Source organism: Pelophylax lessonae (assembly GCF_965119305.1).
Source record: "Pelophylax lessonae genome assembly, chromosome: 13".
Taxonomy (NCBI): domain Eukaryota; kingdom Metazoa; phylum Chordata; class Amphibia; order Anura; family Ranidae; genus Pelophylax; species Pelophylax lessonae.
This window is the reverse complement of record NC_138780.1, coordinates 155,140,556-155,212,644: the sequence shown is the minus strand read 5'-3', so window position 1 is coordinate 155,212,644 and position 72,089 is coordinate 155,140,556.

Sequence of the window (72,089 nt, the reverse complement as noted above, 5' to 3'; positions counted from 1 at the left end):
ATGACCATAACCTTTGTTTTCTAATAGCATATTACCTAAAGGACAAACACAGGAGCTTTTCAATACTTTTTTTTCTTAGAAAAAAATTGTTGCACCTTATCTTAAAATCTATCTATTATACAATATATTATAGAGTTAAGCAACAGTCAGCCATTTGACTGGTAAGAGTATTATGATTTCTATGATCACTGTAGTTCAGCACATATCAAGGCTTTTTAATGGGCAAATTCAGAGACACTCATCCTGGTGTTCCTCATTTGTGCTGCTTTATAAACAAAATGAACACTTATGCTTGCATACTTATTGTTTTAATGCACCCTGAATGGATTTACAGCATTAAAGAAGAATGTTCATTTGGGCTTTAGTCTTATTTTTTTACATGCTGTTCTCGAGTGTTTTACATTCAGTGAGAATTATAAACCAACTCTAGCCAAAATCTTTTTCATTTTATTTTGCATGAACAAGGGTTAAAAATCTCTGTTGGGAGTTTATTATTATTACTATACAGGATTTATATAGCGCCAACAGTTTGCGCTGAGCTTAACAAAATGAAGGCAGACATTACAGTTACAATACAATTTGGTACAAAAGGAATCCTAGGGCCTTGCTCATTAGAGCTTACAATCTAAGGCCCCTTTCACACATACAAAATGTACCAGTTTTCCATCCGTTTTTCATCCATTTTTCATCCGTTTTTCGTCAGTTGTTATCCGTTTTTCATTCCTTTTTCATCAGTTGTTATCTGTTTTTCATCCGTTGTCATCTGTTTTTCATCTGTTGTCATCCGTTTTTCGTCCGATCCGTTTTTCTGACGGATGAAAAATAGGGCATTCATCCGTTCAAAAAAACGGACATTGACGGAAGCGGATGAAAACAGATGTTAACTGATGATCATCCGTTGTCATCCGTTTTTACATAGAGATACATTGCTGTCCGTTTTTCATCTGTCAACGGATGGATGAAAAACGGACAAACGGACAACTTATGTGAAAGGGGCCTAAAAGGGAGGGTCAATTGATACAAAAGGTAATAGCTGTGGGGAATGAGCTGATGGAGAAAGTGAAACAGTGTATTAGTTAGCCAGATAGGCTTCTTTAAAGAGAAGGGTTTTCAGGGATTGTCTAAAGATGGATAGATTAGGGGACAGTCGGACAGATTGGGGTAGAGAGTTACATAGGATGGGAGAAGCTCTGGAGATATCCTAAAGGCAGCGAGCATGGAAGGGGGTAACAAGGGAGCTAGAGAGCACGAGGTCTTGGGATGACCAAAGAGAGCAGCTTGGTTGATGTTTTGAGATATTTATGACTTTCTCTATTTTAGGAAAATATTGCACTATGTCCACCAGATAGACCCGATGATCACAGGATGTAAACATACAGTGCATTGCGAAGTATTCGGCCCCCTTGAACCTTTTGACCTTTTGCCAGATTTCAGGCTTCAAACATAAAGATATAAAACTATTTTTTTTTTTTTAAGAATCAACAACAAGTGGGACACAATCATGAAGTGGAACGAAATTTATTGGATATTTCAAACTTTTTTAACAAATAAAAAACTGAAAAATTGGGCGTGCAAAATTATTCAGCCCCCTTAAGTTAATACTTTGTAGCGCCACCTTTTGCTGCGATTACAGCTGTAAGTCGCTTGGGGTAAGTCTCTATCAGTTTTGCACACCGAGAGACTGAAATTTTTGCCCATTCCTCCTTGCAAAACAGCTCGAGCTCAGTGAGGTTGGATGGAGAGCGTTTGTGAACAGCAGTTTTCAGTTCTTTCCACAGATTCTCGATTGGATTCAGGTCTGGACTTTGACTTGGCCATTCTAACACCTGGATATGTTTATTTGTGAACCATTCCATTGTAGATTTTGCTTTATGTTTTGGATCATTGTCTTATTGGAAGACAAATCTCCTCTCAGGTCTTTTGCAGACTCCATCAGGTTTTCTTCCAGAATGGTCCTGTATTTGGCTCCATCCATCTTCCCATCAATTTTAACCATCTTCCCTGTCCCTGCTGAAGAAAACCAGGCCCAAACCATGATGCTGCCACCACCATGTTTGCCAGTGGGGGTGGTGTGTTCAGGGTGATGAGCTGTGTTGCTTTTACGCCAAACATAACGTTTTGCATTGTTGCCAAAAATTTCGATTTTGGTTTCATCTGACCAGAGCACCTTCTTTTCCACATGTTTGGTGTGTCTCCCAGTGGCTTGTGGCAAATTTTAAACAACACTTTTTATGGATATCTTTACGAAATGGCTTTCTTCTTGCCACTCTTCCATAAAGGCCAGATTTGTGCAGTATATGACTGATTGTTGTCCTATGGACAGAGTCTCCCACCTCAGCTGTAGATCTCTGCAGTTCATCCAGAGTGATCATGGGCCTCTTGGCTGCATCTCTGATCAGTCTTCTCCTTGTATGAGCTGAAAGTTTAGAGGGACGGCCAGGTCTTTGTAGATTTGCAGTGGTCTGATACTCCTTCCATTTCAATATTATCGCTTGCACAGTGCTCCTTGGGATGTTTAAAGCTTGGGAAATCTTTTTGTATCCAAATTCAGCTTCAAACTTCTCCACAACAGTATCTCAGACTTGCCTGGTGTGTTACTTGTTCTTCATGATGCTCTCTGCTCTTTAAACGGACCTCTGAGACTATCACAGTGCAGGTGCATTTATAAGGAGACTTGATTACACACAGGTGGATTCTATTTATCATCATTAGCCATTTAGGTCAACATTGGATCATTCAGAGATCCTCACTGAACTTCTGGAGAGCATTTGCTGCACTGAAAGTAAAGGGGCTGAATAATTTTGCACGCCCAATTTTTTATTTGTTAACAAAGTTTGAAATATCCCAAAAAATTCGTTCCACTTCATGATTGTGTCCCACTTGTTGTTGATTCTTCACAAAATTTTACAGTTTTATATCTTTATGTTTGAAGCCTGAAATGTGGCGAAAGGTCGAAAAGTTCAAGGGGGCCCAAATACGTTCGCAATGCACTGTATTAGATGAAGTACTTGTGATTTCTGTGTGAATAAATTAGACATTTGCACAGCAATTTTTGTTTTTTAAATAGCCCCCTATGTATTGTGTAATGTCCAGCTTTTCTCAAACAGGGATCCGTGAAATGCTAGGGTTCCTCCAGAGGTTGCTAGGGGTTCCTTGAGCAATTTCTGCCCCTCAGTTAGGTAACCACTGTCCCCAGTTATCCTTTTAATATGCAAGAGGGGAGCCAATATGGCGGAACACAACCGCTTTCTGGCCATTAGCATTATTGTTATATCTTTTGTATTTTCTTTATTTTTACTGAAAAAAATTTGCAGGAGATCTTTGGGACCTGAAAGTTATTTCAAAGCTTCTTCCTCGTTAGAAAGGTTTCAAAAATGTTTGATAATCCAGTAACCAGGGATGAGTGTGTCTATAAGGCAGGGGTCTCCAAAATTTCTAAACAAAGGGCCAGTTTACTGTCCTGCAGGTTTTTAGGGGGGCTGGACTGTGACAAGTGGGAGTAGAAAATGTCATGATGGCAGTGGGAGTAAACAATGCCTCATCTTTGGTATTCGGGGGGGGGGGATAGTGACCCAATGTTGGTGTCAGTGGGGGGATAGTAATCCATCATTGGTGTCAGTGAAAGGAATAACACCTCATCATTGGTGTCAGTGGGAGAAATAGCACCCCATCATTGGTGTCAGTGGGAGGAATAGCACCCCATCATTGGTGTCAGTGGGAGGAATGGGCACCCCAATGTTATGTTGATGTCAGTAGGAGAAATTTTGCCCCATCGTTGCTGTCAGTGGAAGGAATAGTGTCCCATCATTGGTGTCAATGGGAGGAATAATGGCTCATTGTTGGTTTCAGTGGAAGAAATTACGTCCCCCCCCCCCCCCCCAGGCCACAGTTTGGAGACCACTGCTATAAGGCCTCATGCACACTGGATGTTTTTTACAGCTGCTGTTTTTTGCATCAGGCATTTTTTTTCTCTGCAGCCAGTAAACTCCCCTGCATGTTATCCTATGTGTCCATGCACACATAGGCTTTTTATAAGCTTTTTTTGGCAGGGGTGTTTTCGGGCTAGAAAAAAAAAGTGGGTTTGAAGAGGAGGTTTTCAGCTGTAAAAACGCTAATGCAAAAATGCTGCAAAACCCATCAAAACAGTTTTTTTTACTCTACAGCTAAAGCTACTACTGTTTTTATAACGTCCAGTGTGCATTAGGCCCAATAGGTTTATTGGTGTGATGTAAGGTTCATATAAAAGCGTTTCCTGCATGTAACATTTTGTGGGCACAACAGCCCATTCGTTTGAGTGGGCTTCTGTAGCTGTGGGAATGCAGATGAGTGAGGGTACCTTTAAGAATGAATAGAACCAATATGAGTCTTCTAAAGAGCAGTGTGTTTTGCCTGTGAGTGCGGGAACATGTGCGGGAGTGAGTGCGGGAACAGTAAGTGTGAATTTAGCCTAACGATCACTGGCATGCTGTAACTATACCAAGATATAGTCATATGAACAAATTGAAGACTAATGAAGATGAAATTCTAAGTGGTTGCTATAATATGTTAGCATATTGTAGAACAATAGCCATCGGCTTTGCCTAATGTACAATATTCTGCACTATTAGAAAAATGTACATATATATTTTGCGTAAAACAAATACTATATAATGCTTGTTCTGTATATATAAGTATTTTGGAAATAATATTTTGATTCTTCTGTAATCAGTTTTGCAAAGTGCATATTGCCTTAATAAATTATTTTCTTTGCAAAAATGCAAATGTCTTTTTTTTTTTTACTTTCTACAACTAATTCCATCTTTGGAACCTAGCTTCATGTTACACTAATTTCCCATACGTACCTGACAATTTTATTTTTTTACTCTGCAGTCAGTCTTTCTTTGGACAGCTTGGCAGAGATCCTGACAAATCCCAAGGGGTTTTTTGAAGCCCTTCCTGGCCGTAGTAGCAAACCAAGTGTGGTGCTGCATGTGGTAGTATGCTTGGTGCGGTCATTCCTAGGCCAGTTTGGCTGAGATCCTGACGAATCCCCAGGGGCTATTCCAATGCCTTGCCTAGCTGCACTAGCAAAAAGCTGATTTGCTTGTCTGAGGACTCAACCCTCCTCTTTTAACTGCACAGACATGGGACTGGCAATGGCAGAGAAAAAAAAAAAATAAACTTTCCCAGTTCCTCACCTTGACAGCTTGAAATATAGTGGCAACATAACAAGATCCAACGTCCCATTGTAGGAGAAAAATAGAATAGTCAAGGCTCCACAAAGTCTTTAGACGCATCCAATTGTGGTGTTGCATGCAGTAGATTATTAGGAGTTGGAAATTCCGCGCTTATGGAAGTAGTGAATGGCTGCAGCCTACCTCAAAATATGGTCTGGAAGTCTATATTCAAATGTATGTAGGGATAGTGAGGTGGGTGGCGCTGCCTAAAAGTGTTGAAGTTTGTTTGTAGTAATATTATTTGAGTGTCTAGCACCACAGTAAAAATATTATAGATGGTGGTATAGCAAAAACAGCATTACATTGTAATAATTAACAGTAACAATCAATAATATAGCAAATGCATAAAGTGCAATGTGCAGGCTGCGCCTGATGACGTCAATGGTGATGAAACGCGTAGAGCGTAATTACATAATTTCCGCTCCACTGGAACGCAGATCCGGTTGCTGGAACGTATAGCGTCCCGGAAGTTACCGCCAGCAAGGGTTTTGCGGTCCCTATTACATTGAATATTCGTTTACCTGCTTTTAAATGTGAGTACTATATCTTTTATCTAAATAAAGAAATTAGTTTATATAGTACCTCACCATATGAGGCTCTTCTTCTTGTATATAACCTGGAATCTGCCTACACAACTGATGGATGTGAAATATATATGAGGCTAGATCGCTTATACTGAAAATATCATACTTATGGGAGAGTTGATCCAGGAATAACCTTTGAGGAGATCGGCACGCAGGATTTACCTGGCTGAGGGATAGCCTCATTTACTTCACGCTGGTTACCCCTGTAGGGGTGCTGAACTCTGGTGAGTGCGAGGGGTATTGAAAGGGGAGCACTGGTTTCCTCACCCGGCATGCAATACCTGGATTACCTCAAAAGTCACCCATCAAGTTTTTTTTTTTTTAAACTTCATTCACAAATGAATCACCTTATGGACTCGTATCACATTTTGTATACCTTTTTCTCTGTCGCTCATTGACAGACGCAGTCTTCTTGATTAATGTCAAATAGGGTTATGCTGCCCTCTACAGGAGTAGGACTAGGCAGAAGGAAAACGTTCTGGCCACACCTTAGGGGCAGTCCCAGAGGGTATATCCTCTCTCTCTCTGCTACAGGAAGTCAGTTTTTTTCTGTCTAGTTAGGAGTAAGGACCTAAAGTTCCTTGCTGGGATCTTTGGTCCTGGCAAGATTTTTGTTTTAGAAACTTTTTTAGGCAGCTTTTTTCTCCAGTTTTTCCTGTGAGATCTTCAAGCAAGTATGCTGAAACTGGGCGACGGGCTGGATGCTGAGATCCAGTGGTCACCCCAGTCAGCCTGCGAGCGCGTGCAGGCCCTAGCTCCGCGCTGGGTCGGCCGCGACATAGTCCCACTGGACAGGGACTGACCCTGCGAGTTAAACGTCTCGCCTGGACGCCAACGACCAGTTGGAAACTGAGTCACGGCGTCCGTATTGGTCGACAGCCCCCCCACTTCGGTGGAGAGGGTTTCTGTCAGGAGTTGGCGCCCGCCTGGTTCCGGTATGGTGAGTAAGATGCTCCCCCCTCTCCCCCTACGGGTGTGTCGGGGAAACAAAAGTCCGGCTCAGCCAAACCTGAAGATAAAACCAATATAGCCTGAAGGTGCGCCCCCACCCATCTCTGGGGTGGGGGGACGTCTTCACCGGTTTCCAGATCCATGACTTTCCTGAATCCCAGACAAAGGAGTTCAGGAGGGCGTACGGTCGGGATACAAGATCGAGTTTCGATCACTTCTACCGGTGCGATTCTTCCCTTCCAACATTCGCATGCTACAGGGAGCGGTAGTTCCCGTTCCTTGAGCAGAACGGTTTCTTCACTTTTTTCAAAGATCATTTCAAGTTCCCTCCAGGAGAATTCTTCTAAGGGAGATTCTTTTCTAATGGAATCGGGATCCCGATTCCCTGGACAATCGGATCCGGTTGAGCGAGCGGACCAGGGAGTCTCTGGTCTGGTGGCTTCGGTCTCCAATGCTCACCCAGGGGAAGTCACTCCTTCCGATAGAATCTAGGTTTGCGATAAATGTGTGGGAACTGAGAATGATCAGACTGTGTCTGATTTACTGGACCGAGCAGCTCCAGGGCAGCCCGGTTCGGATCCAGTTGGACAATGCCACGGCTGTGGCTTAGGTCAATCACCTAGGGGATTGGCAGGCAGATTATCTCAGCCATCAGACTCTGGATTAAGGGGTATGGTCCCTTCATCCAGGGGTATTTCACCAGCTGTGCCTTCATTGGGGCACCCTGGATGTGGATCTGTTGGCATCTCGGCTCAACAGGAAGGTGTGGAGGTTTGTAGCACGCGCCCGCGATCCTCTAGTGGACACAAAAGGCGCACTGTTCGCCCTGTTGGGGCAGTATCAGCTACGGTATGCCTTCCATCCTCTCAAGTTTCTGTGGGAACTTCCTCGCAGAATAGAGGTGGAGGTAATTCCAGTTATCCTGGTAACTCCGGACGGACCTCGTCGAGCCTGGGACGTCGACTTGGTGAGGCTAGTCGCGGACGCTCCTTGGAGACTTCTTCTCGAGGAGGATCTGCTGTCTCACGGACGGATCTTCCATCTTGCTTTACAATAGCTGGCTTCAACGGCCTGGCCATTGAGACTCAGGTACTGAAGGACAAGGGTTTGTCAGCCTCAGTTATTCCTACTCTAATTAAAGCAAGGAAAGCGACTTCCAGCAAAGTCTATTATCGCACATGGAGGTCTTATATTGCGTGGTGTGAATCTCTTGGATTTCCCCCACGTACCTATTCGGTGACCCGAATCTTGGTCTTTCTGCAACAGGGAGTTGAGCAGAAATTGTCCTTGAGCACTATCAAGGGTCAAGTTTCAGCATTAGCAATCTTCTTTCAGAAACCTTTGGCTACTCATTCCTTGGTGAGGAATTTTATCCAGGGGGTGCGACACCTGGCTCCGCCAGTGCGCCCACCCTTACCACCCTGGGATCTTATTTTAGTATTGTCCGTTCTTCAGAAACCTCCCTTTGAAAATATCAGGGAGATTCCCTTGCCTACTTTATCCCAGAAGGTGGCCTTCTTGGTGGCCATTACTTCTGCACGCAGGGTGTCAGAACTGGCCGCATTATCTTGTCGTTCCCCATATCTGGTGGTTCATAGGGATAAGGTTGTTCTTCGTCCGAATCCATCTTTCCTTCCTAAGGTGGTTTCAGAGTTTCATCTGAATGAGGACATTGTATTGCCTTCCCTGTGTCCTAAGCCCAGTCATCCTCGGTAGTTTGCGTTACATTCCTTGGATGTGGCTCGGGCAATCAGGGTATACCTGAAAACTACGGACTCGTTTCGTAAAACGGATTCACTTTTTGTGATCACGGATGGCCCCAAAAAGGGGTTGCCTGCATCTGCCGCGACTATCTCCAAATGGATCAGACAGACGGTGATACAGGCTTATTCTATTAAGGGTCGGAATCCTCCGTTCCCTGTTAAGGCGCACTCCACTCGGGCGCTTAGTGCTTCCTGGGCCTTCCGCCATCAGGCGTCAGTGGTCCAGGTTTGCAAGGTGGCCACCTGGTCGTCGGTTCATACCTTTACAAAATTTTATAAAGTTGATGTGATGGCATCGGCGGATGCCTCTTTTGGCCGCAAGGTTCTGCAGGCCGCAATTTGAGGAGACCGTTGGTCTACCTCGAGGGTTCTTTTCCGTTGGATTTTCAGTTGAGTCTCATCCTTTGGTTTGATGAGCCTTTAAGACTTCTAGTCGGCACCGGTTGGGCCTTCTGGATTGAAATTTTTGATTTCTGTTATCCCACCCCTCATTTGTGCCACTGCTTTGGGACGTCCCTATTTGATATTAATCAAGAAGACTGCGTCTGTCAATGAGCGACAGAGAAAAATTGATTTTTGTAAGATCTTACCGTAAAATCCTTTTCTCTTAAGCTCATTGACAGACACAGTACCCGCCCTCTGTTTTTGAGTTGGGTTGGGTTAAATTATCTGACACTGCTTTGTGACATAACTGACTTCCTGTAGCAGAGAGAGAGAGGATATACCCTCTGGGACTGCCCCTAAGGTGTGGCCAGAACGTTTTCCTTCTGCCTAGTCCTACTCCTGTAGAGGGCAGCATAACCCTATTTGATATTAATCAAGAAGACTGCGTCTGTCAATGAGCTTAAGAGAAAAGGATTTTACGGTAAGATCTTACAAAAATCCATTTTTTTTATATATTTTTTTATAAATTTATAATCCTAGTCTTCACCTATGGATCTATATTGACACATTTTTTATTAGAGATTGCACTGGATCCCTTTTAGCTATTATTACTAGGGTTGAGCAAACACGGACTGTATTGTTCGGTACCCAGACACGGACCCAAACATTCTACTGTATATTCTGGATACAGTCCGTTGTTCGGTAATTTATTTCATGTTTTGGCGCTGTTTTAATGGCAAGGTTTCAACAGCTGTAGGACAGCCAATCAACAAGCGTTTAACTAGTGTGCCCTTAGAAGCCATCACAGCCATGCCTACTAATGGCATGGCTGTGATTGGCCAGTGCAGCATGTGACCCAGCCTCTATATAAGCTGGAGTAACGTAGCACCGCACGTCACTCTGCTCTAATTACTGTAGGGAGAGGCTCCTGATGCTGCTGATTTGAGGGAGAGATATGAGATTATTGTAGGGGCAGGCTGGAGATTGCTTTCAGGGAAAGAATAGGACACAGGACAGAAGAATATTCTTTAATTAGACAGTGATCTACATCGATTTTGTAGTGTGGGGGTGCAGTGCACTATCTTTTTGCCCTGACCTGAGCCCAGTGAGGAGGAGGGAGAAAAAAAAATCTTTTATCAGTCTGTTGGGCGGCGTGTGGCGTGCAGCTGCCATATAATGCAAGCTCAGTGCATATGTGTCTGCTTAATCTGGATTTAAAAAAAAAAAAAAAAATGTTCTAATCTGCTATTCAAAAAGCACCAATTTAAGGGGAAAATAAAAATGTTTTATTCATATGTTACTGTGAGATACACCCGTTGGATACTGTTGTTCTATTCCTCTCTTCAATAAAAGCCCATTTGGGGAAAAATAAATAAATTGCAGCCTAGTCTGCATATTTTACTGTGAGATACACCTGTTGGATACTGTTGTCCTATTCCGCTTTTCAATAAAAACCCATTTAGGGAAAAAAAAATTGCGGCCTAGTCTGCATATGTTACTGTGAGATACACCCATTGGATACTGTTGTTCTATTCCGATTTTCAATAAAAACCCATTTAGGGGAAAAAAAAAAAATTGCGGAATAGTCTGCATATGTTACTGTGAGATACACCCATTGGATACTGTTGTTCTATTCCGCTTTTTAATAAAAACCCATTTAGGGAAAAAAATTTAAATTTCGGCCTAGTCTGCATATTTTACTGTGAGATACACCCATTGGATACTGTTGTTCTATTCTGCTTTTCAATGAAAACCCATTTAGGGAAAAAAATTAAATTGCGGCCTAGTTTGCATATTTTACTGTGAGATACACCCTTTGGATACTGTTGTTGTTCTATTCCGCTATTCAATAAAGGGGAAGATCCTAAATTAGAGAAATATGAGGAGAAGGTCAAATAAGGGATGTGGCCTGGGTCGTGGTGCTGCTGGTGGAGCTCCTGTTGCAAGGAGAGGACGTGGTCGATCTGTGCCAGCTACACGCACAAGTGAAACACTTTCCTCAGGTGTAAGTAGGCGACAGAACCTGCAGCAGTATTTGGCAGGGCCTAATGCGCAGCTACAAATGTTGAGGCCAGAACAAGTACAGGCGATAGTAGATTGGGTTGCTGACAGTGCCTCCAGTTCCTTCCCATTGTCTCCCACCCAGTCTACTGCTGAAAGGTCAGAGTTGGCACCTGCAGCCGATGTCCATCAATCCTTCACCTCACCTTCTTGCAAATCAGCCAAGCAGTCTGAGCCCCAAGTCATGCAGCAGTCTCTTCTTCTTTTTGATGACTCTGTTAGCATGGTTTCCCAGGGCCATCCACCTAGCCCTGCCCCAGAAGTGGAAGAGATTGAGTGCACTGATGCCCAACCACTTATGTCTCAAGATGAGTACATGGGAGGACCATCGCAGCACGTCTCGGATGATGAAAATTGATTAAATTAGGAAATACCCAAGACCACCCTCCCAGATGGTCAGAGGGTGGTCTTGGGTATTTCCTAATTTAATCAATTTTCACCAACCTGGGATGCTGGTACTATATACCCCTAATATATCACAGGCTTCCATTTCCACATCTCGGATGATGATGAAACACAGTTGCCAACTGCTGCGGAATTCCGAATTGTGGAGACCGACAAGGAGGGCAGGGGTGAAGACTGGATGGAAGATGATGTGGAGGACGATGAGGTCCTCGACCCCACATGGAATGAACGTCATGCAGGTGACCTGAATAGTTTGGAGGAAGAGGCGGTGGTCGCACAGAGCCTCCAGCACAGCAGAAGAGGGAGCAGGGTGCAAAAGCAGAGCGGCCGTGCCCTAGACACTACCCCTGCTACTGCCCAACGCAGCAACGGACCGAGCACACCAAAGCCAGCTCAAAGGAGTTCCCTATAGTGGCAGTTCTTCAGACAATGTGCTGATGACAGGAAACGAGTGGTTTGCACGCTGTGCAATCAGAGCCTGAAGCGGGGCATAAACCTTCTCAACATGAGCACAACCTGCATGACCAGGCATCTAAGTGCAAAGCAGGAGCTGCAGTGGAGTAGATACCTCAAAAACCAAGAAATGTCTCTGGCTCCTCCTGCTTCCGCTTCTGTTGCAGTCTTGGCCTCTTCATCCACCTCTGTAGTGACAGTGGCACCTGCCACCCCGCAAACAGAGGATCTGCAAACAACACCACCACCTGGGTCACCAACAACCATCTCCACAATGTCCCGTGGAAGCGTTTAGCTCTTTTTTTTTTTTATTTATTTATTATTTTCAAGAAAAAGAGAACATACAAAAAACATTTCACACAGTAAAAACATCCATTTTCAAAAATGTAACTTCTCCCTTCCCGTATTTTCCCCTCAATTGACCCCCCCCCCCCCCCTTGACTGTACTCGTTGTCTTTTTCTGTCTCTCCACTCCATTTAGTGTATTCTCTCGTTGTCTTAAATTCCCTCCAATTTTCCCATATTTTCACCCCATTTCTCTGTCTTTTCATTTCTCACAGAAGTCCTCCAATTCTTATGGGAATCTTAATCTTAAAGTCTTCCATTCTCTTCTAACTCCTTAGTATGCCGGGTGTCCCCAGAAGTATTGGATATTATGTTGCTTTAGTATCTCGATAATTGGTTTAAGCTTCTGTTTTCTTGCCAGTGTCTCCTGCGACAGGTTGGCATAGACTTGTATCTCTGTTTCATTGTATCTTATTAGAGGACGACATTTTAATTTTTCCCAGGTCTGAGATCTTGTTTCATATCTGTGGAATCTCACTATAGTGTCTCTTGAGGCCTCTTTTGGTGCATTTTGTGGTTTCCTTATTCTGTGAGTTCTTTCAATTTCCAGTTTTGCTGTTATTTCTCTTTCCAGTAAGGGATTAAAAATTGTTTCCAACATTTCTTCTAGGTTTTCATCTTGTCCTTTTTCTGGGAGTCCACGAATTCTTAAATTTTTCCTTCTATCCCTGTTTTCCTGGTCTTCTAGTTTATAGAGTAGGTCTCTTTATGCTGTTTGTGCTTTACTCATTTCAGCTTTAAGTACCTTTTAGTTCTTCTCCCTGGTGTTCTGTTTTCTCCTCTACTTCTTCTACTCTCCTTAACATATGACCTAGATCACCATGCAGTATTGCCATGTCTTTTTTAATAGACTGCTCCAGGTTTAAGAACATTTCCTTTATTTCTTCTTTTGTGGGTAGTTGACTTTGGTCCCTTCGTGTCCCCTCTCCACTAGACCCATTGTTCTTATCCGTCTGTCCTTTATCCATCTGTACACTATTTTTTAGCTGCTCCAGATTGCTTTCTTCATTTATTTCTATTATTTTCGGATTACGGGTTTTTATATTACTTTCAGTAGTTTGTTTTGGTTTTGTTGATAATTGCTTCTCACTATTTTCTGCTGTAACTTCAGTGGTCATGTATTTTTTAATCGATGCTGGACTTGCGCTTAACTTTGGTGGTTTTCCTCCCCCGTCTTTTGTTGGTTTATTTTTAATTTTCTCTTGGTCTTTTTGTTTTGTTTTTTTCCGATTCACCAGAGCTTAGGTGTAGCAATGCCTAATGTGTGTGTTTCAGTTCTCTGTTTTTATTTCTGGACGCAGTTCACTATCTTCCCCACTGTTTACCGTTATTTTATACCCACAGATCCTTTGGAGTAATCACTCCCTTTAACCATCCCCCAGTGGGGTTAAGATACTATATAGTGTCCTTAGCTTTAATTTCACTTTTCTCATTTCAATCCTCAAGTTTATTCAAGTGTATTCAATGGTAGACTCAGGTGTCAATTGTATATATATCTCAAAGTCAGCTGCACATTCTCTCTCCTTTGGTCTTTTATTTATACTCCATAACCCATCAATCTCAAGGTTTCAGTTCCACCATCCCTTTTCGGGGGTGCAAACACTAGTCTTGTCACTGTGGCATTACAACACAAGTAGCTTCCCCTCAAAACCCTTTCGTCCAGTAATTGAGTCAACAATTTGTCCACAGTTTATAGCACAGCTCATAGCAGTCCATAACAAATTATGGCAGTCTGATGTTTAAATTTCTATTTAAATGGCATCACAAATTCTATATTTGTAAAGAGAAGAAAGATAAAGGGGGGGCACCACCCCTCTCACCAGTCCCAATCACCCCGAGGCTCGTCACTTGTCCGCTGCGGTTGTAGGTTTCAGCCGGGGATCTCTGCATCACACGCTGCAGGGGGGAGAAAGCCTGTCTGCAATAATCTTCCGAGAGATTCTCTCTCCTCTCCTCTCACTGCAGGCTCCCCTGCGTGTCCCCAACAGGATCCTCCGGCGGGTCCGGCTCTCAGGGCAGGTTCGGCGGGATCTAGCGGGTAGGTAGGGCGGGAAGGATTTAGGCTGTTCTCTGCATCCCAGAGGGGTGCTCTCCAGGGGCTAGGCGAGTCTCCTCTCGGGCGCCATTAACAGGCCCCTCCTTTGCTGCTACTTTCTAAAGAAAAAGGTCAGCTTTTTCTCCCAAACACTGGAGCGGAAGAGCAAGTACCCCCTACCCACCCGCGATCCCTGGCCCTGAATACCAGCATTTCCAAATTCCTGGTCTTTGAAATGCTGTCATTCCGTCTGGTGGAGACGTAGAGTTTTAAAAGCCTTATGGCAGTGGCTGTCCCACAGTACATCATGCCCAGCCGCCACTACTTTTCCAGGCAAGCCATCCATTCCCTGCACAACCAAGTGGGTGACTAAATCAGGTGTGCACTGCGCAACGCCATCTGTGGCAAGGTCCACCTAACTACGGATACGTGGACCAGTAAGCATGGTCAGGGACATTCTATCTCCCTAACAGCACACTGGGTAAATGCAGTGGCGGCTGGGCCTGAGGATAGCAGTTTGGCACATGTCCTTCCACCACCGAGGATTGCAGGGCGCTTCAGTCTGCCTCCTGTTCCTAACTTCTCCTACTCCGCTTCCTCATCCTCTACCGCCTCCTCATCCGGTCAGCGTAACACCTTCACCACCAACTTCAGCACAGCCAGGGGTAAACGACAGCAGTCAGTTTTAAAACTTACAGAGAAAACACACATTACCAGTCCCTGCGCAGATCCTGGAGATTGATTCTCAAGCTGGGGAATCTTGTAATATGGCCTGTGGTGAAACACATGAATGGAGCGTGGCAGCTCTCCTAACCCTCCATGGGATATGAGGCAAAGCAGCTGTACAAAAAACAAAGGAACAGAGCGCACACCGCCCTAGTGTAACACCATTTATTTGAAGTTAATAGAAGCCAGGTGAGTACCTGTTTTTATGGCTTCTATTAACTTCAAATAAATGGTGTTACACTAGGGCGGTGTGCGCTCTGTTCCTTTGTTTTTTGTACAGTTTTAAAACTTGCCTGTTTGGGGGAAAAACCCCACACCGCACAGGAGTTGTGGAGGGGCATTGAACAGCAGACCGATGAGTGTCTGGTGCCAGTGAGCCTCAAGCCCAGCCTGGTGTTGTGAGATAACGGACTAAATCTCGTGGCAGCTCTGGGCCTAGCCGGTTTGACACACATCCCTTGCCTGGCCCATGTGCTGAATTTGGTGGTGCAGAGGTTCCTTAAAAATTCCCCCGATATGTCAGAGCTGCTGCAGAAAGTGTGGGCCGTCTGTGCACACTTTCGGCATTCTCACCCTGCTGCTGCTCTCCTGTCAGCGCTGCAGCGTAACTTCGGCATTCCCGCTCACCGCCTCATATGTGACGTGCCCACAAGGTGGAACTCCACCTTGCACATGCTGGCCAGACTGTGCGAGCAGCAGCAGGCCATAGTGGAGCTTCAGCTGCAGCACGCACGGGTGAGTCGCTCTGCGGAACAGCATCACTTCACCACCAATAACTGGGCCTCCATGCGAGACCTGTGTGCCTTGTTGCGCTAATTCGAGTACTCCACCAACATGGCCAGTGCCGATGACGCCGTTCTCAGCTTAACTATCCCACTTCTATGCCTCCTTGAAAAAACACTTTGGGCGATGATGGAAGAGGATGTGGCACAGGAGGAGGAAGAGGGATAATTTCCAAGGCTTTCAGGGCAGTCATGCACAAGTGACTCCGAGGGTGGGTTCCTGCACCCACAAATGCCAGGTACACAATTGTCCAGCAGGGGCACAGTTCTGGAGGATGACGAGGATGAGGAGGAGGAGATGGAGGAGGAATGGAACCATGTTCACAGCAGGGTGGCACCCAGGCCAGCTCATGGCCATCACTTGTGCGTGCCTGGGGGGGATACAGAGGACACAGACGATACACCCCCCCCCCCCCTGGCACACATGAGCGATTACATGCTGCAGTGTCTCCGCAATGACCGCCGAGTTTCCCACATTGTAACTTGTGCTGATTACTGGGTGGCCACGCTGCTGGATTCCCGTTACAAGGACAACGTACCATTCTTAATTCCCTCACTAGAGCATGATCGGAAGATGCGCGAGTACAAGCGCACGCTGGTAGACGCGCTGCTGGTGGCATTCCCACCTGACAGCGGGGGCACAGTGGAAGCACAAGGCCAAGGCAGAGGAGGAGGAAGAGGTCGCCAATGCAGCCAGGGCACCGCCAGCATCTCAGAAGGCAGGGTTAGCATGGCCGAAATGTGGAAAAGCTTTGTCAGCACGCCACAACAAGCAGCAGCACCACCAGCTGATATGGAACATCTTAGCAGGAGGCAGCATTTCACCAACATGGAGCAGTATGTGTGCACATGCCTAGACGTGCTTAATGACGGGTATGCCCCCTTCAACTTCTGAGTCTCCACATTGGGCACATGGCCTGAGCTTGCCCTTTACGCCTTGGAGGTGCTGGCCTGCCCTGCAGCCAGTGTATTATCTGAACGTGTATTTAGCACGGCTGGAGGCATTATCACAGACTGTGTGGACAAGCTCACGTTCATTAAAATGAACCAGGCATAGATCCCACAGGACTTGTCTGTACCTTGTGCAGAATAGACAGCCATTGTTGTATTTTTGATCTTTCTCACTCTTTTGGGGTGTACCCTAATTTAATAAGAAATAAAATTAAAAACAAAAACCAGTGTTGGCTACCTCGTCCTTCTCCACCGCCGCTTCCACCTACATCGCCACATCCACCGCCACCTCAACCTCCTACTCCATATGGGCCTCGTAATCCTAGATCAAGATGATTTTTTTTTTTTATGTTTTTTTATATTATTTGAAGTTCTTTCCCTATCCACATTTGTTTGCAGAGCACTTGCCATGCTCTTAACAAGATTTTGCTGCCATTTGCAGCCCTCTAGCCCTTTCCATGTTTTTTTAGAGCCATTTTAGTGCTCAAAAGTTCGAGTCACCATTGACTTCAATGGGGTTCAGGATCGGGGTCAAGTTTGGGTTAAATCTGGGTCACGAACCCGGCCTTTTTATTCAAGTTCAGCCGGACCCGCCGAACCCGGACATCCAGGTGTTCGCTCAACTCTAATTATTACATTTATTTATTTATTTATTTGAGTTAATTTATTATTGCCATACGAATAATTGGATCCACTTAGCACAGAGTCACTTTGGATTTTTCACCATAAATTTTACCTTATTTATTCTCCGGATATTACTGTACCTAATTTTGTCACCTGTTGTTCACCAAGCACCTTATTTTTATTACAGTACTTTTTATACTTATCATATCACCACCACCACTATCACTTTATTGCACTTTATGCAGTAGATTGTTTGGTACACCTATTCCTCAGCCAGCATGGTGAAGATCCTAATGGATCCTCAGGGGCTTTACCAATGCCCTCCCTGGCCATAGTGGCAAATAGTTTTTACAGTACTGGTTTGCTTGTCCCAGCACCCAACCCTCCACTTTTCACAGCACGGGCTTAGGACCAACCATGGCAAAGTTTAAGAAAGTGGAACATTTTCCCACAATCCTCACTTCGGAAATGTTTTTTCAATATTATTTTTTACTCTGCCGTGGCTGGTTCCAAACCTGTGCTGTAAAAAGTGGGTTGGGAGCTAGGCCAAGCAAACCAGCCCTGTAAAAACTATTTTCTACTGTGGACAGGCAGGGCATGGGAAAAGCCCCTGGGGATTCCTCAGGATCTCAGCCAAACAGGCCTAAGAATTACCGCAACAAGCATACCATCACATACAGCACCAAACTTGGATGTGTCTGAAGACTTTGTAGAGCCTTGACTACTCTGTTTCTCCTACAATGGGACCTTGGATCTTGTTTTGTTGCCTCTATATTTCAAGCCGGTATAGTGAGGAATTTGGGAAATGTTTTTAATATTTTTTTAACTCTGAGATAGCTGGTCCCAAGCCCGTGCTGTGAAAAGAGGAGTTTTGTGTGCTGGGAAAAGCAATCCAGCCCTATAAAACTATTTGCCACTATGTCCAGGAAAGACATTGGCTAAGGACTAAGGAATGACTGCATCAAGCCACAACTGGATGTGTCTGAAGACTTTGTGGAGCCTTCACTACTCTATGCTTCTCCTCAATGGGACCTTGTATATTGCTTTGTTGCCACTATATTTCAAGCCTTAATGGCTTGAGTTATAGTGGCAACAAAACAAGATCCAAGGTCCCATTGTAGGAGAAACAGAGTAGTCAAGGCTCTACAAAGTCTTCAGACACATCCAAGAGTGGTGCTGCATGTGATAGTATGCCCTCCCAGACCGCAGTAGCAAATAGTTTTTACAGGGCCAGTTGCTTGTTCCAGCACCCAACCCTCCTCTTTTCACAGCATGGGCTTGGGGCTGGCCACGGCAGAGTTAAAAAAAATATTGAAAACATTTCCCAAAATGTCTCACCATAACGGCTTGAAATTTAATGGTAACAAGGAGAAACATAGAGTAGTCAAGGCTCCACAAAATCTTCAGACACATCCAAGTGTGGCATTGCATGTGATAGTATGCTTAGAGCGGTCATTCTTGGGCCTTTTTGGCTGAGATCCTGATGAATCCCCAAGGGCTTTTCTAAAGCCCTGCCTGGCCACAGTAGCAAATAGTTTTTACAGAGCTGGATTGCTTGACCCTTCTCTTTTCACAGCACGGGCGTGGGACCAGCCACGGCGGAGTTAAATATTTTTACAAAATATTTCCTAAATTGGGGGGCGTGGCTGAACCGTACATGTGAGAAGACGTGCATCGCCTCGGCTCTGACATCCTGATTGCTATTATCCTGCTTAGTGGACCCGCATACCCGCAAAAATTACCAGGCTGCTTCGGGCCCGTGTCTGCATCGTTCCGGTGATCGCTCCGGGCGTCCATCCATCCCGCTCCGTCATGACAAGGAGGAAGGAAGACGGCGCCCCGCTCCCTCAGCGCACGATCCGCAAAAAGGAACCCACCGCCATCTCCAAGCTGGGGAAATTCGCTCGAGACCCTGCAAAACATAAACCGCTGTCCTCACCTCCGGTCTCCTCGGCTGCTCCTCGGATGCCTGCTTCCTCTCCTGCGGCTGCGATGTCCCCTCGCCATGAGGGCCCGGCTGAGGTCTTGCAGGAGGCAGAGGTGAGTACTCCGCCCGAGATCCCTCCATGCCCAGGTCTGTCGGGGGATGCCGCCCAGGCTGTCCCTACCATACAGGACGTTTTAACTGTGGTGCACTCCTACGTCGCCTCTCTGGCTGAACTATCCATGGAGGTTAGGAGGAGGGTCTGCTGCATATAAGACATGACATGCAGAATATGAGGGAACGGACCACTGCGTTGGAGGGCCGGGTGAGTGCTGTGGAGGACGATTTACCCCCTTTAATACAAGATGTCCGCATGAACTCTTTAGGGGTTTCTGAGGCGATCAATCGTCTGGAGGACATGAAGAACTGGCTGCGCCGCAGCAATCTGCGGCTGGTGGGCATCCCTGAGAAGGCTGAGGGGAAGGCGCCTGTGGAATTCATTGAACAATGGCTCCTCACTACTTTTGGGAAAGAGAACCTCTCCCCATTTTTCTCTGTGGAGCGAGCGCATAGGGTGCCTTTCCGGGCCCCGCCACTGGGGGGCCCTGACCGACCATTCCTCCTGAAGCTCTTACACTACAAGGATCGGGACATTATACTGAAGCTTGCCAGGCAGCAGCCTCGTATGGAGATACAGGGCGCCAGGGTTTCTATCTATCCTGATTTCTCAGCAGCTCTCCAGAAACAGAGGGCTAGGTTTAATGACATCAAGAAACGCCTGCTTGCCATCCCCTTGGTATACTCTATGATGTACCCGGCTAAGCTTTGTGTAGTTGCCAATGGAACTGTCCATTTCTTCGAGACCCCTGCTTTAGCAGCTCACTGGTTGGCGGCAGGAGCGGCACCTGGGAGCAGCTGCGGAATGATCTGCTCTTCAAGCAAGTAGAGGTCTATGATGTTTGATTGGGTCCATCACTCCACTGCTAGGAGCCTGCTGCTATGATTTGTTTGCTGCACTATGGCTCTATTGTTCTCACACGTTTTGGGACCCATGGATATGCAATTACGGGTCTCTGAGTTTGTCCGAGTTTGGGCCCTCTTTCTTTACCCCCATGCCCCTCTGGGGCCAGCAAACTATTCCCTGCGGGGCTTGGATGGCCGTGGCCTGGTTTGCTGCCTGCCATCTTCTGTTTTTTGTTCTGTGTTGTTTCTTTTTGGTTTTGTTTTTCTCTCAGCTCATTTTTTTGGTGAATTCCTCCTTGACGCCCTCTATACTGGTACAGCGTCTCCTGCGTGGGATGCTGTCCTCCCTATCACACCACTGCCTTTGCTGCTGTTACTGCACAGGCCCCCCATTGGGGCTCTGGTATACATACCTTTTGGCGGCTTGTCCTGCCCCCCTACCTGGTTGACTTATCCACATGGCTGCCACTGAAGGTTCGCTGCTCTCCTGGAATGTGCGGGGACTTGGTGACTCTCGTAAACGCACAGCAGTGATGTCCTTACTGTCGCTCCATGGACCCACCCTGGTATGTCTACAGGAAACTCACCTCACTACGGACTCGGTCGGGTGCCTCCGCTCGCGGAGGTGCCCGGTTCAATTCCATTCTTTCCACAGTCAATATTCCCGGGGGGTATCTATTTTAGTCGCTGCTACTGCTAAGTTTGAATCCCTGGACTCCCTGATAGACTCACAGGGTAGATTTATATTTCTGGTTGGGATGTGGGATGTCTTTAAATGTATTATTGTGAATGTGTATGTTCCCCCTCCATTTTCTTTTGAGGTGCTAGAGTGCCTGTCTCGGTTCATTGGTAAACACCACCAGATCCCGATTCTAGTGCTGGGTGACTTTAACAATATCCTTGACCCGTCACTGGAACTACACAAAAAATTCTGCCCGAGGATCCAGAATGCCCACTCCCTTTGCCAGATTCATGGGTGAGTTGGGTCTTGTGGATCTTTGGTGCTGTAAACATCCCCTTGAAGCCGGGTTTTCCTGCCACTCCCTGTCTCATTCTACATTGTCCCGAATTGATTTAGCCTTTGGATCTGACTTGCTACAGTCCCTTGCACCTGAGGTTGAATACCTGGCTAGGGGTCTCTCTGATCACTCCCTGCTAAGAGTATGCCTTAAATTTCCTGGCCCTAAGCTGCCGATGCACTGGAAGTTGAACCCTTTCTGGCTCCAACTATTCCCGGACCTGTCCTCCTTCACGGAGCAATTAACACATTTTTTCACCGACAACAGGCACTCTGCAGCTCCAGGTATAGTGTTGGATACTATGAAGGCTTTTTTACGTGGATTGTGTATTAAGGAGGTATCGGCCATCAAGTCTAGGAGCAGACGTTGGGCGCAGGATGCTGGTGATGCTGTGCTCCGCGCTGAACGTGAATTCCTACACTCCCCCACGCCCGACTCGGAGGCCAGATGGTTGGACGCGCAGCGTCTCTTCCGATCTGTTCAACATCAGCAGGCGGACCATAAACGTTTCTTCGCTTCTCAGGCCCACTTTGAGGAGGGGGAGAAAACGGGTCACATGCTCGCACTCATTTCCAGGGCCCAAAACCCCCCGTCTATCATACATCGCCTGGCTCTTTCTTCAGGTCGGGTGGTATCTGACACAGCTGATATTTTGCAGGGGTTCAGGGCGTTTTATGAGGATCTGTACTCCTCAAAGGTCTCCTATGACCCGGAGGACCTCAGACTGTTTTTGCAGGGGCTTCACTTGCCGCAGGTTTCCGCAGGGGACCGGGATGTGCTAGACTCCCCCATTAAATTGGAGGAACTCCAGGAAGCTATGGCTTCGTTTCCCAACTCCAAGGCGCCGGGTACGGATAGCATCCCCATTGAGCTGTATAAGGCCTTTGGAGGAGTCCTACTCCCTGAGCTACTTACTGCTCTCCTGGCTGCTTTTGAGGAGGGGGAGCTCCCACGATCCATGTACGACGCGTTGATGGTGGTCATATTGAAGCCGGGGAAGGATCTGACTCGACCTGAATCTTATAGACCAATTTCTCTGCTGCCCACCAATCTGAAACTGCTGGCCAAGGTCCTGGCTAACAGGTTGTCTAAGGTGATTGCCAAATTGGTTCATGGGGATCAATCTGGGTTTATACCGGGTCGCTCCACGGCTGCCAACATACGTAGACTATATCTAAATATGCAGTTGCCCCCGGATAATTTTGGACATAGAGCGATACTGTCACTCGATGCTGCTAAAGCTTTTGATAGCGTAGAGTGGCAGTATCTGTGGGTGGCCCTTGAGAGTTTTGGCTTCGGCCCCTCCTTCATACGCTGGATTAAGATTCTATATGGGGCGCCCACAGCCTGTTTGCGGATTAACGGCTCTGTTTCCCGGTCGTTGCCGCTTCACAGGGGCACTAGGCAGGGGTGCCCGCTGTCGCCCCTGCTCTTCGCCTTAGCTGTGGAACCTCTAGCAGCGGCTATCAGGGCCGACCCGGATATTATAGGTTTTCGGAGGGGTGAGGGGGAGGACAAAATTGCCTTATATGCGGATGACGCGTTATTATTTTTAGGGGACACTTCGGGCTCCCTGATCGCCTTGATGCACTTTATTCACAATTTCAGATCCTTCTCTGGCTTTCAGACCAATTGGGACAAGTCTGTTTTGCTCCCGTTAGACCCCCTTTGGATTGCACTGCCCCCTGTGGCGTCGCAGATCTTGGTGGTAGACCAGTTCCGCTACTTGGGTGTGGTTGTCCATCCTGATCTGGGGCGGTATATCAAACTTAATGTTCTACCGCTGCTGCACAGGTTCAGGGATATATTGGCTAGCTGGATTAAGTTGCCTCTGTCTGTGGTTGGCAGATGCAACCTGATCAAAATGATCTGGAACCCGCAGTTGTTATATGTGCTACACAACTCCCCAGTGTGGATCCCTATTCACATTTTTAAGCAGTTTAACACGGTATACCGTGCTCTTATTTGGAGGAAGTTGTCTTCCAGAATTCGTCTAGAGACGTTGCAGGAGTCCAAGGAGAGTGGTGGATTGGCGGTACCGAACCCCTACTACTACTTTCTATCGTCCCAACTGCAGCACTTTACGGGATGGCTGCTGGATGAAGGCTCTGAATGTGTCAGGCGTGTCCTGGCGGCGCACCTGGCGGGGGACTCTCTGGTTGAATCACTGGAAGCGGGCACCTTGGGGCACTTTCCGGGCTGTCCCACCCTCGTGTTACTTGATAAGGTCTGGCAGAGGGCTAGGAGTGACTTTGGCTACTGTGGTTTCTCGAGATACTCTCGTATTCTAAACAATGCCCACTATCCCGAATTGGATAAGCTCCGAAACTCCCTGACCTGGGGCGACTACGGAGTGAAATATATTTCGCAGTTGTATCGAGGGGGCAAATTGAGAGATTTCCAATCTCTCCGTGCTGAGTTCGGGTTGCCCAATTCCCTTTTCTTTCAGTATTTGCAGTTACGCCATGCCATCAGCTCCCAGTCGCGGATCTCCCCATGGGGTCTCTGCCGTCCGATTATACTTTCTGATCTGGTGGCCACTAGCATTAAGAAAGGGCAGATCTCATCCCTGTACTCGGCTTTTATGGAGCATATCTCGAAGGCCATGTCTTTTAAGTGTAGGGACGCCTGGGTCGCTGCTACTGCTGGATTTGGGTCCCATCTCCTCGGAGGAATGGACGGGTATATTACAGAATGTCCCTAGGGTGTCCCTGTCCTCCTCGCAAAGGCTCACGCAACTGTTTATTCTCCACCGGACGTACAGGACCCCTCAACGACTGTACAGCTGGCAGAGGAGGGACTCTCCCCTCTGCCCTAGATGCCAGGCCCACACAGGCACCTTACTGCACATGCTGTGGCGGTGCCCGAAATTGCAGCGATACTGGCATGCGGTTGTGAGAACCATTAATTCGCTTTGGAAACTGACATTACCTGTGGAGCCGAAATGATGTATTTTGGGTTGGCTGGATGAAGAGCTCTATCAACCTGAGGTACATGCTGCGGTGCTCAGACTTCTCTTCCTGGCCAGGAAGTTGATAGCGCGGCGGTGGATTTCCACCGTAGCGCCGTCTCATACTGAATGGATCGAGGAAGTTAAAGTGCTTCTAAATAGGGAACATCTCACCTACAAGCACAGGGGGAATGCACTAAAATTTGATCGCATATGGAGACCGTGGCTGGATGTGCCTGGTCTGGCTCCCACTCACTTGGTCGCCAACAGGTTTCTGGGTGGCGTTATCTCCTCCACATAATGTTACAGAGTGCGTGCTTAATAGACCCGGACGGCCTGCTGGGGGACACTGCTTAATGATTGCTAGGTAGTGATTACCTGTGCTAGTGGGAAGTACAATACTGCTTAAATCTACTGGTTATTTCGGCGGAATTCACCTATTATATCCTGTATTACTTGAGATGACGTCGCCACCTTGGTACATGGGGCAGGCTGGGTTTAGTACCCACCATAATGGGATAAGATGATGTGTTAAATGCCATGGATGATTTAGATCACATTGTTGACTCATGATTCATGTTTACTCCCCTATGTACCAATGATTATGCTTTCCTCTGTACCTTTGTAACATTGTTCACCGTGCGTAGGTGATGCTTTATCTCAAGTTGTTGGCCAGCTTTTTTGTTCTTTTTCTGTCTGGTCTTGTTTTGTATTGTTTGTGCAAAAAAGTTTTCAATAAAAATTATCTGATTAAAAAAAAAATATTTCCTAAATTCCTCACCATAACGGCTGAAATTTAGTGGTAACAAAACAAGATCCAAGGTCACTTTGTAGGAGAAACAGAGCAGTCAAGGCTCTACAAAGTCTTCAGACACATCAAAGTTTGGTGCTGCATGTGATAGTATGCTTGTTGCGGTCATTCTTAGGCCTGTTTGGCTGGGATCCCGAATAATTTCCAGGGGCTTTTTAAATGCCCTGCCTGTTCGCAGTAGCAAATCGTTTTTACAGGGCTGGTTTTGTTGTCTCAGCTCCCAACCCTCCTTTTTTCACAGCAGGGGATTAGGAACGGCCACGGCAGAGTTAAAAAAAGATATATATTTTTTCTTTCTACAGCTTACCTGTAAAATCCTTTGCTTGGAGTACATCACGGGACACAGAGCAGGTAATAATGACTATCTGGGTTATACGCTACCTTCTAGGTGAATGAACACTGCCAACCAATAGACAGGAAGTTCCTCCCATATAACCCCTCCCATGCAGGAAGAACCTCAGTTTTTGAAGCAAGCAATGAAGATCCCAGAAAAAGAGGGGAGGGACCTCTGTGTCCCATGATGTACTCCAAGAAAAGGATTTTACTGGTAAGCTGTAGAAAAAAATCCTATTTAGTTTATCGTACATCATGGGACACAGAGCAGGTAATAATGACTATCTGGGATGTCCTAAAGCAATGCCCTTGAGGGCAGGGGACCCAGAATTTCATAACTGCCCCTGGGCAAAGAACAATAGGAACTTATAGTGCTGCTTGCAACATGCTAATACCAAACTGAACCCCTTCTTGGGTACTAACATCCACTTGATAAAATACAGATCAAATTCTAAAATAAGAAAAAGACATGCAGCGCATCACGAAAAATCCCAGATTCTAAAAATAGAATCCGTGGAAACAGTAAAGTCCAATCAATGGTAAAGTCCAAAAGTGAGCAGAATCCTCCAGTATATTAAGGTCCACTCCAAACAGGATAATCCAAACAGATTGCCATCCACCATACCCAGTGAGATAGGAACAGCACTCCCCCAAGGTAATGAATTTACCAGAATGCTGGCAAATTACTGCACAACAAGCCCACCTCTTAGAGGGCTATATCGTTGGACAATCCTTAGATAAACAGCAGCTTGTATCCATATGAAAAATAAAAAATAGGGAGGACCATAGCATAGTATTGCAAACACTCAAATTTATTGAAAAGGAAAAAAAATGGTTTCACTCACATGTGAACAATGGGGAGGGAGAAGGCAGCCAAAGCCAGAGCAAAAGCTTTTAACTCCCTCCAGTTTGAGGACTTTATTGCCTCTGCCTGAGACCAAACACCTTGTGTCAGATTCTGATTCCAGTGGGCTCCCCATCCCCACATGTTGGCATCTATTGTCACTCTTTCTTCAACTGGGAAGGTCTAAGACAAGCCCCTTGACAAAGTTGCTTGATTTCTCCACCACCAGAGGGTCCTTTTGATCCTGGTGGGGATCTTTACTTATGTTTCCAGGGTTTTTGGACTGTGATCCCAAACCTTTAGCAGGAAATATTGGAGCGGTCTGAAATAGAGTTTTGCCCATTGAATGGCTGGTATAGCCGAGGTTAGGGATCCCAGGGCTGACATAACCCTTCTGACCGATAACTCCTGATTTGTCTGTAGCATAGCTACCACACTCTGAATTTTGTTTTGCTTTTCTTTTGGAAGGAAGATTTTCTGTTTGATGGAATTTATCTGGAAGCCCAAAAACTGTACCCGCTGCGCTGGAGTGAAGCTTGACTTTTGAAGGTTTACAATCTAACCCAAGGATTCCAAGTGACTGTGGGCCTTGTTTAGATCTTCTTGCAATCTTTCCCTGGAAGGAGCAAAGTAAAGGAGATCGTCCAGGTATGGAATCACTGAGAACCCCTGAAGGTGGAGAGGCGCTAGGCCCTCTGCCATTATCTTTGTAAAGATTCAAGGGGCAGAAGAAAGGCCAAAAGGAAGGGCTTTGAATTGCAGATGGAGGATTTCCTTCTCCCTATTCACAGCCAACCTCAGGAATCTTTGGGACTGAGTGGCTATGGGAATATGCAGATAGGCATCCCTTATGTCGGTCGATGCCATGAAGCACTCCTTGGTTAACAAATTTCTGACAGTGAAGATTGAATCCATACGAAATTTTTTATATAGAACTGACGTGTCCTTCATAGCCAGGGTTTTTGTTGTGTCTTTTGGAAGGTTTGTGACAAAATACCTTTCTGGAGGAGGATAGCCTTGGGACAGCATAGCCAAAATATATTGATTTCTTGTCAAAGCTGCCCAGTGGGGGAGGAATTCTTTAAGTCTTCCTCCCACCGGCAACGCCTTGTCATTGTCTTTTGTTGGTTGACGCAGGAGGATGGAAAAGGACGCTTCCTTTCCCCCTAGACCAGTCCTAAAACGAATGCCCGCTAGGGTCCTGAACCCGGCCCGCCAGCTAGGATCAGCATAGGGCTGACTGCCTGTCACTCACTGAAGCTCCAGGCTTCAGAAAAGGGTGGACCCAGGGCGCAGAGCACTGCGCCCTAGCCCACCTATTTGTGTGACAATAGCGAATGAAAATTCGCTATTGTCACACGGATCCTCCTCCTGGCCAATCAGGAAGCAGGTCCGAGACCCGCTTCCTGATTGGCCGAAAGGCGAACCCATGCCATTGGCGGAGGAGGAGGCGGGAGGACTCGAGGAGACGTTGGGGACTGAGGAGAAGCTGCCGCTGCAGGTAAGTGCACAGGTCTGTCTGCATTGAAGGGGGCATGGCACACTGGTCACTCTGCATTGAAGGGGGCACGCTGGTTTCTCTGTATTAAATGGGGGCACGCTGGTCTCTCTGCATTGAAAGGGGGCACACTGGTCTCTCTGTATTGAATGGGGGCACGCTGGCCTCTCTGCATTGAAAGGAGGCACGCTGTGGTCACTCTGCATTGAAAGGGGGCACGCTGTGGTCACTATGCATTGAAAGGGGGCACGCTGTGGTCACTCTCATTGAAAGGGGGCATGCTGGTCACTCTGCATTGAAAGGGGGCACACTGGTCACTCTGCATTGAAAGGGGGCACGCTGGTCACTCTGCATTGAAAGGGGGCACGCTGTGGTCACTCTGCATTGAAAGGGGTCATGCTGGTCACTCTGCATTGAAAGGGGGCACGCTGTTGTCACTCTGCATTGAAAGGGGGTACGCTGTGGTCACTCTGCATTGAAAGGGGGCACGCTGTGGTCACTCTGCATTGAAAGGGGGCACGCTGGTCACTCTGCATTGAAAAGGGGCACGCTGGTCACTCTGCATTGAAAGGGGGCACGCTGTGGTCACTCTGCATTGAAAGGGGGCACGCTGTGGTCACTCTGCATTGAAAGGGGGCACGCTGCGGTCACTCTGCATTGAAAGGGGGCACGCTGTGGTCACTGGTGTATTTAGGTTTTGTGCTGCCCTAGGCCTGACTACACTTGTGCATCCCCTAATTTAAATATAACCCACCCTTTCCTGTAAAGGCCACACCCCTTCCTGTTTATAACCCGCCCTGTCATCTGTAAACCACAGACCACAGCCACAATCTATCAGTGCAGCCTCATCAGTTCCCATATGTTCAGCCTCATCAGTGCCCATCAGTGCAGAGAAAACACACATTACCAGTCCCTGCGCAGATCCTGGAGATTGATTCTCAAGCTGGGGAATCTTGTAATATGGCCTGTGGTGAAACACATGAATGAAGCGTGGCAGCTCTCCTAACCCTCCATGGGATATGAGGCAAAGCAGCTGTACAAAAAATAAAGGAACAGAGCGCACACCGCCCTAGTGTAACACCATTTATTTGAAGTTAATAGAAGCCATAAAAACAGGTACTCACAAACAGATAGGAAGTCATGCATGGAAATAAATATATTTATTTCCATGCATGACTTCCTATCTGTTTGTGAGTACCTGTTTTTATGGCTTCTATTAACTTCAAATAAATGGTGTTACACTAGGGCAGTGTGCGCTCTGTTCCTTTATTTTTTGTGCCCATCAGTGCAGCCTATCAGTGCTGCCTTATTAGTGATTTGCCTCCTGGACCCTGCCCTCCAGCCCAATTCGCCCCATAAGACTGGCATTATATTAAAAGTGTAGCACAAATCGAAGGGGACCCCTTTTGCTGGGAGTAGGCTGTTTTTCTTTTGTGTGGGGTGCAGCTTTTTTGCTGCCCCCCTGCAAAGTGCCGCCCTAGGCCTGGGCCTTGTAGGCCTAGGCCAAGATACAGCACTGGCTGTGGTCACTCTGCATTAAAAGGGGGCACGCTGGTCACTCTGCATTGAAAGGGGGCACGCTGTGGTCACTCTGCATTAAAAGGGGGCACGCTGTGGTCATATATATATATATATATATATATATATATATATATATATATATATATATATATAAAACAATAAATATTGTATTGTTTTTCCATTTTTTTGTGCACTACAAATAAAATATGCGCATTGGAATTCATTCATATATTTTTTTTAAACTATAGTCCGGCCCCCAACAGTTTCTGAGGGACCGTGAACTGGCCCCCTGTTTAAAAAGTTTGAGGACCCCTGACCTAGACCTTTGCGCTGACCAAATTTTCCTTTCCTCTTGGGGCCTACTATCCTGCTGAGCCCTTTGAGGTAGAAAAATACGTTTGGGTGGCTGCTTTTTCTTCTTAATGGGGAATGACCTCTTTTTGTCAGCTGTCCTGTCCAATACTGAGTCTAACTCAGGACCAAAGAGGAGATCCCCTAGAAACGGAATTCCGCTTGCTCTTGGATGCCGTATCCCCAGGCCAAGTTTTCAACCACAGAGCTCTTCTGGCTGAGTTCACTAAAGCTGATGACCTTGCCATCATCCTAACAGATTCTGCCAATTCATCTGCAATGAAGGCTACGACCGTAGACTGAGTAGAAAACAAATCAAGGATTTCTTGTTTCGGCAAATCTGCAGTAAAAGGGCTTTGAGCTGGTTAACCCAGTACTCCAGGTTTCTGGATACACAAGTGATTGCCATAGCTGGTTTGAGATTGCCCATTATGGATTGCCAAGCTTTTTAAAATGCTGATCATCTATTCTGTCAATGGGGTCTTTTAGTATTCCCATGTCCTTGAATGCTAAATCAGTAGACCTGGAAATTTAGGAGAAGGCTGCATCCAGTTTCGGTACTTTATTCCAAAGTGCCTCTGGGTTCTCATCAAAAGGAAAACATCTTTTATTTGTCTTAGAAAAAAAGGATTTTTTCTCTGGATCTGCCCACTCTTTTTTTTATGGCCTCCGAGATGGTTGAATGCACCGGGATGGTGCGACCTTTAGGTTCACCCAGACCTGCATACATTTTATCATGCAGAGACAATTCCTTCTTCTGCTCCAAAGCCTAAAGTAATATAAACTGCTTTTAACAAACCATCCACTTATTCCAAAGGGTATATTTTCTACCCCTTCCTCCTCTTCTTCCTCCAAATCCTCTTTGGAATGAGAGGGGGAAAGTCCCTTCTGGGTAGGAGAATCTGACTCCACTCCTACCAAAGGGATTGACTGTGAACCCTCAGAGGATTGCGAGGCAGATGGTTGACTTAACCACTTGCCTACAGTGCACTTTCACCCCCTTCCTGCCCAGGCCAATTTTCAGCTTTCAGCGCTCTCACACTTTGAATGACAATTGCACGGTCATGCTACACTGTACCCATATGAAATTTTTATCATTTTTTCACACAAATAGAGCTTTCTTTTAGTGGCATTTAATCACCTCTGGGTTTTTTATTTCTTACAAAAGAAAAGAATAAAGACAGAAAAAAAGAAGGTTTTTCTTATTTTCTGTGAGCACATTTTGAAAAAATATAAATCTTTCTCCTTCACTGATGTGCACTGATGAGGCGGCACTTATGGGCACTGATGAGGTGGCACTTATGGGCACTGATGAGGTGGCACTGATGAGGAGGTACTAATGTGCCGCACTGATGAGCACTGATAGGCGGCACTGATGACCACTGATAGGTGGCACTGATGGGCACTGAGAAGTGGCACTGAGAGGCGGCACTGACGGGCCGCACTGATGAACACTGATGGGTGGCACTGATGGACACTGACGGGTGGCACTGAGGGACGGCACTGTTGGACACTGATGGGCAGCACCATCAGTGCCCACACTTAGTGCCCATAGTGCTGCCAATCAGTGCCTAGATGAGCAGGCACTGATGGGCACTGACTGGCAGTACAATGGGCACTGATGGCGGGCACTGTGTGCACTGATGGTGGGCAGTTATGGCACTTTATTATTCACTCTTGTGTAAGGGCACTAGTGGTCAGTGCCCTGATTACATTTCACTGTGTCCCCTATGAGGAGGAGCCACTGATCGGCTCTCCTCGCCTTACACACTGACAGTGTGAGCCGAGGAGAGCCGAATAATGGCACTTCCTCATTTACATGTGACCAGCTGTGATTGGACACAGCCGATCACATGGGTAAAGAGTGATGTCATTAACTCTTTACCGAGATCGGGATCGCGCCGTGTCCTGGCAACATGGCACGGTCACGATCGCCGCTCCGCTCGCCCCAGGGGGCGCATGAGAGAGGCTGTTCTGGGGCGCCATCATATGACGGCGTCCCAGGATAATAGCTACACCGCTCCACCGTCATTTGACAGCGGGCGGGTAGTAAGTGCTTAAGAAAGAATCTGTCAGTGAAGATCGAAAGGACTGGATGGTAGCATCCAGCTCTTTTCTGACAGATGCGATTAAATCGCTGCATCCTGTGGACGCTTCCTCTTTAACTAGGGAGTCAATGCATGACTGACAAAGTGTTTTCTTTCAACTCTCAGGCAGCTTTGTTTTGCATTAAGGACATCTCTTTTTAGCCGTCAGGTTAGAGCTCTTAGCCTGCCAAGATGAGAGAAAACAAATAAAAAAAAACTTCCTAGTATGTCCAACAGTCACTTATCAGGGACTCCCAGGTGCATAGGAAGCAAATACCACCAATTCCATGTGCCCAGACAGGCCCCCAGCCACCAGGGGGGAAAGAAAAAGAAGGGAGAGAGACCCCCACAGTAATTTAGGGCGAAAACACAGTTCACCCCTTACCTGGGCCTTGCTGGTACCAGTGCCTGTCCCACTTGCTACGGATTCCACTTCCATAGCGGTGTCCTGCAGCGTTGCTGATGGCTAGGAAAGCCGGTTCCAGATTCCAAAAACGCAGCTGCACTGGACCGTAACTGGAAATATGTACCAGCCTCGTTCCTCTCCTCCCCCTCTGCGCATCCGGCGGAAGTGCCCCTTGCCAGATACCTCACTTCAGGCTGGGTGAGTCACTCCTCACATCCAGAAGAAAGAGGCGGCGGTTTAAAAAAATAAAAAAAAAAAACAGCGGAGGGAACCGGTGTCTAACGCTGCCACCAAGGGGCTGCACCTACAAAGCAGTACAGGCTCTCCCTGAGCACCAAAGAAGGAGAGGGATCCCACCCGAAGCACTTAGTCGCAAGGTATGAGAGGAACAGACTCTCCTTGAAAATAAATGGTATGGTGGAGCAGAAAGCCTGGTCTCTCAGGGGAGCACCTTAAGGATTGCTGACTCCCCACTAGGTGTTCCTCAGCCAGAGGAAACACAAAAACTGAGGAACTGTGGGGAGAAATCTCCTTTTAAAGTTTGGTGGAATGGGTGTTTCCTGTTGGTGAGCCATCTCTCAAGGTGCTGTTCTGAAAGACGTTTATGGAAAAAGTGGCCGATTTTCGCTCATAGGAACTATGCTTGGCATTTGGAGAGATCCCGTGGATGGGATTTCTTCCTAGATTGTGTGCCATGCAACTGAGGTCTGAAACTTCAGCAAGTCTCATACCTTCAACCATGTTCGCTCCACTGTCTCGCAGCACAAGCATTACTCGGTCTTTGCTGATTCCCCATTCTTCTAGCATGCCTAGAAACTTTTCTTTAAGGTACTCCCCAGTGTGGGATCCTTGCATCACTTTTGTATTCAACACCAAATGCCTTCTTGTCCATCCGCTGTCAATGTAGTGGCATGTAAGACTCATTAGTGATTCTGTTTGTCCTGACCAGCAGTCCTTTGTGAATGAGAGTGAGTTGCCAGCATTCTCTGGTTGCAGCATAGTCTTCACTTTGTCAACGACCTTTTGGTGAATCTTCTGCAGCATTTCAGTTTGATAAAACTTGTCACTCTTCAGTGTGTACCTTGGCTCAATTATAGAGATCAACCGCTTAAATCCAGACTCAGACACTATTGTAAATGGCTGGTTATAAGTCAACATCATCTCTGTGATTACTCTGTCCAGCAGTTGGAATCTTCCATCAGATTTTAGCCACCTATTTTTTTCTGAAACATATCTGTATTTTTGCCTGGGATAGGGATGATTCGCCTTGTGATTCATTTTTTTTTCTGTGCTGCATTATACAATTCAAGAAGACGAACTCTTAGATGGGCCCAAAGATTAGACGTATTTTTGTTTTTTGCAGTTATTGATCCCATGCTCACATTGTTTTTGCATGTGTTGCACAGTGCTACTGATTTTCCTGGCGATGGAGAAGAGAAATACTCCCAGACCACAATTTTAATTTTTGGCTGGCTGGCACCCGTTGGTGACTGGCTGGCTGGCACCCTTTCGTGGCTGACTGGCAGGCACCGGATGGGTGGGTGGGTGGGTGATAGGCTGTCATCAACCTTTTTAACCAAAAGATTCTAAGCCTGCCCACCACGACAAGGTAGACTCTTTTAGAGCAGGATCTACACTAAACTACACTATGCTAACTTACTCGATGCTGGACATCGTTTCTTTAGTGTTCGATAGCTGTATGAATTAGGCCCCATCCTATAAGCTGACTTCTTAATTTTATCGACTTGTTTACCAAGATCTATATAAGAGAAACCCTTTTCTTACAGAAAATGGACATCAGATTTGGAATGGCTGATACTGTTACCAAAAGGCGGGTGATGTGGTGGTCAGCAATGATCATCTGTCATTTCCGTACACATTTTCCCCTTCTTTGATCATTGTTGAGCACTCTTCCATATAAATCCATCCACATTAGCCTGGAATAGCGCAGGTGAAGTGTACAAGATGGGAAAGCCCCCAAGATGTGTCTAGTACCTGATTAGATCTTTAGAGACACTAGGGGTATTGCCACCGATCTTCCACACATATTCTTACCTACTGTTCCTCTGATGCAGATGGATGCACATACAGTTGTCCCTTACTAGCCTACCTATTAAAAGGCAGTGTCCTTTCCTGTCTTCACATAAACCTAGACAGGTAAGTTTACGTAGAGATGGGAGACATGTCCCCACCAGGAATGGAAAAGAATAGGACAAAGTCTTTGAACAATCATCCAGCTTTACAAAAGCTCACACTCTAACTAAATATGAAATAAGATGAATTCAGTGCTTCTTATTGTGGCCCAACTGGTGGCGTCCAGCTCCGGGCGGGTTCCAGGTGCAAACCAACATCCAGCTGCAAACTCCAGGTTTATTTCACTAACCTGATACTGAGATTTGAGCGGGTTAAGTTCACATTCCTCCTTGAAGGTCCCTCCTTCAAGTAGCGGGAGGCCGATCCCCAACCCCCCTCCAGCTGGAACAGCATAAAGACCCAAAAATGAAGGCGGTACCCTACCCGGAGACCTCATCAACAGCTATGGGTCAGTAGAAAAATCTCCAGACTTGTGGCGAGGCCAATCAAGTTGCTCCCTTCACACACTGAAAATCATCTTTTCAACATCACCCTAGACATCAGTCAGCCTTCTTACTTTCCAATTTTTTTTTACCAAGCTGTACATTATTATTATTACAGATTTCTAAAGCAAATGCCAAACTTTAAAAGGAGACAGTACATTTACAATACAATTCAAGATGACTCAATACAATTTACTGATGTCATGGACTTGCAATAGTGTTGGCAAGCTTACCTGTCCCTTCATGTCTGTATTAGAGGGCAGACTGCATTTCTGGTTCCTTTTTATCACCTCTACTTCCTGTTCCTGCCCCACCCAGGTCATCACAGGAAGTCTATATTAACCAGTGCACTGCAGGTCTGCTTTGCTGTTCAACAGTGTTTGTTTCCTGTTTGCCGTGTGCTTGATCTACTTTTCTGTGTACCGACTTTGGCTTGTCTCTGACTTTTCCTGTTTGCCTGTTACCCTTGTCTGCCTGTTACCCCGACCTCGGCTTACCCATCACCATTCTGTGTGTCCTGAGTGGCTGCTTCCCTTCTCTCCCTACGGAGCGTCACCCGGGGAACCCAGGGGCCGCGACCTGGGCCCAGCTGCAGCCAAGTCCATCCTCACCACTAGAGGCTCTGGTGAACACCTGCTGGATCTTAGACTCTGCACCCTGGGGAATCTTGGCCTTCCGTTCCGGTCCATCCGCAGCAGTCTGCTATCGGGTTCACTACCTTGCGCTGCACCCCTGCCTCCAACAAGGTGCAGTCATCACCTGGCCACAGGTGACCTGACAGTTTGAACAGCCATGAACCCAGCCGACGTGCCGCACCCTCCAGACGATCCATTACATGGCTTAGTTGTAACGCTCCTGCGTTCTTATACTAAGCTGGATTTGCAGCTGCAGAATCTCCACTCAGTAGTCATGTAGAGATGTGTTGAATTACCAGATCCAACTCTCCAGACTCATCACTGTGGACCCGCCTGCTTCAGCATACAGATATACACACACTCAATAAGATGTTCCTGGAGTGATAGGATGTATATGACAGTATAGAGGTGATGTGCTGAAGGGACAGGTGTGAGCAGTGATAGCAATGATAAGCACTTGATAGTAATGTTCAGGAGAGTAGTAGACGGTAATAGGTAAGATGCAGATAGGTTAGTAATCATGTATGGTAATAGGTGGTAAGGACAGCAGATGATATACAGGAGAGACTAACCCAGTGCAAGGATAGATGGTAGTAGACTCAAGAGCTAGCAATCTATGTAACAGTGCAGATGATAGAATTAGTAATGCATAGATAGTAACAGTCCTTAATGTGCAGAAGTAGATAGTGTAAGTTTGTTATGGAGGAATCCCCATGTGGGGTACTTATCACTAGTAAGGTTAGTAAGTAGAGGGGTCCGGTAGTGAGGGAGTGATCCGGTAGCGAGATACGGCATCAGTATCGAGGTTCCGGTCTGTTAAAGAGTAAAGAGAATAGCTGGAGGCTCCGGCAGCATAAGACAAGGCTTGTAAGCATGCAGTTTGAACGAACAACCTGAGAGAGAAAGCCGGCGATTGAAATAGCCGCTCAGAGCGGCGCTCAGTGATGATGTCATACGGCTTAAAGGTATATGCGTTCCACCTAACTAAAAAGGTGGGACGCAATATGAAAAGGAAAATGGGCAATAAGGGTACCAAAGGTACCAGAATCTTACAGTACCCCCCCCCCCCCTTAAGGCCGGCTCCGGAAGGTCTATAGCACTGGTTTCTCCGGGTATTTAGAGTGAAACCTTCGTATAAGCCTAGGTGCGTGAACATCAGAAGTATCCAACCAGGTGTCGTCTTGGGGTCCATAGTTCTTCCATCTTATGAGATATTGGAGTCTTCCTCTGTGGATACGAGAATCCAAAATCTCCCTAATCTCAAATTCTTCTCCGCCTTCAACTTGTATTGGAGGTGGAGGCAAGATGGTAGGCCTTATTCCTTGGTTAGGAACATGTGGTTTCAGTAGCGACACATGAAAGATGGGATGTATTCTGAGATCTGCCGGTAAAGTGAGTTGTACTGCAGCTTTTCCAATGAGTTTCTTAATTGGGAAGGGTCCCAGAAATAAAGATCCAAGCTTTTTGCTAGGGATCTTTAACCTTAAATTTTTCGTCGATAGCCAAACGAGGTCCCCAATAGCATATTGAGGAGAAGGTCTTCTACGAAGGTCGTAGTACCTTTTTTGTTGATTGTGAGCGTGTGAGATGGTGGTATTAAGTAAACCCAGAGAGTCTTTTATTTGGGTAAGATAATCCGAGGCTACTGGGTTACTTGATGGTAGGATGCGTGGTGGAAAAAGTGTGGGATGAAACCCATAGTTTAAGTAGAACGGACTTTGCTTAGTAGTACTGTGGGTTGCGTTGTTATAAGCAAATTCCGCCAGAGGGAGGAGGTCCACCCAATCATCCTGTAGGTATGAGGTGTAGCAACGTAGATATTGTTCAATGCACTGGTTGACTCTTTCAGTCTGTCCGTTGGTCTGAGGGTGGTAAGGAGAAGTGAGCTTTCGCTCAATCCGTAGTATGTGACATAGAGCTTGCCAAAACTTGGAGATGAACTGTGAACCACGGTCGGATAAAAGAGTCTTTGGAATTCCATGTAACTTGAACACATGTTTCATTAGTAATTCCGCTGTTTGCTTAGATGAAGGTAGTCTGCGAATAGAAATGAAATGTGCCATCTTTGTCAGATGGTCCACTGACACTAGAATGGTATTAAATCCTTTGGAAGGTGGTAGTTCTACTATAAAGTCTAAGGACACAACTTCCCATGGAACCTGGGGTACTGGTAGACTGCAGAGTAGACCAGATGGTTTTGTAGTGTCAATTTTGGACCTTGCACAGATGTCACATGAAGAAACAAATTTTTGTACAGACGTCTTCATATCAGGCCACCAAAACTGCCTGGTAAGCAAATTAAGGGTCTTAGTCATACCCATATGTCCTGCCATAGGCACATCATGTGACAATTACAAGATCTTGGTGCGCATAGTAGGGGGTATGTAGAGTTTGTCGTTGTAGTAGAGGAAGCCTTCTGCATCAGTAGTTAGTTGTGGTGGAGGTGAATCCAATCCTATACTGTACAAAATCTCTTCCTTCAGGGAACGAACAACACCAATAATACGTTCATAGGGTATTATAGGAATAGAAGGAACTTCAGCGCAGTTATCTTCGGTTAATCGTGATAGCGCATCCGCTTTTTTGTTTTTGTCTGCAGGTGTGTAGGTCACTAGGAAGTTGAATCTTAGGAAGAATAATGACCATCGTACCTGCCGGTGGGAAAGAGTTTTGTTAGTCTGAAGGTATTGAAGATTTTTATGATCTGTATATATGAGTATTGGTAATCGGGTACCTTCAAGTAAATGTCGCCAATTCTCTAGTGCCAGTTTTATGGCGAGCAACTCTTTTTCACCCACTGGGTAATTCACCTCTGGGCTGCTTAGTGATTTAGAGAAAAAAGCAACTGGGTGGAGTGGTGAAGTATTTGTTGGTCGTTGGGAGAGAACTGCTCCTACTGCCATGTTTGACGCATCTACCTCCAGAATATATTGGAGGGATGGGTCTGGATGGCGTAGTATGGGAGCAGAAGTAAAGCTTGATTTTAACAAACGGAAAGCTCCATTTGCTTCTTCTGACCATTTGAATGGTTTCTTTATACTTGTAAGTTGTGTGAGAGGTCTCACAATAGCAGAGAAGTTCTTGATGAACTTCCTATAGAAGTTTAAAAATCCGAGGAATCGCTGTAATGCCTTACGAGTTGTTGGTATAGGCCAATGCAGAATACACGATATCTTGCTCATATCCATCTTGATTCCGGTTTTAGATATGATGTATCCTAGGAATAGTATTTCTTCTTTATGAAATAGGCATTTTTTTAATTTCACGTATAGGTTGTGTGCGAGTAATCTGGATAACACAAGTCTTACATGTTTTATATGTTCAGACAAAGATCGAGAATAGATAAGTATATCGTCCAGATATACCACAACACAGACATCAAGTAAGTCTCTGAAGATGTCATTTATGAATCTTTGAAAAGCTGCGGGAGCATTACACAACCCGAAAGGCATCACAAGATATTCGAATAATCCCTATCTGGTTCTGAATGCTGTCTTCCACACATCTCCGTCACGGATTCGGATTAGGTTGTATGCCCCTTTTAGGTCCAATTTAGAAAAGTAAGTAGCCCCACGCACTTGTTCAATGAGTTCAGGAATGAGCGGTAAAGGATAACGATCCTTTATCGTAATGGTATTTAGTTGCCTATAGTCAATAATAGGCCTAAGACTTGAATCCTTATTGCGGACAAAGAAAAGTCCTGCAGCTGTGGAAGAAGTAGAGGGTCTGATGAACCCTTTCGCCAAATTCTCATCCAAGTATTCCTTGAGATGAGAAAGTTCATCCTGTGAAAGAGGATAAACATGGCCAAAAGGCAATTTGTTATTAGGGAGTAGATCGATAGAACAATCATACTCCCTATGGGGAGGCAACACTTGAGCATTTTTCTCAAGGAAGACTTCGGACAGATCCTGATAGCATAGTGGTGTAATCTCATCTGACACCACAGACAGGATCTTTCCATAAGATGGGAGGTTACACGTGATCTCGCAATAGTGAGAAGGGAAGGTTAGAGTCCGTGTTTTCCAATCTATGGTTGGTTGATGTATGTGTAACCAGGGAAGTCCCAAAATAATGGGAAAATGTGGTGAAGGTAGTACATCAAAAGTGGTGGTCTCCATATGAGTCTCGTTAGCAGTGACGAGGAGTGCTTGTGTCTGATTGGTGATTGGACCAGAAGATAACGGAATACCGTTAATGAAATTAACAGAGACAGGTTTAGGTTTTGAAATAATAGGTATTTTATTTAAAGTAACAAAACGTGTATCGATATAGTTCCCACAAGATCCTGTGTCGATCATAGCCTTGGTGGTGATCCTAGTCTGGTCCCACTGCAATGTCAAATGAACAAAGAGGTAGGGATTAGAAAAGGAAGTCGTTAATCCCCCTAGCAAGACATGTGAACACTCACCCTCTTTTTTGCGGACAAGGGGACAGACGCTTATCAAATGATCCGGGGATGCGCAGTACATGCAGAGATTTCTGGATCTTCTCCTGGCTCTTCAGTGGTCGATAAAGGTGGGCGTATGGTTCCTACCTCCATAGGAGTAGGGTCAACGGCCGAAATCCGAGAAGGACTGGACAATGGCATTCCCATTTTCTCAGCCTTTCTTTCTCGCAGTCGCCTGTCAATGTTGATACTAAGTTTTATTAAGGCATCTAAAGTGCCAGGTAAATCCGCTCGGGCGAGCTCGTCTTTAACGGCTTCTGACAACCCGAGCCTGAACTGAGTTCGCAGAGATGTATCATTCCACCCTGAATCAAGGGTCCATCTTTTGAACTCTGCTACAAAGTCTTCAACAGGTCTCCTTCCTTGTTTTAAAGCCCTCAATTGGATATCAGCAGTACTCTGCCTATTGGGGTCTTCATATAAGCTAGCGAGTTCCGCTAGGAATAAGGGATAGGAGTTGAGAAGAGGATCATCTTTCTCAAAGAGAGAGTCTGCCCAGGCCCGTGGATCACTTGTTAAATATGAGATAGTGGTACAGACTTTAATTTGATCAGTAGGGTAAGTACGAGGTTTTAGCAAAAAAAGCAATTGACATGCGTTTTTGAATTCACAAAATTTTTTCCGATCACCTGTAAACACTAGAGGAGGGTTTATTTTAGGTTCAGGGGGCTGAGCAGCAGTAAGCTGTGAAAGACGGTTTATCTGCTGTCTCAGAGTCTGATTTTCATCTTTTACTTCAGTAAGAGCAAGTATTAATGCATTTACTTTTTGTGTTAATTGTATCACTTGAGTGGGTAATTCTGCTGAATCAATTTTTTGGGTTCGTTCAATCTGTAACGCTCCTGCATTCTTATAGTAAGCTGGATTTGCAGCTGCAGAATCTCCACTCAGTAGTCATGTAGAGATGTGTTGAATTACCAGATTCAACTCTCCAGACTCATCACTGTGGACTCGCCTGCTTCAGCATACAGATATACACACACTCAATAAGATGTTCCTGGAGTGATAGGATGTATATGACAGTATAGAGGTGATGTGCTGAAGGGACAGGTGTGAGCAGTGATAGCAATGATAAGCACTTGATAGTAATGTTCAGGAGAGTAGTAGACGGTAATAGGTAGGATGCAGATAGGTTAGTAATCATGTATGGTAATAGGTGGTAAGGACAGCAGATGATATACAGGAGAGACTAACCCAGTGCAAGGATAGATGGTAGTAGACTCAAGAGCTAGCAATCTATGTAACAGTGCAGATGATAGAATTAGTAATGCATAGATAGTAACAGTCCTTAATGTGCAGAAGTAGATAGTGTAAGTTTGTTATGGAGGAATCCCCTGTGGGGTACTTATCACTAGTAAGGTTAGTAAGTAGAGTGGTCCGGTAGTGAGGGAGTGATCCGGTAGCGAGATACGGAATCAGTATCGAGGTTCCGGTCTGTTCCAGGTAAAGAGAATAGCTGGAGGCTCCGGCAGCATAAGACAAGGCTTGTAAGCATGCGGTTTGAACGAACAACCTGAGAGAAAAAGCCGGCGATTGAAATCAGACATAAGGTATATGCGTTCCACCTAACTAAAAAGGTGGGACGCAATATGAAAAGGAAAATGGGCAATAAGGGCACCAAAGGTACCAGAATCTTACATTAATTCACAGACTCAAGACGCAAGAAGCTAATCAGACTCAGGTGATGCGATTCCTGCAGGAGCTGTCTTCCCGCTTTGAACAGCTTCAGACCTCGTTGGGAACCTCGAATCCGCAACCCCAAGAGCAACCAGTGGCTGGGCCTGTCGCGCCAGTCACAGATTCCCATTCACTGAATCTACCTCCTCCAATCCATTTTTCTGGAGACTCCAAGGCCTGTAGGGGGTTTCCTAGCCAATGCACCATCCATTTTGAGCTTCAGCCTCAAAACTTCTGGTCTGATCGGGCAAAGGTAGCCTATATTATTTCCCTCCTTTCCGGTGAGGCTCTAGCCTGGGCTGCCCCCCTATGGGAGAGGAATGATCCGGTAGTTTCCAACCTGTCTGACTTCCTGAAGCTCTTTCGTAATATCTTCGAGGAGTCGGCTTGGGTTTCTTCAGCGGTAAGTGCTCTTTTACGTCTCCGCCAAGAATCCCGTTCAGTGGGACAATATGCTCTTCAGTTCCGTATCCTCTCAGCTGAGTTGAGCTGCAACAATGAGGCCCTGGTCGCTACCTTTTTGCAGGGTCTCTCTGAACGAGTGAAGGATGAATTAGCGGGAAGAACCATCCCCGTCGGTCTGGACGATGTCATCTCCTTATGTAACCAGATCGATATTCGTTTTCAGGAGAGGTCCATAGAAAAAAGACGCCAACACTCCCTGGGACCTAGCCAGTCTGAGCTCCCCTCTCTTCGTTCCGTGGAGCATCCTCTGCCTGAGGAACCCATGCAGCTGGGCTACAGCTCCACTCTCCCCATGTGGACTGGGTCTCTGGGCAGATCCTGGCTTGGGACCCCTCATGTTTCTCGTCATGTCTTTCCAAGGTGACCTCTAAGGAGAGACTTCCGGTTGCTACCACATCGGTATCTTCTGACCTTCCCACTGCATACAGCGATTACCGGGATGTGTTCTGTAAGAAATCAGCAGAAGTGCTTCCTCCCCACACGTCTTTTGACTGCGCCATTGACCTTGTTCCCGGGGCAACTCTGTCCAGGGGTCGTACCTACCCATTGTCCATCCTTGAGACCCAGGCCATGTCTGAGTATGTCGCAGAGAATCTTGAGAAAGGTTTCATCTGTAAATCCTCATCGCCTGCAGGAGCAGGGTTCTTTTTTGTCGCCAAGAAGGATGGTACCTTGAGACCCTGCATTGATTATCGAGGCTTAAACGCTGTTACTATTAAAAACCGATACCCCTTACCCTTAATATCTGAACTATTTGATAGGTTGAAGGGTGCCTCCATTTTCACCAAGTTGGATCTCAGAGGGGCGTACAACCTCATTGGAATTCGAGAAGGTGATGAATGGAAGACTGCGTTTAACACTCGGGACGGTCACTACGAATACCTGGTCATGCCTTTTGGGCTGTGTAATGCCCCAGCTGTGTTTCAAAACTTTGTCAATGAAATCTTCAGGGACCTGCTGTACCAGTTTGTTAGAAATGCAAAAAAGGGGGAGAAATAAATGGACTTTGAGGGCACCGTAATAAAAAACATAACACTTTATTTGGGATAAGTATTAAAACCACAGAAGTGTATATCGACCGATCAACATGGACAATTTCATTGATCAGAGGATGCAAGTGATGGGTGAGTGGGGGGAACCTCACCACCTGGGACATACAGTGCAACAAACAATACAAGATTGCATTTAAATGATATACAAAAGAGAAATAGGGCGCTATACGCTGCACACAGACCGCACCACGGTGCAGGCAACGCAGAGCGTCCTGTACAATATGATAACAACTTCCAAAAGGAAATAGAACAATATATCCAATTGCTCTACATGTTTCGCCTGGTGTTCAGACTTCATCCGGAGCGGTTTGGAATATAAATTCTGTGTGGTAGGATACAATGGGATTAGTATAATAACATAACATCAGAAAAAAGGAACATTGATGTCGCAAATTGCAAGGATTTGTACCTATTTTGCCGCAACCTGACATACAGGTTCATCTTTGATCAGGAGCACGTCCGCCAGAATAAAGAGCGCGAACTCTCTGAACAGATCAAAAAGTTCACTATTAAAGAATTTATGGCTCTACGTGATCTGATCCTCCTTCTGGAGGAAAATGAACGCGCCCCCTCTTCTCCCCCACCGGGCCTACTTTCAGCTGCTCCACCTCCTTTGGAGGTGACCCCTCCATCTACCCACAGGAAGTTTAAACCTAAATCCACTGCCTTCCCTGACCTTAACACCAACCCTAAGATTTGGGCCTTCCTGATAGCCTGTGCCAGTGATATCTATAGATGTCAATTGCCACCTTCCCGTGGTAATCTCACATCGAAACAACATAAAGCTTTACGTAACCTACAACGACATCCAGACTTAGTGATTAAAGCCTCGGACAAGGGGGGCAACGTAGTTCTTATGACGAAGGCAAGTTATGAACAAATGTGTTATGACATACTTAATAACACCTCGTGGTATAGGAGGATAAACTGCTCCACGACTGTCAGGTTCGGTGAGGAATACAAAACCCTTATTGGCGAAGCATTTCAGAATGGCATTATCGACCAAGACACATATAATTATTTAAATGTGCGTCTCCCTAGGGAGGCGACATTCTACGCCCTCCCTAAGACGCACAAAAATTTACATTGCCCTCCTGGGCGTCCTATTGTGTCGGGTATAGGTAACCTCACCGAACACGCCAGTCGTTTTATCGACTTCTTTCTACTCCCACATGTAGTGGGTCTCCCCTCCTATATCAAGGATACTGTGGACTTGCTGAGGACCCTGGAGGGTATGGTCCTTCCTCCTGACGCCCTGCTCGTGACTTTGGATGTAGAGGCTCTGTACTCGAGCATCCCTCACGAGCAGGGCATCGGGATGATAGGTACCTTCCTCTCCGAACAGGATCGTCATACCTGGCCCTTCAATCGGTTTCTTCTCAAACTACTAACATTTGTCCTTACCCACAATTGGTTCTCCTTCAATGGTTCCCACTTCCTCCAGGTGAAGGGGGTGGCTATGGGCACCTGCTGTGCACCTGCCTACGCCAACCTGTACCTGGGGGGGTGGGAACGTTACATCTTCTCTGAAGAAATTTACACTCAGTATGTCTGCCATATTCAACTATGGCTTAGATACATTGACGACGTTCTAATTGTGTGGTTAGGCTCTCCCAATACCTTCACCAAGTTCATTGAACTCCTCAACATCAATGAGTTCAACTTGAAATTTACTTTTTCTTTCCATCCTACTGAGGTCAACTTTTTAGATCTGACCATCATGAAGGACTCGGAGGGCCAGGTTGTGACCAACCTATTCCGTAAGCCGACCTCAGGCAATACTATTCTCCATGCCTCCAGTGCGCATCCACCTACATTACTACGTAGCATCCCCTATGCTCAATATATCAGGCTGAGGCGTAATTGCAAGCTCACTACTGATTTCAACCATCAAGCAGGCCTCCTTCGTACCCGTCTCCTTCAGAGAGGGTACAGCAAAAGTATATTGCGTAAAGCTTATAATCGTGCCCGCTCTAAAAACAGGGCCGAACTTCTTTATAAGCCCAATGTGGCCCCACAGCAACCCACTGTCAGACTCATCACTGAGTTCTCGAGCCACCAAGGCCTACTTAGAAGTATTTTAAATAGACACTGGCACATGCTCGGTGAAGACCCCATTGTCCGCAAACACATTAATCCCACCCCACAGGTGACTTTCAGGCGCACGCGCTCATTGTGCGACCGCTTGACAAGCAGTTTCTATCAACCGTCCAGAGTACCCCCCCCCCAGGAACAGGGGCACTTTCAGATGCCATCAGTGTGCTTTCTGCCCCTGGGTTGCTGAAGGCACCCAATTTTTGTTACCCAATGGCGAGACCCTATTTCCAACATTTCGAGCGGATTGCAATACCCAAGGGGTTCTATTTCCTTTTGGAAGTTGTTATCATATTGTACAGGACGCTCTGCGTTGCCTGCACCGTGGTGCGGTCTGTGTGCAGCGTATAGCGCCCTATTTCTCTTTTGTATATCATTTAAATGCAATCTTGTATTGTTTGTTGCACTGTATGTCCCAGGTGGTGAGGTTCCCCCCACTCACCCATCACTTGCATCCTCTGATCAATGAAATTGTCCATGTTGATCGGTCGATATACACTTCTGTGGTTTTAATACTTATCCCAAATAAAGTGTTATGTTTTTTATTACGGTGCCCTCAAAGTCCATTTATTTCTCCCCCTTTTTTGCATTTCTGACATTCAGGACGTGGCACATGTCTTTTTATTCTATTACGCCCCTGTTTTTTGCTGCACCAGGGATAGGCGTAGATATTCTATTTAGTGTACCAGTTTGTTGTCATCTATCTGGATGACATTCTGATCTTTTCGGAAAATCTGCGTGTCCACAGAAACCATGTCCGCACTGTACTCCAGCGCCTTAGAGAGAATAATCTCTATGCCAAGCTGGAGAAATGTTCCTTTGAATGTTCTGAGGTCCTATTTCTAGGATGCTTTGTCTCAAGTTTGGGCCTTCGTATGGATCCTGGGAAGGTCTTAGCCATTACCAACTGGCCCCTTCCTGCTAGTCTTAAAGCCACACAGCGCTTTCCTGGCTTCACAAATTACTATAGGCAGTTCATATGGAATTACTCTTCCATTGCCGCACCTATTATCGCCTTGACCAAGAAGGGTGCTAATGCCAAAGTCTGGCCCCCCGAAGCTGTCACTGCGTTTCATGATATGAAGCAGGCCTTTGTCTCTGGGCCTCTCTTAAGGAGACCTAATCCTGGGGATGCATTCTTTATTGAAGTGGAAGCTTCTTCAGTGGGGATGGGAGCTGTTCTTCTTCAACTCTTTGAAAAGAAACGTCAACCATGTGCGTTCTTTTCCAAAAAAATTTCTCAGGCAGAGAGAAATTATGCCATCGGCGACCGGGAACTTCTCGCAATCAAATTGGCGCTGGAAGAGTGGCGTCATCTTTTGGAAGGTTCTCATCATCCCATAACGATCTTCATGATCACAAGAATTTACAGTACTTACAGAATGCTAAACGTTTGAATCCCAGACAGGCCAGGTGTAGTCTTTTCTTTTCCCATTTTAATTTCACGATTACGTACAAACCTGGTTCCTGCAACGGTCGGGCTGATGCACTTTCTAGGTCCTTTGACACTTTGGACGAGGAGTCCACTCCTGAACCTGAGCCGATCATGCCCACTTCATGCATTATTGCCCATTCTACCACCCTGGACTCAAAGATTCCTCCTGGTAAGACCTTTGTCCCCACTGAGCTAAGAACTAAGATTCTTCATTGGGGGCATGATTCCAAGGTGGCGGGCCAGGCAGGATTTCTCCGCTCCTTCTTGCTCATCAGCCGTCACTACTGGTGGCCTAATCTCCGCTCGGAGGTCAAAGACTATGTCAAGGCTTGTCATGTCTGTGCTCAGTCTAAATCCTCCACACAAGCTCCTGCTGGTCTCCTCATGCCTTTGCCCATTCCTAAGGAACCCTGGGCTCATATTGCCATGGATTTTATCACCGATCTCCCACTGTTGGACGGTAATACGGTAATTTGGGTGATAGTCGATCGGTTTTCCAAGATGGCTCATTTTGTTCCCCTTCCTGGTCTTCCTTCTGCTCCTGCCTTGGTTTCCATTTTTATTCAAGAAGTTTTCCACTTCCATGGGGTTCCTTATCACATTGTTTCCGACAGGGGTGTTCAATTTACGTCTCGTTTCTGGAGAGCCTTTGGCAAATCCCTCAATATTGTCTTGGATTTTTCCTCCTCTTACCATCCTCAATCCAATGGGCAGATGGAGAGGGTTAATCAGGAGTTATAGGTTTTTCTTTGCACCTTAGACTCCGCTCATCATGACGATTGGTCCTCTCTACTTCTGTGGGCGGAATTTTCCCATAACAATCGTGTAAATACCAGTTCGCAGAAAACACCCTTTTTCGCAGTTTATGGAAGACATCCTCAACTTCTGCTTCCCATGGCCTGTTCTCCAGATATCCCAGCATTGGCTTCAGCTCAGGAGTCCTTCAATTCTATCTGGAGTGACGTTCATGATTCACTCCGGGCAGCTGCCGACAAATTCAAAGGCTTTGCTGACCGCCGCAGGCGTAAACTGCCTTCTCTTCAGCCAGGGGACAAAGTTTGGCTCTCCACCAGGAACATCAAGCTTCGAGTGCCTTCCCTGAAGTTTGCTCCAAGATTCATTGGTCCATATACTATAATTTCTAAACTGAATCCGGTTAGTTTCAAACTTCAGATCCCTAAAAGCCTCAGAATTGCTAACTCCTTCCATGTTTCCCTTCTGAAGCCTTTAGTCCTTAATAAGTTCTCTCGTCCTTTCACTACCATGGCACTGGTCTCTGAGGATAATCAGGAATACGAGGTCAGTCAAGTTCTGGATTCCCGACTCTGTAGAGGCGTTCTTCAGTACCTTGTTTATTGGAAAGGCTTTGGTCCTGAGGAGAGGTCTTGGGTTCCTGCATCGGAGGTCTTTGCACCTCGTCTGTTAAGAAGGTTTCATCTGAGGTGTCCCTCTAAACCCGGGCCCAGGCAGGGTAGGGGGAGGCCTCGTAAGAGGGGGGGTACTGTCATGGACTTGCAATATTGTTGGCAAGCTTACCTGTCCCTTCATGTCTGTATTAGAGGTCAGACTGCATTTCTGGTTCCTTTTTATCACCTCTACTTCCTGTTCCTGCCCCGCCCAGGTCATCACAGGAAGTCTATATTAACCAGTGCACTGCAGGTCTGCTTTGCTGTTCAACAGTGTTTGTTTCCTGTTTGCCGTGTGCTTGATCTACTTTTCTGTGTACCGACTTTGGCTTGTCTCTGACTATTCCTGTTTGCCTGTTACCCTGACCTTTGGCCTGTCCCTCGATTACCCTTGTCTGCCTGTTACCCCGACCTCGGCTTACCCATCACCATTCTGTGTGTCCTGAGTGGCTGCTTCCCTTCTCTACCTACGGAGCGTGACCCGGGGACCCCAGGGGCCGCGATCTGGGCCCAGCTGCAGCCAAGTCCATCCTCACCACTAGAGGCTCTGGTGAACACCTGCTGGGTCTTAGACTCCGCGCCCTGGGGAATCTTGGGCTTACTTTCCGGTCCATCCGCGGCAGTCTGCTATCTGGTTCACTACCTTGCGCTGCACCCCTGCCTCCAACAGGGTGCAGTCCTCACCTGCCCACAGGTGACCTGACAACTGACCCTCCAGTGCAGATGGATGCACATACATTGGTCCCTTACCAGCCTACCTATGAAAAGGCAGTGTACGTTTGTTCACTTAGCAGGATGTATACATAGTAGTGATCGACCGATATCATGCAGTAGTGATTTAAAATTATTGCAGCAGTGAGTGGCGTTCTACTGCAGCAGTAGTCCACTGGCACTAACTCCAATCCACTGTCTTTGTCTATTTTTTTTCTATCACTTTTGCACTGACTGCAGCGCAGCGCAGTCAGTGCAAAACTGTTAGAAAAAAATAGACACAAGCTAGACAGTTGATTGGACAGACTCAGTGGACTGGTGGACAGACACTACTATATACTAGCTACACTTTCAAATCAATACTCCCAGTTAAGTAGAACAATATTATAGTGCAGAAAGCATAACATTTCAGCATGTTCACCAGTTAAACTGCTTCTTTTCTTTTCATAAATTGCTGCCACTTCACTAAAAACACGCTCACTTGGTACTGAGGAAGGAGGAGCAAAAAGGTATCTTCTAGCATGAGAAGCAAGTCTTTTGTAGCGTGCCTGATTTTCTTTCCACCACTGGAGAGGATCACTTCTTCTGTTAACTACTGGTTCCCTCAAATAGAGATGAAGTTCATCATCCAGGCTCATTATTGCCGATTCTGATGAATCCTCTGCATGAGACCCCAATAAAATGCTGAACATTGTATCTATTTGACCACAATGAATTTTCTCTTCTGTCCATTGTCTTTTGGGACATTTTTCACCTGCATCCTGCTCTTCCACATCAGAAACCTTCTCTTCTTGTCCTTGACTTTTATTTTCGTCAGGAGGAACCTCCTGCACCTTCTGTTGAATATCTTCTGTCAGCCATTGCTTTGCCTTGGCCAATACATAATCAGAAGAGAAAGGATGGTTCTTGTATCGAGGATCCAAAAGACATGCAATCACAACAGTTTTATTCTCCTTATGCTTCTCAAACCTTTTGGCAAGGCTGTCCCTCATGGCCTGCCTACATGCTTTGATGCCACGTGTGTTGGGTCCTTCATTCTGTTGAAGAAGCATCTTCAGGACTCTCACACATGGGATCATAGAGGAAATAGATGAGTCGTAATGACTCAGCTCCAGTGTCACTTCCTCAATGGTACGAGCGTCTCTATAATGTTGCCTACTATGTCCCACTGATCTGCAGTAGGGCAAGAATGTCCTCCAAGTCCATATTCACCAGAATATATAGTGAGAGCTCGCTTCTGCTCCAGCATCCTCTGTAACATGTGTAGCGTTGAGTTCTCTCGTGTTGGAACAGCCTGTATCAGGTTGTTTTTCGGTAGGCCAAGGTCTTCCTGAATGCACCCCAGTCGCTGCTTGGCAAAAACAGAATGGTGGAAATGGCCGGCACACTTCTTTAGCATGCTAATAATGTCCAGCAAAGCTTTCTGATGTGACAGACCATCATTTACCACCAGTTGGAGGGTGTGTGCCATGCAACTGAGGTCTGACACTTCAGAAAGTCTCATACCTTCAACCATGTTCGCTCCACTGTCTCGCAGCACAAGCATCACTCGGTCTTTGCTGATTCCCCATTCTTCTAGCATGCCTAGAAACTTTTCTTTAAGGTACTCCCCAGTGTGGGATCCTTGCATCACTTTTGTATTCAACACTAAATGCCTTCTTGTCCATCCGCTGTCAATGTAGTGGCATGTAAGACTCATTAGTAATTCTGTTTGTCCTGACCAGCAGTCCTTCGTGAATGAGAGTGAGTTGCAAGCATTCTCTGGTTGCAGCATAGTCTTAACTTTGTCAACGACCTTTTGGTGAATCTTCTGCAGCATTTCAGTTTGATAAAACTTGTCACTCTTCAGTGTGTACCTTGGCTCAATTATAGAGATCAACCGCTTAAATCCAGAGTCAGACACTATTGTAAATGTGTCATGGACTTGCAATAGTGTTTGGCAGCTTACCTGTTCCTTCATGTCTGTATTTGAGGTCAGACTTCACTTCTGGTTCCCTTTTATCACCTCTCCTTCCTGTTCCTGCCCCACTCCAGGTCATCACAGGAAGTCTATATTAACCATTGCACTGCAGGTCTGCTTTGCTGTTCAACAATGTTTGTTTCCTGTTTCCTGTCTGCCGTGTGCTTGATATACCTTTTTGTGTACCGACTTTGGCTTGTCTCTGACTATTCCTGTTTGCCTGTTACCCTGACCTTTGGCCTGTCCCTTGGTTACCCTCGTTTGCCTGTTACCCCGACCTCGGCTTACCCATCACCATTCCATGTGTCCTGAGTGGCTGCTTCCCTTCTCTGCCTACGGAGCGTGACCCGGGGGACCCCAGGGGCCGCGACCTGGGCCCAGCTGCAGTCAAGTCCATCCTCACCACTAGAGGCTCTGGTGAACACCTGCTGGGTCTTAGACTCCGGGCCCTGAGGAATCTTGGGCTCACGTTCCAATCCATCCGCAGCAGTCTGCTATCGGGTTCACTACATTGCGCTGCACCCCTGCCTCCAACAGGGTGCAGTTGTCACCTGGCCACAGGTGACCTGACAAAATGGCTGGTTATCAGTCACCATCATCTCTGTGATTACTCTGTCCAGCAGTTGGGATCTTGCATCAGATTTTAGCCACCTGTTTTTTTTCTGAAAGATAGCTGTTATTGTTGCCTGGGATAGGGATGATTCACCTTGTGATTAATTTTTTTTTCTGTGCTGCATTATATAATTGAAGATGCTGAACTCTTAGATGGGCCCAAAGATTAGACGTATTTTTGTTTTTGGCAGTTATTGATCCCATGCTCACATTGTTTTTGCATGTGTTGCACAGTGCTACTGATTTTCCTGGCGATGGAGAAGAAAAATACTCCCAGACCACACTTTTAATTTTTGGCAGGCTGGCACCCTTTGGTGACTGGCTGGCTGGCACCCTTTTGTGGCTGGCTGGCAGGCACCGGATGGGTGGGTGGGTGATCGGCTGTCCTCAACCTTTGGTGGCTGGCTGGCACCCTTTGGTGGCTGGCTGGCAGGCAGGCACCCTGTGGCTGGCAAGCTGGTACAGTCAGGACTCAGGCAGGGCCTGTGGCTGGCTGGCTGGTACACACATACACAGTGGACTGTGTGGGACTGGGTTGCTGGCTGGCACCGGCAGTTGTGGGTGGTGGGTGGGTGGCCGCCGCGGCTGTGTTATAGAACAGAACAGACAGATACAGAATGTGTGTCAGAGTGTTGATCACACTGTTATCTTATCACATAACAGATACAGAACGTGTGTCAGACTGTTGGTCACTGTTCACTCACTAGATGTAGAAGAAGAAATCTGTCCTGACCGACCGCCTGTGCCGCATGTAGACTCCAGTGTGGCTGCAGCAGGTACAAGACACTGTATGGAGGCAAAGGGAGGCGGCCTAAGAGCTGTCCAGTGCGCGGAGGCGTGTGGCGCAACATACGCAATGACGTCACGAAAATATCGGCAATATCGGTAAATCAAAAGGCCGATTCCGATATATCGGGGAAAGTGCATATCGGCCCCCAATATATCAGTGATAATCGGTCGATCTCTAATACAGTACATAGCCAAGCTAACCTGTAGATCAGAGAAATCTTCTAAGCATGAAAGATACAAAAATAAAAATACTACCAACATACAAACCATCTTTAAAATATACATATAACTGTATCTTTTTCTATACATATATGTATATATTTTGTTCTGCTTGTAATAAATCTAAGAGTCTTTTAGTTGAATCAAATGGTCAAAAATGAAACTGGGTAGAAAATGTATTCTTTTTTCTGTTTTGACATTTTTAACCAAAAGATTCTAAGCCTGCCCACCACAACAAGGTAGACTCTTTTAGAGCAGGATCTACACTAAACTACACTATGCTAACGTACTTGATGCTAGACATTGTTTCTTTAGTGTTGGATAGCTGTATGAATTAGGCCCCATCCTATAAGTTGACTTCTTAATTTTATTGACTTGTTTACCAAGATCTATATAAGAGAAACCCTTTTCTTACACAAAATGGACATCAGATTTGGAATGGCTGATACTATTAGAAAATGGCGGGTGATGTGGTGGTCAGCAATGATCATTTGTAATTTCCGTACACATTTTCCCCTTCTTTGATCATTGTTGAGCACTCTTTCATAAAAATCCATCCACATTAGCCTGGAATAGCGCAGGTGAAGTGTACAAGATGGGAGAGCCCCCAAGATGTGTCTATTACCTGATTAGATCTTTAGAGACACTAGGGGTATTGCCACCGATCTTCCACACATATTCTTACCTACAGATCCTCTGATGCAGATGGATGCACATACAGTTGTCCCTTACTAGCCTACCTATTTAAAGGCAGTGTCCTTTCCTGTCTTTACATAAACCTAGACAGGTAAGTTTACGTAAAGATGGGAGACATGTCCCCACCAGGAATGGAAAAGAATAGGACAATGTCTTTGAACAATCATCCAGCTTTACAAAAGCTCACACTCTAACTAAATATGAAATAAGATGAGTTCAGTGCTTCTTATTGTGGCCCAACTGGTGGCGTCCAGCTCCGGGCGGGTTCCAGGTGCAAACCAACATCCAGCTGCAAACTCCAGGTTTCTTTCACTAACCTGACACTGAGATTTGAGCAGATTAAGTTCACATTCCTCCTTGAAGGTCACTCCTTCAAGTAGCGGGAGGCCGATCCCCAACCCCCCTCCAGCCGGAACAGCATAAAGACCCAAAAATGAAGGCTGTACCCTACCCGGATACCTCATCAACAGCTATGGATCAGTAGAGAAATCTCCAGACTCGTGGCAAAGCCAATCAAGTTGCCCCCTTCACACAATGAAAAGCATCTTTCCAACATCACCCTAGAGATCAGTCAGCCTTCTTACTTTACAAAATCTCTTTACCAAGCTGTACAGTATTATTATTACAGATTTCTAAAGCAAATGCCAAACTTTAAAAGGAGACAGTACATTTACAATACAATTCAAGATAACCCAATACAATTTACTGACCCTCCAGTGCAGATGGATGCAGAAACATTGGTCCCTTACCAGCCTACCTATGAAAAGGCAGTGTACCTTTGTTCACTTAGCAGGATGTATACATAGTAGTGATCGACCGATATTGTGCAGTGGTGATTTAAAATGATTGCAGCAGTGAGTGGCGTTCTACTGCAGCAGTACTCCACTGGCACTGACTCCAATCCACTGTCTTTGTCTATTTTTTTTTCTATCACTTTGCACTGACTGCAGCGCAGCGCAGTCAGTGCAAAACTGTTAGAAAAAAATTGATAGACACAAGCTAGACAGTGGATTGGACAGGCTCAGTGGACTGATGGACAGACACTACTATAGACTAGCTACACTTTCAAATCAATACTCCCAGTTAAGAACAATATTATAGTGCAGAAATCATAACATTTCAGCATGTTCACCAGTTAAACGGCTTCTTTTCTTTTCTTAAATTACTGCCACTTCACTAAAAACACGCTCGCTTGGTACAGAGGAAGGAAGAGCAGAAAGGTATCTTCTAGCATGAGAAGCAAGTCTTTTGTAGCGTGCCTGATTTTCTTTCCACCACTGAAGAGGATCACTTCTTCTCTCAACTACTGGTTCCTTCAAATAGAGATGAAGTTCATCATCCAGGCTCATTATTGCCGATTCTGATGAATCCTCTGCATGAGGCCACAATAAAATGCTGAACATTGCATCTATTTGACCACAATGACTTTTCTCTTCTGTCCATTGTCTTTTGGGACATTTTTCTCCTGCATCCTGCTCTTCCACATCAGAAACCTTCTCTTCTTGTCCTTGACTTTTCTTTTCGTCAGGAGAAACCTCCTGCACCTTCTGTTGAATATCTTCTGTCAGCCATTGCTTTGCCTTGGCCAATACATCATCAGAAGAGAAAGAAAGGTTTTTGTATTAAGGATCCAAAAGACATGCAAGCACAACAGTTTTATTCTCCTTATGCTTCTCAAACCTTTTGGCAAGGCTGTCCCTCATGGTCTGCCTACATGCTTTGATGCCACGTGTGTTGGGTCCTTCATTCTGTTGAAGAAGCATCTTCAGGACTCTCACACGTGGGATCATAGAGGAAACAGATGAGTCGTAATGACTCAGCTCCAGTGTCACTTCCTCAATGGTACGAGCGTCTCTATAATGTTGCCTACTATGTCCCACTGATCTGCAGTAGGGCAAGAATGTCCTCCAAGTCCATATTCACCAGAATATATAGTGAGAGCTCGCTTCTGCTCCAGCATCCTCTGTAACATGTGTAGCGTTGAGTTCCATCGTGTTGGAACAGCCTGTATCAGGTTGTTTTTCGGTAGGCCAAGGTCTTCCTGAATGCACCCCAGTCGCTGCTTGGCAAAAACAGAATGGTGGAAATGGCCGGCACACTTCTTCAGCATGGTAATAATGTCCAGCAAAGCTTTCTGATGTGACAGATCATCATTTACCACCAGTTGGAGGGTGTGTGTCATGCAACTGAGGTCTGGCACTTTAGCAGCAAGTCTCATACCTTCAACCACGTTCGCTCCACTGTCTCGCAGCACAAGCATCACTCGGTCTTTGCTGATTCCCAATTCTTCCAGCATGCCTAGAAACTTTTCTTTAAGGTACTCCCCAGTGTGGGATCCTCGCATCACTTTTGTATTCAACGCCAAATGCCTTCTTGTCCATCCGCTGTCAATGTAGTGGCATGTAAGACTCATTAGTGATTGTGTTTGTCCTGACCAGCAGTCCGTCGTGAATGAGAGTGAGTTGCCAGCATTCTCTGGTTGCAGCATAGTCTTAACGTTGTCAACGACCTTTTGGTGAATCTTCTGCAGCATTTCAGTTTGATAAAACTAGTCACTCTTCAGTGTGTACCTTGGCTCAATTATAGAGATCAACCGCTTAAATCCAGAGTCAGACACTATTGTAAATGGCTGGTTATCAGTCACCATCATCTCTGTGATTACTCTGTCCAGCAGTTGGGATCTTCCATCAGATTGTAGCCACCTGTTTTTTTTCCTGAAACATATCTGTTATTGTTGCCTGGGATAGAGATGATTCACCTTGTGATTAATTTTTTTTCTGTGCTACATTATACAATTCAAGACGATGAACTCTTAGATGGGCCCAAAGATTAGACGTATTTTTGGTTTTTGCAGTTATTGATCCCATGCTTACATTGTTTTTGCATGTGTTGCACAGTGCTACTGATTTTCCTGGCGATGGAGAAGAGAAATACTCCCAGACCACACTTTTAATTTTTGGCTGGCTGACACCCTTTGGTGACTGGCTGAATGGCACCCTTTCATGGCTGGCTGGCAGGCACCGGATGGGTGGGTGGGTGGTTGGCTGTCATCAACATTTGGTGGCTGTCTGGCACCCTTTGGTGGCTGTCTGGCAGGCAGGCGCCCTGTGGCTGGCTAGCTGGTACAGTCAGGACTCAGGCAGGGCCTGTGGCTGGCTGGCTGGTACACACATACACAGTGGCCTGTGTGGGACTGGGTTGCTGGTTGGCACTAGGCAGCTGTGGGTGGTGGGTGGGTGGCCGCCGCAGCTGTGTTATAGAACAGAACAGACAGATACAGAACATGTGTCAGAGTATTGGTCACACTGTTATCTTATCACAGAACAGATACAGAACGTGTGTCAGACTGTTGGTCACTGTTCACTCACTAGATTTAGAAGAAGAACTCTGTCCCGACCGACCGACTGTGCCGCATGTAGACTCCAGTGTGGCTGCAGTGGGTAAAAGACACTGTAAGGAGGCAAAGGGAGGTGGCCTAAGAGCTGTCCAGCGCGCGGAGGTGCGTAGCGCAACATACGCAATGTCGTCCTGAAAATATCGGCAATAATCAGTAAATCAAAAGGTCGAATCATATATATCGGGGAAAGTGCATATCAGCCTCCGATATATCGGTGTTGCCGATAATCGGTCGATCTCTAATACATAGGCAAGCTAACCTGTAGATCAGAGAAATCTTCTAAACATGAAAGATACAAAAATAAAAATACTACCAACATACAAAGCATCTTTAAAATATTCATATAACTGTTTGTATCTTTTTCTATATATATAGGAAAAATGAGAAACCCCCAATGGTGTGGGATTTTATATGCCACGCACACACTGAACAAGAATACAAGAATTGTACAGATAAAAAACAAATTTTATTTTTTACACAGAACACAAAAATTATACAACGTGTATGTCTAGAGCAGGATAGACACAACAATTAAAAACTTGCAAGTGTTGACAGACCAGTATCCGTACAGAAGACCCTTGGGTGTCATTGGTAGGATGAACCGGACAGGACCCTACGCGTTTCGGGTTGTAAACCCTTCATCAGGGGTCAACCAGAGTTCAGTACCCAATGTCAACCTATTTATGAGCATAAAATGCATATTAGTATTGTCAAAATCATAGATCATATAGCATTGGAGATTAGACAATATATAGTATGTAGTATAAATAATGTAGCAAACATTTAGAATTTTTGAGGTTGATACCTACCCAAAGGGGGCTTCTTAGTAGGGGCAACTGGACTGTCGATTAAAATCGGTGTCAACCGACGAGAGGATGTCAGGAGCTACAAGAACATAATTCAATTGGAAAGATAAGAATGAGATAAGTCAATGTTGGCGGGAGCTGGCCGGATCGAGGGTACCACAGTGATCCGTCACTGGTCCAGATGACTCAAGAGTGGTAAAGTCACTCAAAAGAGTCCCATAAGGTCACTGAAATAATAATAAAGTAAGGGGGAGTAAGCAAGATATCGAGCACAAATGGTATAGAGCAAAAGGGGTTATTGAGTAGGGAAGAGAGTTCTTAACACATACCTCTACAAAGTATATTTGTGTCCATGGCAGTAGATAAATAAGGTATGAAAGTAGGGCATTTGTCTGACGTAGATATTCTCCTGAAGGGGGAAAATATAGGTAGACAAATATGGACAATGAAGGGAAAGAGGAGGGGGGAGAAAAAGTGACAAAGGTGGTCAGAAAACGGGGGGGTCAAAAGACCTAAGGTGAAATATTGGAATAAAGGAGCATGCATGTAAAAGAGCATGTGAAACCGTGATAATAAAAAAAATGAGAAAGGAAATTGTGAGGATCAAGTGGGATCCATAAGAAAAAGTAGCCAAAAAAAGTGCATAGTAATTGATCTGTATGTCACCTGGGCAGATATGGCAGATCTTGTTCAATGATATAATGAGATAATTGTCTGAAAATATTGAATCAAGTCAGTATTCCTGATACCAGTTCCTGTAGATGTCCATATCAAAGACCAAAGGTGAGACAGAGGAGTGCTACTATTGTTAAGGTCAAAGCATTTCCCACGGATGAGAGAATGGTGAAAAGAAAAAATTGCCATAAAAGAATTCATGCAAGATGAAATAAAGCAGTAGTTAAGAGAGCAAGGCATCCTGGATGAAAATACCATGCATCATCAGCTGATGCCTATAGAGCGTGCATTGTTACAAAGTGTCTGAATGGGAGAACCCCTCAAAGTTTCATTGTGCTGGATATATCGGTATACAGGAGGCAGTGAAGATCATATACTTACCTATGTCTTGTTCACCTCGGCGTGGACATCCTCTGCGGGTGAATGTAAGAAGTCGTCTGCTATAAAGCGTCCCAAATGACGCCGGCGGCTGTGCAGTGAAGTGAGGCCCTTTGACCTCTCCAGAGAAGGACCAATCCCGATCACTTTGCCGGCAGAGTCACTTTGCCACTTCAAATTGACCAGGGACAGTCTGGCAAAAGAGGCCAAATCTTGACTCCAGGAAGTCGGCTTGGCATTTGTTGAAATCCCGGGGATGTTATAATTACTTAGATTGCCATTCCAAGCTGACCAGGGATGGCCGTGGAGAGTCCGGAAAAAGTGGCCGAATTTCGCGAATAGGAACTATACTTGCCATTCGGAGAGATCCCGTGGATGTGATTTCTTCTTAGATTACAATGCTAAGCTGACCAGGGAGAGTCCAGAAAAAGTGGCTGATTTTTACATTTAGGAAGTCGGATTGGCATTTGGAGAAATCCTGATGATGTGATCTTTACCTAGATTGCCATGTCAGGCTGACCAGAGATGACCAGGGAGAGTCCGGAAAAAGTGGCCAATTTTCGCATTTAGAAAATCGGCTTGACATTTGGAAAAAACTTGGGAATTAGATCTGTACCTAGATTACCATGCCAACCTGGCCAGAAAGAAATAAGCTCGGGAAACTGAAAAATTCCTAGAAGACTCTGTGTTTCGTCCCCCCGTGAAAATGTGCATTGGGCGAACAGATCCTTCTGTCTGTCCTCCGTAAAAGAGGTATACCTTCTTTCCCCTTTGACAGTCGAGCAGAAGCACGCAGACGGGACAGCAGGGAAGAACTCTGTAGCAATTTGATAGGCATTTACTATAAATGCCATAGTAAACAGGCCTCTCTACTAATTCCATAGAAAACTAAAACTAGCCTTCTCTTTACTACAAGTGAGTTGTAGGACTGTCTACAGGTTCTTTTTAACCCATTGCACAGAGAACAGCAGGTTACAACAAATTCACAGGGTTTTCCTGGTAAACTCAGTATTCCCTACTTATTTTTAAATGTAATCTTTAATTTTTATATTTCAAAATAACAATACAGGCAAAAAGGGTACTCCAAATGAAACCACCACACCCATCTTGTAGGCAATGGCAATAAGAGGCATAGTAGGTGAGAAGGGGGAGCACTTAGGCTGAGAAAGAGTTGGAAGAAGGGAAAGGTGAAACAATAGACAGGAATGGGGCAAGCTGTGCCAATTGGAAAGTTATAATTGATCTGCTTAGGCTAAAAACGGGCGATGAATGTGTGGGGGAGTACAAACGGTAGTAGTGTACACTCAGAGGGTGAAAGTTATGGGTGGTGGACCATGCTCCCGCAGGTGCCATGTGGGAACACCAGTTGGCAGAACTAGGGGATTCCAGCAAATGGTGAATCCAGAGTTAACAGGAAACCAAGAAGTGGCAACTAGGATGCTACCACCTGCATGTCAGGGCAGCAACTCCCGACACATGATGTATCCAGGTTGCCCATATGGCATAAAATTTACTGTAGCAATCCCTGCATCTGGCCATCCACTCCTCCGCATCCATAATGTTGTTGACCTTTTTATCCAAGCAGCCCGATCAGGAGTTTGCTATCTCCTCCAAAAAATTGGAATAAGGCGGCCGGCTGCATTAAGAAGGTGTGGTAGGACACCAGCTGCCGGCTGCATTAAGAAGGCTTTCATGGTAAATATGTAAATGATCAGATTGGGGGAATTACCTTTCTTCACTATCAGTGACCTATGGTGGGTTTATTTTCTTACACTGGTGAAAGTGGTGGGTGGCGCAGCCGGGCTGGATCCGCCCACAGTTTCCTGCGTTCCTCTAGTAAAAATGTCCAACTCGGCTTCAGTAAATGCCACCTTCTCTGTCTCTAATCTAGTTATAATCTCCGCTGTTGAAAGGGTTCAGAGAGGCTGATCTAGATGTTATCTGTATATATACATATTTTTTTGCATTTTGTTTTAGAAAAAAAAATCCGGCCTCCAACCTCCCCTTATAGCCGACCAAGCACACTCCTTTATTTCCAAATGGAATTACAAAAAAACAAACATATACAACTTACCTTATAATATACTTTCTATCTTATCCATCTATCTTATCTCATCCTGCTTTACAATAAAACTTCTATCTTATCAATCTAAATCAGGGTTTCTGAACCCTAGGGTTCCTCCTGAGGTTGCTAGGGGTTCCTTGAGAAATGGGAAATTTCTGCCTCTCAGATAAGTTCCCAATGACACCATTGTTCCTTTTAGCTATCTGTAAGGGGTTAATTCTTCCCAATGATGACAAGAATAAGGAGCATTCTTCCCACTGACTGTAACACTAATGTGTCATGAGTTGTAGATTTTTAATCTGCTCTGTGGTTCCTCTGTGTTGAAAAGGTTCAGAAAGGCTGGTCCACGGGTTCTTTTAAACCCATTGCACAGAGAACAGCAGGTTACAACAAACCTGCAGGGTCTTCCAGCCAAACTCCGTATTCCCTATTAATCTGCAGCAATTTTTCCGGTGTTGTGCCAAAACTGGTTTCCCAAGAAAACCCGTTCACCCTGGCTCTCGGCTGGGATCAGATCTCCGCCCCTCCAGCCTTCTGCAATTCAGCTCCTCTCATCTCCGCCTTTCCAGCCGATCTGACCAGTGTCGGCACAACACCGGCAAAAGTGGCCGCCGATTCTTACATTCAGGAAGTCTGCTTGGCATTTGGAGAAATCTCGATGATGTGATCTTTACCTAGATTGCCATGTCACCTCTAACCCCCCGCCACCTCACCCCCTATGGCGTCAAATTGACCATTGTCCCTGGTCAATTTGCCACTTCAAATTGACCAGGGACAGTCTGGCAAAAGAGGCCAAATCTTGACTCCAGGAAGTCGGCTTGGCATTTGTAGAAATCCCGGGGATGTTATAATTACTTAGATTGCCATTCCAAGCTGACCAGGGATGGCCGTGGAGAGTCCGGAAAAAGTGGCCGAATTTCGCGAATAGGAACTATACTTGGCATTCGGAGAGATCCCGTGGATGTGATTTCTTCTTAGATTACAATGCTAAGCTGACCAGGGAGAGTCCATAAAAAGTGGCTGATTTTTACATTTAGGAAGTCGGATTGGCATTTGGAGAAATCCTGATGATGTGATCTTTACCTAGATTGCCATGTCATGCTGACCAGAGATGACCAGGGAGAGTCCGGAAAAAGTGGCCAATTTTCGCATTTAGAAAATCAGCTTGACATTTGGAAAAAACTTGGGAATTAGATCTGTACCTAGATTACCATGCCAACCTGGCCAGAAAGAAATAAGCTCGGGAAACTGAAAAATTCCTAGAAGACTCTGTGTTTCGTCCCCCCGTGAAAATGTGCATTGGGCGAACAGATCCTTCTGTCTGTCCTCCGTAAAAGAGGTATACCTTCTTTCCCCTTTGACAGTCGAGCAGAAGCACACAGACGGGACAGCAGGGAAGAACTCTGTAGCAATTTGATAGGCATTTACTATAAATGCCATAGTAAACAGGCCTCTCTACTAATTCCTTAGAAAACTAAAACTAGCCTTCTCTTTACTACAAGTGAGTTGTAGGACTGTCTACAGGTTCTTTTTAACCCATTGCACAGAGAACAGCAGGTTACAACAAATTCACATTGTTTTCCTGGTAAACTCAGTATTCCCTACTTATTTTTAAATGTAATCTTTAATTTTTATATTTCAAAATAACAATACAGGCAAAAATGGTACTCCAAATGAAACCACCACACCCATCTTGTAGGCAATGGCAATAAGAGGCATAGTAGGTGAGAAGGGGGAGCACTTAGGCTGAGAAAGAGTTGGAAGAAGGGAAAGGTGAAACAATAGACAGGAATGGGGCAAGCTGTGCCAATTGGAAAGTTATAATTGATCTGCTTAGGCTAAAAACGGGCGATGAATCTGTGGGGGAGTACAAACGGTAGTAGTGTACACTCAGAGGGTGAAGGTTATGGGTGGTGGACCATGCTCCCGCAGGTGCCATGTGGGAACACCAGTTGGCAGAACTAGGGGATTCCAGCAAATGGTGAATCCAGAGTTAACAGGAAACCAAGAAGTGGCAACTAGGATGCTACCACCTGCATGTCAGGGCAGCAACTCCCGACACATGATGTATCCAGGTTGCCCATATGGCATAAAATTTACTGTAGCGATCCCTGCATCTGGCCATCCACTCCTCCGCATCCATAATGTTGTTGACCTTTTTATCCAAGCAGCCCGATCAGGAGTTTGCTATCTCCTCCAAAAAATTGGAATAAGGCGGCCGGCTGCATTAAGAAGGTGTGGTAGGACACCAGCTGCCGGCTGCATTAAGAAGGCTTTCATGGTAAATATGTAAATGATCAGATTGGGGGAATTACCTTTCTTCACTATCAGTGACCTATGGTGGGTTTATTTTCTTACACTGGTGAAAGTGGTGGGTGGCGCAGCCGGGCTGGATCCGCCCACAGTTTCCTGCGTTCCTCTAGTAAAAATGTCCAACTCGGCTTCAGTAAATGCCACCTTCTCTGTCTCTAATCTAGTTATAATCTCCGCTGTTGAAAGGGTTCAGAGAGGCTGATCTAGAAGTTATCTGTATATATACATATTTTTTTGCATTTTGTTTTAGAAAAAAAATCCGGCCTCCAACCTCCCCTTATAGCCGACCCAGCACACTCCTTTATTTCCAAATGGAATTACAAAAAAACAAACATATACAACTTACCTTATAATATACTTTCTATCTTATCCATCTATCTTATCTCATCCTGCTTTACAATAAAACTTCTATCTTATCAATCTAAATCAGGGTTTCTGAACCCTAGGGTTCCTCCTGAGGTTGCTAGGGGTTCCTTGAGAAATGGGAAATTTCTGCCTCTCAGATAAGTTCCCAATGACACCATTGTTCCTTTTAGCTATCTGTAAGGGGTTAATTCTTCCCAATGATGACAAGAATAAGGAGCATTCTTCCCACTGACTGTAACACTAATGTGTCATGAGTTGTAGATTTTTAATCTGCTCTGTGGTTCCTCTGTGTTGAAAAGGTTCAGAAAGGCTGGTCCACAGGTTCTTTTAAACCCATTGCACAGAGAACAGCAGGTTACAACAAACCTGCAGGGTCTTCCAGCCAAACTCCGTATTCCCTATTAATCTGCAGCAATCTTTCCGGTGTTGCGCCAAAACTGGTTTCCCAAGAAAACCCGTTTACCCAGGCTCTCGGCTGGGATCAGAACTCCGCCCCTCCAGCCTTCTGCAATTCAGCTCCTCTCATCTCCGCCTTTCCAGCTGATCTGACCAGTGTCGGCACAACACCGGCAAAAGTGGCAGCCGATTCTTACATTCAGGAAGTCTGCTTGGCATTTGGAGAAATCTTGATGATGTGATCTTTACCTAAATTGCCATGTCACCTCTAACCCCCCCCCCACCACCTCACCCCCTATGGCGTCAAATTGACCATTGTCCCTGGTCAATTTGCCACTTCAAATTGACCAGGGACAGTCTGGCAAAAGAGGCCAAATCTTGACTCCAGGAAGTCGGCTTGGCATTTGTAGAAATCCCGGGGATGTTATAATTACTTAGATTGCCATTCCAAGCTGACCAGTGATGGCCGTGGAGAGTCCGGAAAAAAGTGGCCGAATTTCGCGAATAGGAACTATACTTGGCATTCGGAGAGATCCCGTGGATGTGATTTCTTCTTAGATTACAATGCTAAGCTGACCAGGGAGAGTCCAGAAAAAGTGGCTGATTTTTACATTTAGGAAGTCGGATTGGCATTTGGAGAAATCCTGATGATGTGATCTTTACCTAGATTACCATGTCAGGCTGACCAGAGATGACCAGGGAGAGTCCGGAAAAAGTGGCCAATTTTCGCATTTAGAAAATCGGCTTGACATTTGGAAAAAACTTGGGAATTAGATCTGTACCTAGATTACCATGCCAACCTGGCCAGAAAGAAATAAGCTCGGGAAACTGAAAAATTCCTAGAAGACTCTGTGTTTCGTCCCCCCGTGAAAATGTGCATTGGGCGAACAGATCCTTCTGTCTGTCCTCCGTAAAAGAGGTATACCTTCTTTCCCCTTTGACAGTCGAGCAGAAGCACAAAGACGGGACAGCAGGGAAGAACTCTGTAGCAATTTGATAGGCATTTACTATAAATGCCATAGTAAACAGGCCTCTCTACTAATTCCATAGAAAACTAAAACTAGCCTTCTCTTTACTACAAGTGAGTTGTAGGACTGTCTACAGGTTCTTTTTAACCCATTGCACAGAGAACAGCAGGTTACAACAAATTCACAGGGTTTTCCTGGTAAACTCAGTATTCCCTACTTATTTTTAAATGTAATCTTTAATTTTTATATTTCAAAATAACAATACAGGCAAAAACGGTACTCCAAATGAAACCACCACACCCATCTTGTAGGCAATGGCAATAAGAGGCATAGTAGGTGAGAAGGGGGAGCACTTAGGCTGAGAAAGAGTTGGAAGAAGGGAAAGGTGAAACAATAGACAGGAATGGGGCAAGCTGTGCCAATTGGAAAGTTATAATTGATCTGCTTAGGCTAAAAACGGGCGATGAATCTGTGGGGGAGTACAAACGGTAGTAGTGTACACTCAGAGGGTGAAGGTTATGGATGGTGGACCATGCTCCCGCAGGTGCCATGTGGGAACACCAGTTGGCAGAACTAGGGGATTCCAGCAAATGGTGAATCCAGAGTTAACAGGAAACCAAGAAGTGGCAACTAGGATGCTACCACCTGCATGTCAGGGCAGCAACTCCCGACACATGATGTATCCAGGTTGCCCATATGGCATAAAATTTACTGTAGCGATCCCTGCATCTGGCCATCCACTCCTCCGCATTCATAATGTTGTTGACCTTTTTATCCAAGCAGCCCGATCAGGAGTTTGCTATCTCCTCCAAAAAATTGGAATAAGGCGGCCGGCTGCATTAAGAAGGTGTGGTAGGACACCAGCTGCCGGCTGCATTAAGAAGGCTTTCATGGTAAATATGTAAATGATCAGATTGGGGGAATTACCTTTCTTCACTATCAGTGACCTATGGTGGGTTTATTTTCTTACACTGGTGAAAGTGGTGGGTGGCGCAGCCGGGCTGGATCCGCCCACAGTTTCCTGCGTTCCTCTAGTAAAAATGTCCAACTCGGCTTCAGTAAATGCCACCTTCTCTGTCTCTAATCTAGTTATAATCTCCGCTGTTGAAAGGGTTCAGAGAGGCTGATCTAGATGTTATCTGTATATATACATATTTTTTTGCATTTTGTTTTAGAAAAAAAAGATCCGGCCTCCAACCTCCCCTTATAGCCGACCCAGCACACTCCTTTATTTCCAAATGGAATTACAAAAAAACAAACATATACAACTTACCTTATAATATACTTTCTATCTTATCCATCTATCTTATCTCATCCTGCTTTACAATAAAACTTCTATCTTATCAATCTAAATCAGGGTTTCTGAACCCTAGGGTTCCTCCTGAGGTTGCTAGGGGTTCCTTGAGAAATGGGAAATTTCTGCCTCTCAGATAAGTTCCCAATGACACCATTGTTCCTTTTAGCTATCTGTAAGGGGTTAATTCTTCCCAATGATGACAAGAATAAGGAGCATTCTTCCCACTGACTGTAACACTAATGTGTCATGAGTTGTAGATTTTTAATCTGCTCTGTGGTTCCTCTGTGTTGAAAAGGTTCAGAAAGGCTGGTCCACAGGTTCTTTTAAACCCATTGCACAGAGAACAGCAGGTTACAACAAACCTGCAGGGTCTTCCAGCCAAACTCCGTATTCCCTATTAATCTGCAGCAATCTTTCCGGTGTTGTGCCAAAACTGGTTTCCCAAGAAAACCCGTTTACCCAGGCTCTCGGCTGGGATCAGAACTCCGCCCCTCCAGCCTTCTGCAATTCAGCTCCTCTCATCTCCGCCTTTCCAGCCGATCTGACCAGTGTCGGCACAACACCGGCAAAAGTGGCAGCCGATTCTTACATTCAGGAAGTCTGCTTGGCATTTGGAGAAATCTTGATGATGTGATCTTTACCTAAATTGCCATGTCACCTCTAACCCCCCCCACCACCTCACCCCCTATGGCGTCAAATTGACCATTGTCCCTGGTCAATTTGCCACTTCAAATTGACCAGGGACAGTCTGGCAAAAGAGGCCAAATCTTGACTCCAGGAAGTCGGCTTGGCATTTGTAGAAATCCCGGGGATGTTATAATTACTTAGATTGCCATTCCAAGCTGACCAGGGATGGCCGTGGAGAGTCCGGAAAAAGTGGCCGAATTTCGCGAATAGGAACTATACTTGGCATTCGGAGAGATCCCGTGGATGTGATTTCTTCTTAGATTACAATGCTAAGCTGACCAGGGAGAGTCCAGAAAAAGTGGCTGATTTTTACATTTAGGAAGTCGGATTGGCATTTGGAGAAATCCTGATGATGTGATCTTTACCTAGATTGCCATGTCAGGCTGACCAGAGATGACCAGGGAGAGTCCGGAAAAAGTGGCCAATTTTCGCATTTAGAAAATCGGCTAGACATTTGGAAAAAACTTGGGAATTAGATCTGTACCTAGATTACCATGCCAACATGGCCAGAAAGAAATAAGCTCGGGAAACTGAAAAATTCCTAGAAGACTCTGTGTTTCGTCCCCCCGTGAAAATGTGCATTGGGCGAACAGATCCTTCTGTCTGTCCTCCGTAAAAGAGGTATACCTTCTTTCCCCTTTGACAGTCGAGCAGAAGCACACAGACGGGACAGCAGGAAAGAACTCTGTAGCAATTTGATAGGCATTTACTATAAATGCCATAGTAAACAGGCCTCTCTACTAATTCCATAGAAAACTAAAACTAGCCTTCTCTTTACTACAAGTGAGTTGTAGGACTGTCTACAGGTTCTTTTTAACCCATTGCACAGAGAACAGCAGGTTACAACAAATTCACAGGGTTTTCCTGGTAAACTCAGTATTCCCTACTTATTTTTAAATGTAATCTTTAATTTTTATATTTCAAAATAACAATACAGGCAAAAACGGTACTCCAAATGAAACCACCACACCCATCTTGTAGGCAATGGCAATAAGAGGCATAGTAGGTGAGAAGGGGGAGCACTTAGGCTGAGAAAGAGTTGGAAGAAGGGAAAGGTGAAACAATAGACAGGAATGGGGCAAGCTGTGCCAATTGGAAAGTTATAATTGATCTGCTTAGGCTAAAAACGGGCGATGAATCTGTGGGGGAGTACAAACGGTAGTAGTGTACACTCAGAGGGTGAAGGTTATGGGTGGTGGACCATGCTCCCGCAGGTGCCATGTGGGAACACCAGTTGGCAGAACTAGGGGATTCCAGCAAATGGTGAATCCAGAGTTAACAGGAAACCAAGAAGTGGCAACTAGGATGCTACCACCTGCATGTCAGGGCAGCAACTCCCGACACATGATGTATCCAGGTTGCCCATATGGCATAAAATTTACTGTAGAGATCCCTGCATCTGGCCATCCACTCCTCCGCATCCATAATGTTGTTGACCTTTTTATCCAAGCAGACCGATCAGGAGTTTGCTATCTCCTCCAAAAAATTGGAATAAGGCGGCCGGCTGCATTAAGAAGGTGTGGTAGGACACCAGCTGCCGGCTGCATTAAGAAGGCTTTCATGGTAAATATGTAAATGATCAGATTGGGGGAATTACCTTTCTTCACAATCAGTGACCTATGGTGGGTTTATTTTCTTACACTGGTGAAATTGGTGGGTGGCATAGCTGGGCTGGATCCGCCCACAGTTTCCTGCGTTCCTCTAGTAAAAATGTCCAACTCGGCTTCAGTAAATGCCACCTTCTCTGTCTCTAATCTAGTTATAATCTCCGCTGTTGAAAGGGTTCAGAGAGGCTGATCTAGATGTTATCTGTATATATACATATTTTTTTGCATTTTGTTTTAGAAAAAAAAGATCCGGCCTCCAACCTCCCCTTATAGCCGACCAAGCACACTCCTTTATTTCCAAATGGAATTACAAAAAAAACAAACATATACAACTTACCTTATAATATACTTTCTATCTTATCCATCTATCTTATCTCATCCTGCTTTACAATAAAACTTCTATCTTATCAATCTAAATCAGGGTTTCTGAACCCTAGGGTTCCTCCTGAGGTTGCTAGGGGTTCCTTGAGAAATGGGAAATTTCTGCCTCTCAGATAAGTTCCCAATGACACCATTGTTCCTTTTAGCTATCTGTAAGGGGTTAATTCTTCCCAATGATGACAAGAATAAGGAGCATTCTTCCCACTGACTGTAACACTAATGTGTCATGAGTTGTAGATTTTTAATCTGCTCTGTGGTTCCTCTGTGTTGAAAAGGTTCAGAAAGGCTGGTCCACAGGTTCTTTTAAACCCATTGCACAGAGAACAGCAGGTTACAACAAACCTGCAGGGTCTTCCAGCCAAACTCCGTATTCCCTATTAATCTGCAGCAATCTTTCTGGTGTTGTGCCAAAACTGGTTTCCCAAGAAAACCCGTTTACCCAGGCTCTCGGCTGGGATCAGAACTCCGCCCCTCCAGCCTTCTGCAATTCAGCTCCTCTCATCTCCGCCTTTCCAGCCGATCTGACCAGTGTCGGCACAACACCGGCAAAAGTGGCAGCCGATTCTTACATTCAGGAAGTCTGCTTGGCATTTGGAGAAATCTCGATGATGTGATCTTTACCTAGATTGCCATGTCACCTCTAACCCCCCCCCCGCCACCTCACCCCCTATGGCGTCAAATTGACCATTGTCCCTGGTCAATTTGCCACTTCAAATTGACCAGGGACAGTCTGGCAAAAGAGGCCAAATCTTGACTCCAGGAAGTCGGCTTGGCATTTGTAGAAATCCCGGGGATGTTATAATTACTTAGATTGCCATTCCAAGCTGACCAGGGATGGCCGTGGAGAGTCCGGAAAAAGTGGCTGAATTTCGCGAATAGGAACTATACTTGGGATTCGGAGAGATCCCGTGGATGTGATTTTTTCTTAGATTACAATGCTAAGCTGACCAGGGAGAGTCCAGAAAAAGTGGCTGATTTTTACATTTAGGAAGTCGGATTGGCATTTGGAGAAATCCTGATGATGTGATCTTTACCTAGATTGCCATGTCAGGCTGACCAGAGATGACCAGGGAGAGTCCGGAAAAAGTGGCCAATTTTCGGATTTAGAAAATCGGCTTGACATTTGGAAAAAACTTGGGAATTAGATCTATACCTAGATTACCATGCCAACCTGGCCAGAAAGAAATAAGCTCGGGAAACTGAAAAATTCCTAGAAGACTCTGTGTTTCGTCCCAACGTGAAAATGTGCATTGGGCGAACAGATCCTTCTGTCTGTCCTCCGTAAAAGAGGTATACCTTCTTTCCCCTTTGACAGTCGAGCAGAAGCACACAGACGGGACAGCAGGGAAGAACTCTGTAGCAATTTGATAGGCATTTACTATAAATGCCATAGTAAACAGGCCTCTCTACTAATTCCATAGAAAACTAAAACTAGCCTTCTCTTTACTACAAGTGAGTTGTAGGACTGTCTACAGGTTCTTTTTAACCCATTGCACAGAGAACAGCAGGTTACAACAAATTCACAGGGTTTTCTTGGTAAACTCAGTATTCCCTACTTATTTTTAAATGTAATCTTTAATTTTTATATTTCAAAATAACAATACAGGCAAAAATGGTACTCCAAATGAAACCACCACACCCATCTTGTAGGCAATGGCAATAAGAGGCATAGTAGGTGAGAAGGGGGAGCACTTAGGCAGAGAAAGAGTTGGAAGAAGGGAAAGGTGAAACAATAGACAGGAATGGGGCAAGCTGTGCCAATTGGAAAGTTATAATTGATCTGCTTAGGCTAAAAACGGGCGATGAATCTGTGGGGGAGTACAAACGGTAGTAGTGTACACTCAGAGGGTGAAGGTTATGGGTGGTGGACCATGCTCCCGCAGGTGCCATGTGGGAACACCAGTTGGCAGAACTAGGGGATTCCAGCAAATGGTGAATCCAGAGTTAACAGGAAACCAAGAAGTGGCAACTAGGATGCTACCACCTGCATGTCAGGGCAGCAACTCCCGACACATGATGTATCCAGGTTGCCCATATGGCATAAAATTTACTGTAGCGATCCCTGCATCTGGCCATCCACTCCTCCGCATCCATAATGTTGTTGACCTTTTTATCCAAGCAGCCCGATCAGGAGTTTGCTATCTCCTCCAAAAAATTGGAATAAGGCGGCCGGCTGCATTAAGAAGGTGTGGTAGGACACCAGCTGCCGGCTGCATTAAGAAGGCTTTCATGGTAAATATGTAAATGATCAGATTGGGGGAATTACCTTTCTTCACAATCAGTGACCTATGGTGGGTTTATATTCTTACACTGGTGAAATTGGTGGGTGGCATAGCTGGGCTGGATCCGCCCACAGTTTCCTGCGTTCCTCTAGTAAAAATGTCCAACTCGGCTTCAGTAAATGCCACCTTCTCTGTCTCTAATCTAGTTATAATCTCCGCTGTTGAAAGGGTTCAGAGAGGCTGATCTAGATGTTATCTGTATATATACATATTTTTTTGCATTTTGTTTTAGAAAAAAAAGATCCGGCCTCCAACCTCCCCTTATAGCCGACCAAGCACACTCCTTTATTTCCAAATGGAATTACAAAAAAAACAAACATATACAACTTACCTTATAATATACTTTCTATCTTATCCATCTATCTTATCTCATCCTGCTTTACAATAAAACTTCTATCTTATCAATCTAAATCAGGGTTTCTGAACCCTAGATGTTATCTGTATATATACATATTTTTTTGCATTTTGTTTTAGAAAAAAAAGATCCGGCCTCCAACCTCCCCTTATAGCCGACCAAGCACACTCCTTTATTTCCAAATGGAATTACAAAAAAAACAAACATATACAACTTACCTTATAATATACTTTCTATCTTATCCATCTATCTTATCTCATCCTGCTTTACAATAAAACTTCTATCTTATCAATCTAAATCAGGGTTTCTGAACCCTAGGGTTCCTCCTGAGGTTGCTAGGGGTTCCTTGAGAAATGGGAAATTTCTGCCTCTCAGATAAGTTCCCAATGACACCATTGTTCCTTTTAGCTATCTGTAAGGGGTTAATTCTTCCCAATGATGACAAGAATAAGGAGCATTCTTCCCACTGACTGTAACACTAATGTGTCATGAGTTGTAGATTTTTAATCTGCTCTGTGGTTCCTCTGTGTTGAAAAGGTTCAGAAAGGCTGGTCCACAGGTTCTTTTAAACCCATTGCACAGAGAACAGCAGGTTACAACAAACCTGCAGGGTCTTCCAGCCAAACTCCGTATTCCCTATTAATCTGCAGCAATCTTTCTGGTGTTGTGCCAAAACTGGTTTCCCAAGAAAACCCGTTTACCCAGGCTCTCGGCTGGGATCAGAACTCCGCCCCTCCAGCCTTCTGCAATTCAGCTCCTCTCATCTCCGCCTTTCCAGCCGATCTGACCAGTGTCGGCACAACACCGGCAAAAGTGGCAGCCGATTCTTACATTCAGGAAGTCTGCTTGGCATTTGGAGAAATCTCGATGATGTGATCTTTACCTAGATTGCCATGTCACCTCTAACCCCCCCCCCCCGCCACCTCACCCCCTATGGCGTCAAATTGACCATTGTCCCTGGTCAATTTGCCACTTCAAATTGACCAGGGACAGTCTGGCAAAAGAGGCCAAATCTTGACTCCAGGAAGTCGGCTTGGCATTTGTAGAAATCCCGGGGATGTTATAATTACTTAGATTGCCATTCCAAGCTGACCAGGGATGGCCGTGGAGAGTCCGGAAAAAGTGGCTGAATTTCGCGAATAGGAACTATACTTGGTATTCGGAGAGATCCCGTGGATGTGATTTCTTCTTAGATTACAATGCTAAGCTGACCAGGGAGAGTCCAGAAAAAGTGGCTGATTTTTACATTTAGGAAGTCGGATTGGCATTTGGAGAAATCCTGATGATGTGATCTTTACCTAGATTGCCATGTCAGGCTGACCAGAGATGACCAGGGAGAGTCCGGAAAAAGT